The sequence below is a fragment of the Hemiscyllium ocellatum genome, chromosome 30 (genome assembly GCF_020745735.1).
Source record: "Hemiscyllium ocellatum isolate sHemOce1 chromosome 30, sHemOce1.pat.X.cur, whole genome shotgun sequence".
NCBI lineage: Eukaryota > Metazoa > Chordata > Chondrichthyes > Orectolobiformes > Hemiscylliidae > Hemiscyllium > Hemiscyllium ocellatum.
Genome location: NC_083430.1, coordinates 53,019,118 through 53,091,206, shown reverse-complemented (window position 1 = coordinate 53,091,206; position 72,089 = coordinate 53,019,118). Strand labels below are relative to the sequence as shown.

Below are 72,089 nucleotides of genomic sequence, written 5' to 3'. Positions count from 1 at the left end.
GCAGCTGTACAGGACCTTGGTAAGGCCATATTTGGAGTACTGTGTGCAGTTCTGGTTGCCTCACCTTAGGAAAGATCTGGAAGCTTTGGAGAGGGTGCAGAGGAGATTTATCAGGATGTTGCCTGGAATGGAGAATAGTTCATATGAGGATAGATTGAGAGTGCTAGGCCTTTCCTCATTGGAACGGCGAAGGATGAGGGATGACTTGATAGAGGTTTATAAGATGATCAGGGGAATAGATAGAGTAGACAGTCAGAGACTTTTTCCCCGGGTACAGCAGAGTGTTACAATGGGACATAAATTTAAGGTGAAGGGTGGAAGGTTATAGGGGGGATGTCAGGGCTAGGTTCTTTACCCAGAGAGTGTTGGGGGTATGGAATGCGCTGCCTGTGGGAGTGGCAGAGTCAGAATCATTGGTGACCTTTAAGCGGCAATTGGATAGGTACATGGATAGGTGCTTAAGCTAGGACAAATGTTCGGCACAACATCGTGGGCCGAAGGGCCTGTTCTGTGCTGTATTGTTCTATGTTCTATGCTCTATGATGAGGTCAGGATTGACGTCTTAGTCCAGCCAATGATATCTTGGATGTGATTGGCCACAGTTTGGACTATTATGTGCTCAGAGTATCCTGGCTCTTGAATGTGTATCTGAGCAAAGTCATTCTGTACTTGAAGATTGCAGACTTCTGTGTTCTAATGAATGGCAGATGGGAATTTTTAAAAAGCTGGCGTTACAACAAAGATCCTGCTTTGATTGTAAAATGAAAACATACCTGGAAGCTGCCAGGTCAATGATAACGGTTTAGCTCCTAGGGAAATATTTATCTTACTGATAGCTGTGGTATAGACAGACAAGTAAACAATAAATGGTAAATTTATCTATCCTCTGAGCATCAATCTTGGTGGGCACTCAGCATATATGTTTGGATTGCATTCATCTGAATCTTCACAGCCTTTTTGAATTTGTCAGAATTTGGGGTGAAGGTGTGGTCATTGGTCTCTGGGATTGCACGTAATGTGGCATTGATGGCTACATTGATACTTTTCTATGGAGCCTTTAATTGTGTCCTCCAATTCCCGCTTTAATCTTAATTGATCAATTGTTCCCAGTTGATCTACTTCAACTAGAAAATATGTTCCTATACCATTTTGACTTGTCCATGTGAAGACTGAACATTTGCATCAGATGCTAACAAACTCTTATAGACATTTGGAAAATCTATAGCAAGAATACCTATATATGTATGTGTACATGTGTCGCATACATATCGGTACTCCATTTAATGTTGATGGTGTTTAGTTTACACGTGATTTTGTAGAAGGTTAACATTGCTTCATCTAAACCAACTTTTAGCATCTAAATACAGAGAACAGAGAGGTTGATGCAGTAACTGATCAGAATTATTTCCATTCTCATAATGCAAACAGGGTGTTTTATTCAAGTAAATTTGAATCCTCTGTCATCCTCTAAGACCCTGACTGCTTCACTAGTAGATACAGTTGATTTTTAACACCACACAGTTACTATAGAAACTAATAGGGTTTTTTTGTAGGGTTCATAAAAGGAGGTTAAAATTGTCATCTTTCATTCTGTCAGATAATTACAATGTTAAGTAAGCACCTCTCTTCTATGCACCCAATTCATAAACAGGAGGAAGATTTACAGACACAAAGTTGATGTCAACAACAGATTATATCAATCAGTTCTCCTGCCATTTGCCCACATTTATGGGACTATAGTCATTATCGAGGTTTACTTATTGTGATTTGTGCTTTGGTCACAAAGCCTGACTTAACAATGATGGATTGATTGTTTTTTTGTAACTTAGAAAGCAGATTTTGTTTTGTTATTTTGGGACCTTACTCGTTATTTCCTTCCTCTTCACCATCCTGAGACAATGTCACTATTTTAAATGTGCTTCTGACAATATGTGCTGTTTTTCACTTAGAGTCTGATTGTATTGGAGGTTAGAAAATATTTACTGTTATACTTAACCTAAATCACTTGAAGACAAGGGCAGCAGATACATGGGAACGTCACCCAAGCTCCCCCTCTCCCCTGCCTCAAGCCACTCAGCATCCTGACTTGGAAATATAATGCTGTTCCTTCACTGTGGCTGGGTCAAAATCCTGTAACTCCCTTCTTAACAGCGTTGTGAGTATGCCTACAGTACATGGTCTGAAGGGGTTCAAGAAGGTGGCACAGTGGCACAGTGGTTAGCACTGCTGCCTCACAGCGCCAGAGACCCGGGTTCAATTCCTGCCTCAGGTGACTGACTGTGTGGAGTTTGCACGTTCTCCCCGTGTCAGCGTGAGTTTCCTCCGGGTGCTCCGGTTTCCTCCCACAGTCCAAAAGATGTGTGGGTCAGGTGAATTGGCCATTCTAAATTGCCCCTAGTATTAGGTAATGGGTAAATGTAGGGGTATGGGTGGGTTGCACTTCAGCGGGTCGGTGTGAACTTGTTGGGCCGAAGGGCCTGTTTCCACACTGTAAGTTATCTAATCTAAGGCAACACACCACCATGTTCTCCAGGGCAACTAGGGACAAGTAATCAATGTTGGCCAAACCACCAACGCCCAAATCCATGAAGAAATGAACAAAAGGCTGCAATATGGGACTTAGGTTTTACATATCTAAAATTATCTTAATGATGATGAAAGACAATTGTGGAACTAACAGGTGTGATTAAACTAATCTAATATCAGAGAAATAGCTTTTCTCAGTTTAAACTCAAAGAAGTTCACATATTCTGAGACTAAAGTAATTAATTAAAATCATCTTTTTCAAAGGAATCAAAGAAAATTCTGTGTTAATTTTCTCATAAATAAACAAAACTTTCCACTTATTGCTGAGACAAAAAACTGCAAATGCTGGAATCCAAGACAGACAAACAGCAGGCGGGGAGAACACAGCAAGCCAGGCAGTATCAGGAGGTGGAGAAGTTGTCATTTTGGGTGTAACCCTTCTCCAGGACTCAGGTCCTGAAGAAAAATTATAGCCAAAATGTTGATTCCTCCAGCTCCTGATGCTGCCTGACTTGCTGTGTTCTTTCAGCCTCCTGCTTAGCTATCTTGAAACGCTAAAGTTGTTGAGGCATAGGGACACCCACAATGTGGTTAGATAGGGGATTCCAAGATTTGGATCCATAACGCCTTTAACATCATAACTCCAAACAAACTCATCTCCAAACTCCAAGTCCTAGGACTCTGCTCCACCCTCTGCAACTGGATCCTCGATTTCTTGACCCACAGACCATAATTAGTAAGGATTGCCAGCAGCATCTCCTCCACAGTAATCCTCAACACCAGTACCCTACAAAGCTATGTACTCAGCCCCTTATTATACTCCATGTACACTCAGGATTGTGTGGTCAAATTCAGCTCTAACTCCATTTACAGATTTGCTGATGACGCCACTGTAGTGAGTTGGATTTTAAACAACAACAAGACAGAGTACAGGAAAGAGAGAGTAGCATGGTGTAAAGGCAACACCCTCTCCCTCAATGTCAGCAAAATGAAGGAGCTGAACACTGATTTCAGGAAGTGGAGTCGAGGACACACCCCTGTCTGTATCAATGGGGCCAAGGTGGAGATGGTCAAGAGCATCAAGTTTCTCAGAGCAATTATCACCAACAATCTGTCCTGGCTCATTCACTTCGACACTGTAGCCAAGAAAGCACACCTTAGGAGGCTATGGAAATTCGGCATGTCCATAATGAGTCTTACCAATTTGTACAGATACACCATAGAAAGCATCACAGCTCAGTATGGTAACTGCTTTGCCCAAGACCGCAAGAAATTACAGTGAGATGTGAATGTATCCCAATCCATCACACAAAGCAGTCTTCTTTCCAATGACTCTGCTTACACTTCCTGCTGCATTGAGAAAGTAACCAACATAATCAAAGACATCTCTGACCCCTGTTATAATCTCTTCCAAACTCTCCATCATGCAAAAGTTACAAAACTTTGAAAATACGTACCAACCAATTTAAGAACAGCTTCTTCCCAGCTGTTATTATACTTCTGAACCTCTCTTATGTTAGAGTGGATCTTTCTCTTCACCTTCTCAGTAGCTGTAACACTCTATTCTGCAATCTGTTCTATTTCTGTAAGGTATGATTTACACACACAACAATACCTTTCACTGTAGCTCGATACATGACAACGATAAACCAAATCAGTGCTGAAGACGTGGTGATATCTTTCCAAATCATGATGATGAGTGGCTTCGACAGGAACGTACAGGTGGTGCTGCTGCCCTGGTCTTTCCAGGTGGTAGAGGTTCCAGATTCAGAAGGTATTGCTGAAGAAGCCTGACTGAGTTACTGTCGTGCATCTTGTCGATTGCATATACCGCTGACATTGTGTGTCAATGATGAATGTTGAAGGTAGTGGATAACATATCAATGAAACAGGCTGCTTTGTCCTGGAAGATGCCAAGCTTCTTGAGTGTTGTTGGAGATGAGCTGAAAATGTGTTGCTGGAAAAGTGCAGCAGGTCAGGCAGCATCCAAGGAACAGGCTGAATTTCCTGTTCCTTGGATGCTGCCTGACCTGCTGCGCTTTTCCAGCAACACATTTTCAGCTCTGATCTCCAGCATCTGCAGACCTCACTTTCTCCTGTTGTTGGAGATGACCAACCTAAACAATTGATTCGTACTCCATTATAGCTGACATCGAAGCATATTCTCAACTCCCAATTCCCAACTTTGCTAGGGCTGTTTGATGTCATACTCAGTTAAATATGGCTTTGATGTCAAGGGTAGTCACTCTCAGGTCACCTCTGGAATCCAGTTGTTTTGTCAATGTGTGGATGAAGGCTGTAATGAGGTCAGGAACTGAGTGACCCTGGCAAAACCCAAACTGCCTGCTGCCCTCTAGTTTTTGGCACTGCTCTGCCTCATTTAATTTTCTTTTATCATGAAGCGTTATCACCTCCAGATAAAATTTCCTCTGTGTTTCTGTAAAGCATATCAATAGAGTGCACGCTGAAGTTTGAATCATTCCATTAGTTTTCTCAGGTCAAATGAAACTCAATGAATGAAAGTGGCCTTGAGTCACAATCTATTCTGAAATCATTCTGAAGAAGTCTGAACAGATCCTCCCTATCATTGACATTGAGGGCATGGTTCGGAATGCAGGGAGCCAAGCACGTTGCTTAGGAAAGTAGTGGGCAATCTGTCTTTTACAATCATGTAATATTCTGCATTACTGCAAAATATCACTCAAAATCCAGCAACTGGTTTTCTATCACCTTTGACAATTAATGGGAGGGTTGGAAAATTCAATCTCCTTATGTCTTTGAATATTAAGATTATATGAATTGCTAAATGAAGAAAGACTGAAGTCCATGAGACCTTAAGATACTGGAGTAGAATTAGGTCTTTCAGTTCATCAATTCTGTTCTGCCACTTGATCATGGCTGATATGTTTCTTATCTTCATTCTTAGTGAGTTTTGAGAAGATTTGTAGCTCAGGTTGAGGTTCTGGATGTAGGTTTGCTCGCTGAACTGGAAGGTTCATTTTCAGATGTTTCATCACCATACTAGGTAACATCTTCAGAGAGCCTCTGGATGAAGCTTCACCCGGATGATATTACCTAGTATGGTGACGAAACATCTGAAAATGAACCTTCCAGCTCAACGAGCAAACCTACATCCACAACTTCATTCTCCCAGTAATCCTTGATCCCCTTACTAATCAAGAAACTATCTATCTCTGTTTCCGTGCTGTATGACTCCACACGTCCACAACCATAGCATCTGCAGCAATGAGGATAACAATCTGACCCGTCCTCACTGCTCCTTCACAGGGCCCATCTCTTCTCCTCGGGGGCAGGAGAACTGGGCTGAGGGGAAGGAGTTATCTGTTCAGCCCCACTCCCTTAAGATCATGGCTGAGCTGCCTGTGGCTTTAAGATCAGATCCCTCAATCTTCTCGGGCTGCATTTGGATTCCAGCGGCAATGAGGTTCAAATTGTAAAATCATAGAATCCCTGTGACAGCACACCATTTGGCCCATTGAGTCCACACTGACCCTCTGAAAAAGCCATCCAGACTCACTCCCCCCCACCCATCCCGTAACCATTCATTTCCTACAGCCAATCCCCCCCAACCTGCACATCTTTGGACTGTACTACCCTGTCAAATGCAGGTGTTTGTGTTACTTTACAGGGTGTGGGCATCACTGGCTCACACCTAATTCATTTCCTAATTGTCCCCTGGAGAAGGTGACTACAGTCTATGATCAGTGCTAATCATTGATACTGTAAACATTTGATCAAATTATAGACAGTCCTATTACTACTAAGTAAACTAAGAACTTTTAAATGAAATAAGATTCTACATTTTAAAAATATAACTTTGGTATTTATTTCTTAAGAAAATTAACAAGTCTGTACAATATATATTCATGCTGTTCAAAGGTGAAGGCACTCTATTACAGAAAACAACAAAACAATGGTGGTTCATGACATTATATTGATATTTGAAAATGTTTGTATCTAACTGTGTGAGAGTCAGATGTTCTGCAATTTTTTTGCGATTATGATCTCTAGCCCAAATTCCACGTTGACAATCTAAGAGCTGGCCAAGCCCAAGGTACGGTGGCACAGTGGGCGGCACGGTGGCACAGTGGTTAGCACTGCTGCCTCACAGCGCCTGAGACCCGGGTTCAATTCCCGACTCAGGCGACTGACTGTGTGGAGTTTGCACGTTCTCCCCGTGTCTGCGTGGGTTTCCTCCGGGTGCTCCGGTTTCCTCCCACAGTCCAAAGATGTGCGGGTCAGGTGAATTGGCCATGCTAAATTGCCTGTAGTGTTAGGTAAGGGGTAAATGTAGGGGTATGGGTGGGTTGTGCTTCGGCGGGTCGGTGTGGACTTGTTGGGCCGAAGGGCCTGTTTCCACACTGTAAGTCTAATCTAATCTAAGTACAATGCCTTTTCCACGATCAGATGTTGCTTTGATGCTGTTCTTGTGCTACAACGAAGCTGAAGGAGAGATGAGTGGGTGGAGTTAGCCACTCATGCTATTGGATAGCAGCAACAACTGAGCGGACCAGCATGTGGGCTGAGAGCCTTAGGAGTGCAGCCCAGTGCTGTACAGAGAGGCACAAGCAATGGGTTTTCTGTGCAGAGGGAGCTGTCTGCATGGAATTAGACAAGAAGGGTTTACTGTGCAGATTTCAAACTGCCACAAGCCTCATTAGTATGTGAATGCATAATGCTGCAAATGAGGCAAATATGTGTAATTTGCATAATCTCTTTTCTCGCTGGAAAGAGATAAATGAAGTTGTGTTGCAGGACCCACATATGTAACAATTTAGGAGAACCATTTTAAATTATCTTCATAACCAGCAGAATTGGGATTTAATAAAAGGCCATTTTGAGACTTATTTATGAGGATAGTGCCAATGGTTTAATGGTGAAGACGGTCTCCAGAATCACTGAGCTAAAGATATCCTGTTTGAATCTTTGTCTGCATCGAGCCAGCTGATCATAACCAAGGCAGTGACAGCCGTGTGGCTCAGCATCCCTGGGCTGAGCAAAGCATAATCAGCCAGGTTTCCTGCTCCTCATCATCACCCAGTGACTCATGCTGACAAAATCACTTTTTTTTTGGCAACTTCAGTTATTGAAAGAAGTGAGAAAGGGGGCTATTGAGAAACATGCATTTTACTTGATATAATATGTGCAGGCTTCTGATTTGCTACAATTCCCTCAGTATGTTGAATGTGAATGTGCACGCAGTGCTCCAGTTAGAACAGTTCCCTGGGATAAGCGAGCGCTGCTTTGTGTTATTTCCCCCTGTGGTTTGTTCCCAGCACAAGACCTAACTCAATCCAGCAACCCAACACACTTTAAAATGTTTAATTACAAGGCAGGCACATGCAAGGCAAGAATGATACACCAGCCATTTGTTACCCATAAAGATGAAACCATCCTTTTATTTCCTGTCGTGGTAAGTGGTTTAATCCTTGGGGCTTCCAGCCAATATGTACACTGTAAGGTAGTTCGGACAAAGGTATCAGGGAATGGTTACTGTGCAGAATGAGGCCACACAACCCATCCAGCCTGCACTAGCTCTCTGAATGAACAGAATGACTGTCCTATTCAGTCACCTTTTGCCTGTAACGCTGCACATTATTCCTTTTATTCAAATAATGACCTAATTTCCTTTTGAACGCTTCCATCAAAGCTGCCTCTACCATTTTATTTTTCTCAGGCAGTGCATTCCAGTTCCTGACCCGTGTGGGAGGGTTTCTCTTGATTCAGAAACATAAGAACATGGAAATTAGGAGCAGGAATAGGCAATTCAGCCCATCAAGCCTGCTCCACCATTTGACATCATCATGGCTGATCTTATTCTGGTCTCAGCTCCGTCCCCTGCCTGCTCTCCATAGTCTTTTTTTTCCACCTTTAGTCAGAAACATAGCTATTTCCTTCTTGAATCTGCCTCCACTGCTTTCTACAGATTCACAACAATTCTAAGAGAATTACTTTCTCCCCATCTCAGTTCTGAACTACCTCTTCTCACTCTCTCTATAACCAGTTGTTCAAGATTAATCCATAATAAGAAAGGTAAATGGAATCCTGGCATTTATTGCAAAAGAACTGGAGTTTAAAAGTAAAGAAGTGTTGTTACAATTGTACAAAAGTATTGGTGAGACCAAACCCAGAGTATTGCGTCCAGTTCTGGTCTCCTTACTTGAGGAAGGATGTGGTGGCACTGGAGGCAGTTCAGGGGTAAGGGGGAGGGGTGGTCACCAGATTGATTCCAACGATGAAAGGGCTGTCAGACCAGAAGGGGTTGAAGAGTTTGAGCTTGTGTTCACTGGAGTTCAGGAAAATGTGGGTGGATCTGACTGAGGTATATAAAGTGATAAGGGGAATTTATAAGGTGAACTTTGAACAGATATTGAGGCATTTCTAATGTTGGCAAAGTTTCTGCTTATACCACGGGCCCTGTTTCTGGCACAGCTGCCCTTCTGTTACCAGACGTGTAGCCGTCCCAGTCCCATCCTGAGCACCGTACTTGCCCCCCTCCCCAACTCCTCACCCACGTATACTGAACCCCTTAGAGCCTCAGGCAATGGTAATTGAGACATGTTCTCCACCTCCACCGACCTATCATCCCATGCTCCATAAACAATCCCTTCTCAATTCCTCTTTAATCTTTCCACTAATTATTCCAAATCTATTAGTTATTGACCTCTCTCTCAAGGAAAAGATTGCTTCCTGTCCACTGCATTCCTCCCTGTCCACTTTAACCATGGCTGCTTATTATCTCAGCTGCTCAGATTTTATGGAGCTTGATTAAATCTCCCCTCAGAGTCCATTCTTCCAAACAAACAGCCCCTTTCTGATTGGCAACAGATTTCTGTCTGTGCAACCAGTTTGGAAAGTGTGATTGGGGATATACACTGTGGAAAAATGAATTTGAATCAGTTCCCCATCTTGAAACTGTGTGTGTGTGTGTGTGTGTGTGTGGGGGGGGGGGGGGGGGGGGGGGGGGGGGGGGGGGCGGGGGAGTGGGTGTGTGTGTATGTGGGTGTGTGTGCATGGATATGTGTGTGTGTGTGAGTATATGTGTGTGTGTGGGTGTGTGTATGTGGGCATGTGTGTGTGTGTGAGTATGTGTGTGTGTGTGGGTGTGAGTGTGTGTGTGGGTGTGTGTATGTGTGTGGGTGTGTGTGTGTGTATATGTGTGGATGGGTGTGTGGGTGTGTGTGTGTGTGTGAGTATGTGTGTGGTGGGTGTGTGTGGGTGTGTGTGTATGGGTGTGTGAGTTATGTGTGTGAGTGTATGTGTGAGTGTGTGGGTGGATGTGGGTGTGTGTGGGTGTGTGGGTGGATGTGTGGGTGTGGGTGTGTGTGTGTGTGTGTGTGAGTGGGTGTGGGTGTGGGTGTGTGGGAGAGAGAGAGAGAGAGACACCATGTCTCTCTTTCTTTATCTCTCTATCTCTCAAATGCATGTGTGCACACACACACACTCGCTCACTCAATCACTCGCTCAGTGTTTTTTTAATTCATTCACAGTGTGGGGTGTCTCTGGCTGGGCCAACATTTTTTGCCTGTTCCTAATTACCCTCTAGAAGGTAGCAGTGAGCTGCCTTCTTGAACTGTTGGTGAGAGGATACCCACAATGCTGTTAGAGTGGGAGTTCTTGGATTTTGACCAAGTTACACTGAAGGAACAGCGATACATTTCCAAGTCAGGATGGTGAATAACACCCTGTTACCTACATTTGCACATTGCAGATTATCAATTCCAGCTCTCTAGTGCCATGTCAGTCCTCTCTCTTCACTTCTCCACTTGCTGCCTTTCTTGCTACTGATCCACATTATTTCAATAGTCAACTTTTACTTTTAAATCCACAACCTTATTTGCAGAGTCTTTCACTCATCAATGTCATTATTAACATAATTATTATCATTCTCTCCCACTCATTGTCTTGACTATGGGATTTAGACCATCAGGGATTCTGACTGGATAGGCTGATCTTGTTCACTTGTATTCAACATTACAGTGGGTAAAAAATGAGGTCTGCAGATGCTGGAGATCACAGCTGAAAATGTGTTGCTGGTTAAAGCACAGCAGGTTAGGCAGCATCCAAGGAACAGGAAATTCGACGTTTCGGGCATAAGCTTATGAAGGGCTTATGCCCGAAACGTCGAATTTCCTGTTCCTTGGATGCTACCTAACCTGCTGTGCTTTAACCAGCAACACATTTTCAGCCTTCAACATTACAGTGACAATACTGGATCATGTCTGAAATAAGTTGTATCACTCTGAGCTCTGGCTGATGTAGTATATGTACAGATGTCCCATACCCTGTGACCATTAGACTCAGTCTCATTTCTTGACTTGAGCAAAATGAATGCCTTCCTTTTGTTTCCCAATGTCCTTTCAGTGCATTGATGATATTGGATCTCAGTTATTCTGTTTATCTGAGGACCTTTAGCTTCCTGTCCCTCAACCAGGTATTCTGCTCCGTCTTCAAGGTTGACAGAAGTTTCAGACCAATATCTAGTGTTATACCCCCCTCTGCTGCTTTTGTACATTTCACGAGTTACTTGACCTTCTCACTGTATTGAGATGCTATGTTTCACCTGAGGTAGTGTCCTAAACCTGATACATCTGTTTTTCACCTCCTTCTGATTTCCAATTCCACTGGGTGGTACCCATTCTTCAATGATGTTGCTCTGGAACAGGATTCAGCTAATTAGAGTCATTGAGATGTCCATCATGGAAACAGACCCTCCCATCCAGCTTGTTCATGGCAACCAGATATCCTAAACTAGTCTAGTCTCATTTTCCAGCACCCGGCCCATATCCCTCTAAACCCTTCCTATTCATATACCCATCCAGATGCCTTTTAAATGCTGTAATTGTACTACCCTCCATTGAACTGAGCTGGATTCTTATGTGTCAGTCACTTCATCGTTTTGACTCCTTTTTCTGCTTCTCTGTTTAACTGAGGATGAACTGGAGATCTATCAGCTGTGGCCTCAAAGCCAATACTGCTTCGCTCACTGTGGTCTACCCAACAGCAGAGTGGTGCTACAAAACCTGGCTCAGCGATTACCTCTCACCCAGAGGAGAATGCCTTCCCTGAGAAGTAATGAGGATTCTGGGACATTGAGACCAATTGAGCTTCCTGTGTGAGAAAACACTGAATCTCCTGATGTTCACCAGAAAGATCATCCCCCTCAAAGAACACCACTAAGCTGACAGCTAAAGAAATACTGCTATTGACGCAAGGTCTAAAAAACAAATCCACCTATCTTTCTGAAATCCTGACTGGAACACACTCCAACACATTTCACACCCTACAAACCCATCTCCCTGTGATAGTCCTGCTTGATAGCCAATGACTCCTGAATATATGCAAATATTAAATAATAAGATTAAGTACAAATTTGATCCCTTCACTTTGACACTCGATAGTAACCCATTAATTTTGAACCTGACTGGTTTACTCTGACTCTCAATTTTGGATGCCAAGCATTATGCGTATTCCTGTAGTAGACATAGTGACATCTGAGAAGTAAAAATCTCAAATAGGTTTCAGCTGTGTTTAACTTGTAATTCAAAGCACAAAGTTGACTGAAGTGATAGTCAATTTATTTTCTTTTGTTTTGACCTTCCTTACGCACTGAGATAGCTCCTCAGTTGAAGATTGAGTATCAAATTGCCAAAGATGTTGGAACCCCACCATCCAGACCTTCCGTATCACAATGTAAAGTCAGTGCCACCAGGTTATGAAACCACTGAGGGCATGACAACTATGACCAAATCTGTTTAGCCCCTAACATTTGCATAAATAAAGCATCAAACAGATATTGCCCTTTCTCAAAAGACAAGAACCATTAGGGCCATTAGCACCTTAGCTGAGTTCAGAAAATGGAATTGTCCAGTTAGTCACAGCTCCTAATCTCCCTATAATCTCACCATGCACTGTCATTATCACATCTTTATTGCTACCTTTGCTTCTGAAGCCATGACTCACCTTCTCTCAGCCTAGAATAAATACCTCCCAATTTCTCCCTTTATTTTAGCTTTGACAAAGTGTCAGTTAGACTCGAAACGTCAGCTCTTTTCTCTCCTTACAAATCCTGCTGAGATTTTCCAGAATTTTCTCTTTTGAAATTGTCCAGTATTTGGCATCTTAATCAAAGTTATTTATTGATTTTGTTTGAGAATCCCTACAGTGTGGAAACAGGCCCTTCGGCCCAACAAGTCCACACCGACCCTCCAAAGAATAACCCACACAGACTGGGTGGGTTATTCTTCAAAGGAGTGGCACAGTGGCTCCATTGTGAGCACTGCTGCCTCACAGTGCCAGGAACCCAGTGCCAGACAGTTGCCCAATTCCAGGTGCTCCTGTTTCCTCTCACAATCCAAAGATGTGCAGGTCAGGTGAATTGGCCGTGCTAAATTGTCAACAGTGTTCAGGGATGTGTAGGTTGGGTGCATTAGTCAGGGGTTCAATGTAGGGGAATAGGTCTGGGTGGGTTACTCTTCAGAGGGTCGTGTGGACTTGTTGGGCCAGAGGGCCCTTTCCCCTACCCAATATTTACTCCTGACTAATAACCCACACTATGGGCAATTTAGCATAGCCAATTCACCTAACCTGCACATCTGTGGGAGGAAACTGGAACACCTGGAGGAAACCCATGCAGATATGGGATGAATGTGCAAACTCCACACAGTCACCTGAAGCTGGAATCAAACCCAGGTCCCTGGTGCTGTGAAGCAGCAGTGCTAACCACTGAGCCACCATTTCTGCTGCAGATATTTCAAAGACTACTATAAATTTAATGAGACTCACTTGATGATGTAAGTACTCAAGGCATCATTTTTGGAATCTAGAAATCCACTCTGCAGGCATTCAATCAAGTCACACACTGCATGATGTAATTTAAGGGATCCACCCTAGTCTGCATACTCCCCAGCCACTGAAGATGAGGTCATGCCAGGAAATTGGACCCAACCTGTTTTACTAAGTCAAGGTCATTCACATTTCATTGAACTTTGAAGGATTTCTTTGTGTCACTTTCAGCATTATTTATTCCAGCTTTGGAAATCTTGTATAATTTACCTTCCCTATGAATTTTTGCATTTTTGCCAAAGCCTTCAAATTCCTTGCCAAAGTGTTTCTGGAGTCTGGCCAATAGCTGCTACAGCTCATTGAGCAGGGAGCTGGGGAATCTACTTGACATTCTGGAATCAGACACAACCCGTTTTCACCACCCTCAGCAAGGCTTCTCTCACCATCTCTCTATATCCTTATATCCCAGGACTGAACACAGTACTTCAACTGTGACTTTACTAATGAATTCCATAAGTTCATTATAACATTCTGGGTTTTGAATATACCTCAGGATGCCATCTTCTTTAATAACTGTCCTCATGGAGTCATATAGTAGCCAAGAGGTTCTTTGGTTCATTGAGTCTGCACTGTCCTATCTACATTAATTCTAGTTTCCAGCACTTGGCCCATAGCCTACATGTTATGACAGTTCAAGTGGCTCATCCAACTGCTCTTTAAAGGTTGTGAAGTTTCCCACTTCTACTGCCCTCCCAGGCAGAGCACTCCTGATCCCCACCATCCTCAGACTGAAAAAATCTTTCCTCAAATCCACTCTAAATCTCCTGCTTTTCACATTAAAATTCTGCTCTCTCATAATTAACCCTTCAACTAAGCGGAACAGCTGCTTTAAATCTACCATTTCCATCTGTTTTACAATATTATACATGTCAAACAAGTCCCCCTCCCTCCGCCTTCTCTGCTCTAAAGGAAACAACTCAAGCTTATTCGGCCTCTCTTCATTGCTAAAATACTCCATCCCAGGCCACATCCTGGTGAATCCTCTTTGCACCCTCTCCAGTGTAATCCCATCCTTCCTTTCGTGTAGTGACCAGAACTGCAAGGGCAGCAAGACCAGGAGTACCCTAGATCGATATGGGTTTCAGCAGCAAAGTGCTCTGGCAGTGATAAGGGGGCGTGTTATAATGGTGGTCGGAATGGGAGCTTTTAGTAACACTATGAAAATTATGTCCAAAGCACATTCTGGGTGTTAGGTACATGACCACGTTCGCGGGCAAGTGTTCTAGTCTCAGAAATTTGTTTCGAAACAGGTACAGAGTCAGTGACGTTTCTGGGCATTTGGATGATCTAGGGTCTTTATAAATTCAAATTACAAAACCTGACAAACAATTGTAATGAAACTATTGCAGCCAAACAGTCTCCTAATCTACACATTTGTTTGAAATTTATGTAAAACAAAGCAGAAAAAAATCATTTATAAAAATGCTGGAAATCTGAAATATAAGCAGAAAAGTGCTGGAGAAACTCAGCAGGTCTGACAGCATCAGTGGAGAGAGAAACTGAATTAATGTTTCGAGTCCAATGACCCTTCTTCAGACTCACAAGACTGCTCTTAGAGACAGAGAGACTGACCTAACCAATTTTTCAAAACGACATGGCCTACTGAAATCTGGTTGAGTATTGGGCTGTTTGTATATCACTCCACCTACCTTCTTCCACATTGTCTGTCCTGACAATATTTTCTCAATGTGGGATGTTCAGGATGAAGAGAATGCTAGTAAGGGAGACATATCAGTATCTCCTGTATGTGTATGCACACTAATTATTCACACAGGATGCATTGATCTCATTCACTGTCACGCTTTTACTGTTTGCTTTTTCTGATCATTTATGATTTCATAACAAAGAGCTTCAGCAATTAAACAGAAGGAATCCATGGCATTTTTGTAAAAATTGCAATGTCTCCTGAATTTTTGATAAAAACAGAAAAACAAAATTTCCTGGTTGGGGGGAGGGTGTTTTGCTCCTGATAGAAGCAACATCCCCTCATTAGACTTTAATTAAAATGCTGATAATTATATCTCTTCTGGAAATTAAAGTCTCCTTCTTTTCTGTGGGTTGTCGTTTTATGTTTAATCAGTTATTGGACAGGTACAATGGACCAAAGATATTAACTCTTTGTGTACTCCCTTTCGCTACATCTTTCAATTTATAAACAACATAGAAAGCAATTTGTATTTTCAATTAAACACCTTAGTGTGGAATATTTCTGAAAACAATGTTTTTGAAAAGACTTGTCAGATTTAAAATTGAGATGGATTGAATATCATGCAATAACTTGGTGCAGTAATACAGCAATGTCCCAGGCTCACTGATCTTGTATCGGTTTGGGTGATATTTTAGAATATTGTAATCAAATTGGGGAAACTTGAAAATATCAATTTCTAGTTCTCTTAGAAATTAGGAACTTCTAGGAATTTCAGAAGGGAGAAGCTCAGAAATGTATCTTGCTTTTCTTGAATGCCTCATTGCCAATTCATTGCCAAGTTCCCCTCCCCCAAACCATCTTCCATATCTTCCAATCCCCCTCCCCCACTCTCTGGGGATTACAAAGAGCCAGTGCATAATAGCTTCGTATTCAATAGAACACAGCAAAAGATTTCACTGATCCATGGTTTTGGGGAGGGGGTGGCTGGGGGTCACTCAACCCAAACTGGTGAGAGTATTTCGTACAGAATGGCTGACTTCCTCTCCGTCACAGTGCACTGAAGAAAATCGTTCAAAAAGCTTCCAGTCTGATCTGAGTTCATGGTCATTTGTATGAACCTGCTGATCTCTCGTGTGAATTTGCACAATTGTCAGGGGCTTCTTTTCACCTCTTGGATGTGAACAGACTAGAATCTGCTCTGAACATGAAGGATGGAAATCTCTCCAAATGCACCTTCGGAGGAATCTGCAGCAAAATCATTTCTCGTCAGTCCCTCATGAAGAGGCCACAATCAGAGGGAATACTGACTGGAAACATCCCAGATATGGAGTGAACTGGGTCATGGGAGGTTGGGACCGAGGTGCGTTCATGGAACCTTTAAAGCAACGTCTGTAACCTCGGCATCTGAGATCGTTGTTGGGAGGAAGGGTGGGGGGAAAGGGGTGAAAGGGCACCATCACGGCCCTATCCCGGTCCAAATAAATTTCTAAAGGAGTTAATGAGGTGAACTCCCAGCTCCTTTTCCCTACTGGAAGCCCTTCCTTTTTCACTTCTTTGCTGTTAGCTGTTTGTCACATTTTCCTGCACATTTTACATTTCAAATGAATCAATTATTAACTCTTTGAGCACTGGACTCTTACAAAAATAGCTTTGAAAGCCTGCCCCGCTGTCAATCACATAAACAAAGGTCAGGATTCGGTTTATGTTATCGTTCAGGATTACAAACAGGAATTTGGGAAAGGTGTGAACGGACAACATCTTGATATATTCCAAATTAGTAGAAAACTTAGGGTTTTATTCATTTGTTGCTATGAGACCACAGGCCAGCTCAGTCCAGTTCTATTGATCCTTTTAGCATCGTCAGCCATGTATGTGGTTAGACTTTGTCACTGAACTGAGATATTTTACCCTTTCTCTAGTCTTCTTCTTGCCCAAAGATGGTAATTTCACAAAGAAGTGTGCATTGTATCAGAATATAAAGGTGAACTGTATAGGCAACCGCAATGGTCACAGCACATCACCGACAACTGTGCCTCACTATTCAACTGAAGCAGCCCATCTCCACTTGTAGCAAGACCCTGAACAATATCCAGGCTTGGGTTAATAAGCTGCAAGTAATATTCATGGAACCATAGAATCCCTACAGTGTGGAAGCAGGCCCTTTGGCCCAACAAGTTCACACTGATCCTCTGAAGAGTATTTCATCCCAATCCATTCCCTTACTCAATTAATCTACATTTACCCCTAACTAACACTATGAGCAATTTCCAATGGCCAGTCCACTCTAACCTGCACATCTTTGGATGGTGGGTGGAAACTGGAGCTCAAGGAGGAAACCCACTCGGACACGGAAAAATGTGCAATTTCCATGTGGACAGTCGCCCGAGGGGGGAATCAAACCCGGGTCCCTGGCGCTGTGAGGCTGCAGTGCTAATCACTGAGCCACTGTGTCGCCCCAGAAATCCCTCAAATGTCAGGCAATAGTCATTTCCAACAAGACTGAATCTGACCATCATCCCTTGAGATCAAAATGGCATTATCGTCAATGAATCCCTAGCTATCAACATCCTTGGGGTTATCAACTAGAAAGTGAACTGTGCTTGTCGTAAAACTACACGAGCAAGCCAGAAACGAGGAATCTAGTAGTGATTTATTCACCTGCTAACACCCCAACAGCTGTCTGCTGTCCACAGGGTAGGAGTGTGATTGAATACTTTCCATTTGCCTGAGTGAGCACAGCTCCAAGAGGACACGTTTGACATCATTTAGGACAAAGAAGTCCAGTTGATTAGCATCATATCCACAAACATTCATGCCCTCTACCACCAACATTCATTTGCAGCAGTGCGTAACCCCAAAACGATGCACTGAAGAAATTCAGCAAGGCTCCTTAGACAGCACCTTCCAAACCCACTACCACTACCACTACCACTACCCCTACCCCTACCCCTACAACTACCACTACCAACGGACAGCAGTTACATGGAACACTACCACCTGCAAGTTGGTATCATGGGCATCTCTATCAAATGGACTGCAGCAGTTTAAGGCAGCTCATGACCAACTTCTTATGGGCAATTAGAAATGATCAATAAATGTTGGCATAGCTAATGATGTCTATATCCCATGAATGAATTAAAAAATGAATTCATGATTGATCCCTACCTGCCCTCTTTGGCAAACTACACTTCTCAGTAGCTGAATAAAGGAATAGCTTTGGAATTGGAGACTACTCAATCAATCTTTTTTCCGTCAAAGGTTTGGGAGGAAGTTCACATCAAGATATCTGAGCGTTGCTGAGTCTTTGACTGTTCGTGGTGGCCAGCCCAAGATCAATGAGCGGGATTTGGCAGCAGTTTTTGAGGGAAGTGAAAGATGATACTACTCCTTGGCAGCAGTCACCACAACCTCCAGCCAATGACTAAACAACAACAACTTCCAAACATCAGAAAAGAATCCCTCTGAACATTCCACTTCATGGAGAATAAAATCTTAAGAAAATGGCAGGAAAAATGAAGGGAAGTCCGACAGGATGTACAATTTGCAAAGTTGCTGAAGTTTAGCAGAGTAAGACAGATTGGTTTGGGTGTGTGAACACTAATTTAACCTTTCAAACAAAATTGCTGGAAAAGCGCAGCAGGTCTGGCAGCATCCGTGGAGAGAAACCAGAGTTAATGTTTCAGGTTGTTCCGAAATGTTAAGTCTGAATCTCTCTCCACATGTGCTGCCAGACTTGCTGAGCTTTTCCAGCAATTTTTTTTGTCTTTGATTTACAGCATCCGTATTTCATTTGGTTTTTGCCAATTTATACTGCACGAGAAGTGGATGTTGATTGGTTGGTAAGTGGATATTTGATTTACAGAAGTATTACCATAACTTAATTACAACGTTGGTTAGAGAAAAAAATCTGCAGATGCTGGAATCCAAGGTAGACAGGCAGGAGGCTGGAAGAACACAGCAAGGCAGGCAGCATCAGGAGGTGGAGAAGTCAATGTTTCGGGTGCAACCCTTCTTCAGGACTGAGGTTGGGTGTAAGGGGAGCATCAGGTAAAGGGGGTGGTGGGGACAGGGTGGTGAAGTGGAGAGGTGAAGACAGCAACTTTTTAGGCAAGTTTATTCTCTACTAATCAGAGTATCCACTCCTCTTGCAGTATAACTTGGGGCTCCCTGTACATTTTGATATTCCCATGAGTCAGTCCTGATGAGTGCAAGATGAAACGCTTTAACGATGTCTCTTATTTCTTAGCAAAACCTGGACCAGCAAGCAATTAAAGTGACCGAAAATGGGAGGTGATTCAAGCAAGGATGTTGTTTTAAAAGGTTTAAGTGCAACCTCGTAATGTCATGTTTATTGATGTCTCTGGGTCTTTTATTGATGCTTTCCACATGTTTACATTCTGCTGCCTTTTGTTTGAAGTTTTTGCCATGTAGCTCAACATGTCCATAAAACCACCACTATCCATTCACTTCCAGACCATCCACAGCACTCTCACGGAGCAAAGGGAAGATCAGGTCTTGGCTCCAGGCCACGATCCGTGTGTGCTGCTAACACTTCACACAGAGTCTTCTGCTTAGAATGTCCCCAATGTTCATAGAATGTATGTGTGTAGAAAGGGCTGGCGGAGGGATGACATTAAAGATGGGTGTTGAACTTTCAGTGCAGCACAACTGAAAGGTTGAAAAGACAAAGAGGAGAAGATGTATTTATCGTGAGAAATGCAATCGTGCTTAAGTGGCAAGAAGCTGATATTTTGGAAAAAAAACGTTTGCACTCATTTTAGGTATTGTCCAATCCAAGGGTCTGACACAATGACAAATCATAGGGACCCGAGTAAACCTTCCCACTGGCAGCATGACGGCAATGAGATTCTGGTCATTATTTGAAACGAATGAAAATTAAAGAGTTACAAAGAGGCAGGAAGCCAGTCGGTACAAAAATTTAAAATGGAAACCAGAAAGATATTAGAGAATTCTAAAATAGGTTTGGGTGACATTTCCATATTTCCAGGGACAATAATAAAAATAAATTTCTGTATCCTCTCCATTATCTTCCAACTGCAAAACAATGTTTCTTATTGGCAATGCTTGTTCAGCGGTTACAATGTTAACTGAAGGATTTATAAACTAAATAACACCTTGTTTCTTGCATGCCTTCTGGAAATGCAATATCACTGACACATTCCAACAAGATTTATTAATATTAAATAACCACATTTTTCACAATCGAGCATGATAATTTTATGAAATTTCTGGAAGAAAAACGCTGAAAGCAAAAGAAGTTTTATGCTTCTGTTAAAATTGCAGACAGAAAAATTTGCTTTTGAAAGCAGTTAGCAAACTTGCATTAATCAAGAGCGTCATGCACAGCCCACAAAGAATACAAAATCACCAACTAACTAACTATCCACAAGTTTCCATCTGTTGGTAAGCTGTGGAATTTTGTTCCTTGCCCTTGGACAATACGTTCCACAAATCTTTCCTTAGTCTTATTTCCTGCATGAAAATAATCAATAGCATTTCGATAGGGTTATTTTCATTGGCTTTCATATTTAGCTTTGCTATAAAGAGAAGGATTCATACCCACCTGTCCCTTGCTGCTTTACAAACTGTAAATTAACCAACTTGGGTTATGACTAAGCTTTAGCAAGGGAATGACATTTATCCACACAAGTGCTTGGAACACTCGGTCATTTAACCACATTGCTTTTCTTATCTGTACTTATGTTAAATTATTTAGCACAAGTTTTATACTTGGCGCAGCTGGATTTTGGCTTTTTAAATGTGTCAATAATAAGAATGAGAAAAATTGACATTTCAGGAAAAAACACATTTCCTGCAATCTTATTAATAACTTAAAAACAATAAAAGAAAAATGTGCTTTTCTCCCATTCTTTTCCAAGCTATTTCCCATAAACCTTCCTCTGAATCTTGTCTTTTTCAACCTGAACACAATGCAATAACTCCACATTTCAATATACGCCTTTGACATAGGGACCGCAGAAGGCCATCTGCCCTCTTGGACCTGCATTGCCTGGCTGATTGTTTGACTCAATTCCACTTCTTTCTTCAAGATTACAACACACTGCACCCTCACTCAGCAAGTATCGCTTTCTCACAGACTAGATCCTAAATGGTTTTTACTTGTTTTAAACCCAAGATTTGAAATTTCATATCAAATCCTTGTCCCAATGCAAACTTGTAAGACACACTTATCCATGGGAAAGTAGACAGTAATATTATTAAAAGTTACAAAACACTAAAATGTTGGAGATTTTCAAGATTAGAGCTGAAACCAATCAGACTCACCAAAATTCAGTGATGTTCAAGTTACTCCAGATCAGATGCTAGGTTAATGTCATGAAATGTAAGGTTGTGTCACTACAAAAAATCCGTCACATCATTTGGTAGTAGAGAAGTTTTAAACGCCAAATGCAATTGGCCACTGAAGGGACAGCAAAGGAGTCTGTGAAACAGCAACTCAACCTCCCCAATCATCCATCTCAGAGCATGGTGCTGAAGGAGTGGGGGAGGGGGGAGGTTTCTTATTCAAACCACAAGTTAATGCTGCAATAGGACCTGAAGCCATTATAGCAGGAACGCTACTCCTTTATCTACATGTAAATTACTGACCAGAAGGGTCGTAGTGCTGGGTTACAAAGATGGAGAGCAAGTCATGCTGCTGTTTAGGGGCTGTCTGTAAATCTGTATTCCCAAAATTGGCTTTGAGGTGTGAAAATCTATAGTGAAACACCCCCTGGGGAAAGCTGAGGAAAGCATTAATGTGGAATTGTCAACAATTAATCCAGTGATCTGAATATTAAAATTTTTTTCCTCCTCTCTACATTTTCCTGACTATAGCAATATTTTTATTCATTTTCCCATTTTTAGTTCTGAGAACGGGAATGCAAATCATTAACCGTCCCTACCTCCCAATCCTCACTGATTTGATTTGTGTAGCTCCAGAATTTTCGGTGTCTTTGTCAGATGTGACACATTTTCTGGTTTAATTATGATGAAAACATTCAGATGGTATCTTTAAAGTTGCTATTACTGGATAATATTTTTTGAAACATAGAAAATATTGTCTGTATGATGTGGGTAATCTCACCTCCTCCCAGCCCCCACCCACCACTGAAGATATTTTATATTCTGTACATTTTAAAAGCTCAGCCCCAGCGTTGGGAGGATGTATGTTTTGGACAGTCCTCAGACAGTGGAGTGGATTCTCCCCTCCTCGTTGTTACCTCCTAACATGGTCAATGATTTACATTCATGGTCCCTTTATTCAGTGGCTCAGTGGCTTATTTCAAATAAATCAGACAGTTACAGAGTAAAATTTGGTTAGGTTAGATATCAATACAAACATGTAAGTTTTTTTTCAGTTTTTCAGTAATCTCGTTGGGAATTCAGAATAGTGGGAAAGGTGGTGAGGGCATTTGAATGTTCCTCCTGCAGAATGTGGGAGGTAAGGGTCACCATTAGTGTCCCTGCTGGCTGCATCTGTGGGAAGTCCATCCAACTCCAGCTCCTCGAAAACCGTGTTAGGAAACTGGAACTGGAGCTGGATGAACTTCAGATCGTTCTGGCAGCAGAGGGGGTTATTGAGCGGAGTTACATGGGGATAGTCACACCTCAGGTAAAAGAAGAAAGTTAGATGGATTACATCAGGGGACGGAAAGGGAACTGGCAGGCAATGAAGGGATCCCTGTGGCTGTTCCCCTCAGTAACAAATATACTGTTTTGGATACTTTGGGGGGGTGGGGGAGTGAATTGCCAGGGGTAAACAATGGGGCACAAGTCTCTGGCACAGAGTCTGTCCCTTTTGCTCAGAAGGGAAGGGGGTATAGGAGCAGAGCATTAGTCATTGGGGATTCCATAGTTAGGGGGACAGGTAGGAGGTTCTGTGGGAATGAGAGAGACTCACAGTTGGTGTGTTGCCTCCCACATGCCAGGGTTCATGACGTCTCTGAATGTGTTTTCGGGATCCTTGAGGGGGAGGATCATGGTCCACATAGACACCAACGACATAGGCAGGAAGAGAAGTGGGTACTTAGGCAAAAATTTAGGGAGCTAGGGTGGAAGCTTAGAGTTAGAACAAACAGAGTTGTTATCTCTGACTTGTTGCCTATGCCACGTGCTGGTGAAGCAAGGAATAGGGAGAGAGAGAAAAGTTGAATACATAACTCCAGGGATGGTGCAGAAGGGAGGGTTTCGGATTCTTGAATAATTGGGGCTCATTCTGGGGAAGGTGCGACCTTTATAAACAGGACAGTCTTTGCCTGAACCAGAGAGGTACCAATATCCTGGGAAGGAAATTTGCTAATGCTCTTTTGGTGGGGGGGTGGGGGGGGGTTTAAAGTGCTTCAGCAAACTTGTAGTCTGAGTATACAGGAGGTTGAGAGCAGTGAGGTCAGAACTCAGATTTCAAAGTTGCAAGAAAGCACTGATAAGTAGGAAGTTGGTTTGAAGTGTATCTACTTCAATGCCAGGAGCATCTGGAATAAGGCGGGTGAACTTGCAGCATGGGTTGGTACCTGGGATTTCGATGTTGTGGCCATTTCAGAGGCACAGCTAGAGCAGGGACAGGAATGGTTGCTGCAGGTTCTGGACTTTAGATGTTTCAGCAAGATCAGAGTAGGTGGTAAAAAGGTGAAGGACGGAGGGGGGGTGTGGTGAAGGGTGGCATTGTTAGTCAAGGACAGTGTTATCAAGGACATACTACCTCGCCCACTGAGCTAGTGTGGGCTCAGATTAGAAACAGGAAAGGAGAAGTCACCCAGTTGGGAGTTTTCTATAGGCTTCTATAGAAGGCCTATAGTTCCAGAGATATTAGATTAGATTAGATTACTTAGATTACTTACAGTGTGGAAACAGGCCCTTCGGCCCAACAAGTCCACACCGACCCGCCGAAGCGCAACCCACCCATACCCTTACATTTACCCCTTACCTAACACTACGGGCAATTTAACATGGCCAATTCACCTGACCCGCACATCTTTGGACTGTGGGAGGAAACCGGAGCACCCGGAGGAAACCCACGCAGACACGGGGAGAATGTGCAAACTCCACACAGTCAGTCGCCTGAGGCGGGAAATGAACCCGGGTCTCAGGCGCTGTGAGGCAGCAGTGCTAACCACTGTGCCACCGTGCCGCCCACAAAGAGGAAAGGACTGCAAAGATGATTCTGGATAAGAACGAGAGTGATACGATAGTTGTTATGGGGAACTTTAATTTTCCAAATATTGACTGGGAATATTATAGTTCAATGACTTTAGATGGGTCAGTTTATGTCCAATGTATGCAGAAGAGTTTCCTGACACAGTATGTAGATAGGCCAACAAGGGGCGAGGCCACATTAGATTTGGTACTGGGTAATGAATCAGGCCAGGTGTTAGAATTGGAGATAGGCGAGCACTTTAGCGATAGTGACCACAATTCGGTTATATTTACTTTTGTGATGGAAAGGGAGATGTATAAACTGCAGGCCAAGAGTTATTGCTGGAGGAAAGGCAATTCTGGTGTGATTAGACAAGAGTTAGGGTGCATAGGATGGGGAAGGAAACTGCAGGGGATGGGCACAATTGAAATGTGGAGCTTATTCAAGAAATAGCTACTGTGGATCCTTGATAAGTATGTATTGGTCAGGCAGGGAGGAAGTTGTCAAGCATGGGAGCTGTGGTTTATTAAGGAAGTTGAATCTCTTGTCAAGAGGATGAAGAAGCTTACATTCAGATGAGATTTGATGGCTCAGTTCGAGCACTTGAGAGTTACGAATTAGCCAGAAAAGACCTAAAGAGAGAGCTAAGAAGAGCCAGGAGGGGACATGAGAAGTCATTGGCAGATAATGTCAAGGAAAACCGTAAAGCTTTCTATAAGTATATCAGGAATAAAATAATGACTAGAGTAAGATTAGGGCCAATCAAGCATAGTAGTGGGAAGTTGTGCGTGGAGTTAGAGGAGATGGGGAAGCACTAAATGAAAATTTTTCATCAGTATTCACAGTAGAAAAAGACAATGTTGTCAAGGAGAATATGGAGATACAGGCTACTAGACTGCATGGGATTGAGGTTCACAGGAGGAGGTGTTAGCAATTCTGAAAAGTGTAAAAATAGATAAGTCGCCTGGGCTAGATGGGATTTATCTCGGATTCTCTGGAAGTTAGGGAGGAGATTGCCAAGCCTTTGGCTTTGATCTTTGTCATCATTGTCTACAGGAATAGTGCCAGAAGACTGGAGGATAGCAAACATTGTTCTTTTGTTCAAGAAGGGAAGGAGAGATACTGGTAATGATAGATCAATGAGCCTTACTTCAATTGTGGGTAAAATGTTGGAAAGGGTTGTAAGAGATAGGATTTATAATCATCTCAAAAGCAATAAGTTAATTATGGATAGTCAACATGGTTTTGTAAAGGGTAGGTCGTGCCTCACAAACCTTATTGAGTTATTTGAGATGATGACCAAACAGGTGGGTGAGGGTAAAGTGGCTAATATGGTGCTTATGGATTTCAGTAAAACGTTTGATAAGGTTCCCCACGGTAGGCTATTGCACAAAATACAGAGGCATGGGATTGAGGGTGTTATAACGGTTTGGATCAGAAATTGGCTAGCTCAAAGAAGACAGAGGGAGATGGTTGGGAAATGTTCATCCTGGAGTTCAGTTACTGATGGTGTACCGCAAGGATCTGTTTTGGGGCCAATGCTGTTTATCATTTTTATAAATGACCTGGATGAGGACTTAAAAGGATGGGTTAGTAAATTTGTGGATGACACTAAGGTAGGTAGAATTGTGGATAGTGACAAAGGATTTTGTAGGTTACAGAGGGACTTAGATAAGCTGCAGAGCTGGCCTGAGAGGTGACAAATGGAGTTTAAAGTGGAAAAGTATGAGGTGATTCACTTTGGAAGGAGTAACAAGAATGCAGAGTACAGGGTTCTTGGTAGTGTAGATGAGCAGAGAGATCGCCTTGTCCAGGTACATAGATCCATGAAGGTTGGTAGGGTTGTTAAGAAGGCATACTGTCTGTTAGTTTCTGTTAGTAGGGGGATTGAGTTTCAGAACCATGAGATCATGCTGCAGCTGTACAAAACTCTGGTGCGGATGCACTTGGAGTATTGTGTACAGTTCTGGTCACCGCATTATAGGAAGGATGTGGAAGCTTTGGAAAGGGTGCAGAGGAGATTTACTAGGATGTTGCCTGGTATGGAGGGAAGGTCTTTCGAAGAAAGGCTGGGGGACTTGAGGCTGTTTTCATTAGAGAGAAGGTTGAGAGATGACTTAATTGAGATATAAGATAATCAGAGTGTTATATATGGTGGACAGTAAGAGCCTTTTTCCTCAGCTGGCAATGGCGAGCATGAGGAAACATAGCTTTAAATGGAGGGATGATATAGGACAGTTGTCAGAGGTAGTTTCTTTACTCAGAGAGTAGGAGGGTCTTGGAACGCACTACCTGTAACAGTAGTAGACATGCCAACTTCACAAGCATTTAAATGGTCATTGAATAGACATATGAACAAGAATGGAATAGTGTAGGTTTATTGGGCTTCAGATTGGTTTCACAGGTTGGTGCAACGTCAAGGGCTGAAGGGCCTGTATTGTGCTGTAATGTTCTATGTTCTATAAGTGTAAGCCTCCTTGTAATCCCAGAAAGGAGTGTAGTTTTTCTTCTATACTGCAAAGGTATCACCAAATTAAGCTACAATTTTCAATGCTACATGTTCACAATTGAATTTTATTAACGCCACATAATATATAGATTACACTTTTCAAAGAGTTTTTTTAATATATTGTAAGCAAACAGAGACAATGAAATAGAGTAATTTGTTGTTTGTGATGCTCAAACACAGGACTTGTGTAAGCTAAAGGGTTGTGAGGGGTAAATCTTCATGTTGCATTGGTTCCACCCATTCTACTGATGTCACATGCAGTCTGCGGTGAAGGAAGCATTGCTGTTGCTTTCAGAGGGATCTGATGTATCTGTTCCAGCTCGCTCAGGTTCTGAAGAACCAAATGCAGTTATAATTTTTACTGCCATAACAAGATAATGCAAGGCACCATCTTGTTATCCAAGAACAGTATCTGTTCTGTAACAACTCTGCACTGGTCTATCCTCTACTGTCAATCACCCAATAGGCCAAGCCAAAGGAGGATTTGTGGCAGCAAACTGCCACAAATAACTTTCAGCACGAACCACCTATCCACTGATGTGACAAATACCACATGGTACCAGATATAGTGAACTGGGAAAATATCACCGATATTCACTGTCAGTATTTGTCCTTTTCATTTGGAGTCCTGCCTATTCCTTCTCAAGTTGAAAGGAATGAATGTCAAGTAAAACTATCTGACTGCAAATGTGTTGCTGGTCAAAGCACAGCAGGCCAGGCAGCATCTCAGGAATAGAGAATTCGACGTTTCGAGCATGAGCCCTTCATCAATACCCTGGATAAGCAGAAACTGGCAAATCAACCTTTTCTCTTGCTCAATGTTTCCCTGTTACTTTCAAGTCTAATTAGTTCACCAAGTTTAATTGTTGATCATTTCTTTATGCAATAAAACAAAATCCATATTCAAAGTTTAAATAAAAAACAATGATTTGAGATATTTTAACTGCACATTCAACAATTTTGAAGAAGATATTTGCCATCTTGCTGCACTTCTCTAGCTTCCACTCGAAACACATTAAAGAAACCATCCCCAATGGACAAACCCTCCGCATACACAGGGTCTACTCAGATGAGGAAGAACATGACGGACACTTGAAGATTTTGAAGGATGCCCTCATAAAAATGGGATATGATGCTCAACACATCAATCACCAGTTCTGATATGCCACAGTGAAAAATCACAATGACCTCCTCAGAAGACAGACACAGGATAAGATTGATATAGTACCCTTCATCGTCCAGTATTTCCCTGAATCAGAAAAACTACGTCATGTTCTTTGCAGCCTTCAACATGTCATTGCTGACAACAAACATCTCGCCAAAATCATCCCTACACCTCCACTTCTCGCCTTCAAACAACCACCAAACCTTAGATAAACCATTATCCGCAGCAAACTGACCAGCCTTCAGGATAACATCAGCCACAACATCACACAATCCTGCTATGGCAATCTCTGCAAGACATGTCAGGCCATCGACATGGATACTACCATCACATGTGGGGACACCACCCACCACGGTCACTGCAGGTACTCACGTGACTTGGCCAATATTGTCCATCTCATATGCTGCAGACAAGGATGCCCTAAGCATTTAATATTGGCAACACCAAGTGGATGCTATGATTATGGATGAATGGACACCACACAACAATTGCCAGACAGGAATGTTCCTTCCCAATTGAGGGACATTTCAGCGGTCAAGGATATTCAGCCTTTGATATTTGGTTAAACATTCTCCAAGGCAGCCTTCAAGAAACACAACAATGCAGAATGGCTGATCAGAAACTGATAGCCAAGTTCCACACCAATGAAGATGGCCTCGACCGTGAGTTTGGGTTCATGTCACACTCCATGTAACCACACCACACTGTTCTGTCTCTGTAACATCTCCTTTATTGTCCTGTTTTAATACCATCACCTTGACAAATTGCTTTGATCTCTCTATCTTAATTAGTCTTTACAGTTTTGGATTACTTATTACTTTGGTTAGACCATCAGCATGTGACCCTGACACCTATCATATTATTCCAGTCATTTGGTTTGTCTCCAGCACCACCTTATTTTTAATTCTTTGTCACTATCTCTCTGCCTCATTTAATCAGATTATAGGTCATCCCTTGAGTTGTTTTTCAGGTGTTGATACTTTGATCACCTGCAGAGACCTATTATTGGGTCTGTTGGCACTTCACTCACACCATGTGTATGATCTTTTGATCTCTCTGCCCATTGATCTCTCTGACTACAAATTCTGTGCCTCTGTGCTTCTATGTCACTTCACCTGACAAAGGAGCATGCTCAGAAAGCTTCTGATTCCAAGTGAACCTGTTGGACGATAACCTGGTGTCATCTGACTTCTGACATCATAAGGTACAGCATTGTATTATATTGTGCTGATAACTATTATTATACATTCTGTGAATTTTAAGAATTATATCCAATGAAATTCATTAAGTAACACTTGTTATCCGTGCAACTTAAGATCTTCAATTCTCAGTGAACAATTAACAGTGACTTGCAGTCTCTCTGATGGACCTTGCCACAGACACAAGTCTGGACAGCTCATGGATCTCTCATGTATCACCAGAGTCATCACTGAAAGTTTTGTCACAATGTGTATTTTTAACTTTTGATTTCTTCTACATTTGTAATCAAACTTAATTTTGAACATAAGTGTCAATCTTTAAAAATCTTCTTTGATTTTTCTTAAATCACAAATGTGTGTTTTTCATTTATTTGTAAAGATGTATCTAAACATTTGGCTAAATTGTAAACTATTTATCAATTTGCTGTTTGGAAACTGTCTGCTCAAGATCATTTAGTACAGTATCCCAACTTCCTCTGGAGGTCCACTGCGACTCAGATACCAGTCTTCAGCCAATTTGATTCAATGCATGTGATAGCAAGAAACAACTAGAGGTACTGGATGCTGCAAAGGCTAAGGGCTCTGACAACATTCCAGCAATAATGCTGAAGACTTGTGCTCCAGAACTTGCTGCTCCCCTAGCCAAACTCTTCCAGTACAGTTACAACACTAGCATCTACCCAACAATGTGGAAAATTGCCCAGGTATGTCCTCTACACAGAAAGTAGGATTAATTGAATTGTCTAATTACCAATCAGTCTATTCTCAATCATCAGGAAAGTGATGGAAAGTGTAATCAACAGTGTTATCAAGCAGCACCTGCTCAGCAATAACCTGCTCAATGACGTCCAGTTTGGGTTCCACTAAGGTCATTCAGCTCCTGCCCTCATTACAGCCTCAGTTCAAACATGGACAAAAGAGGTGAATTCCAGAGGGGAGGGGAGAGTCACAGCCCATGATATCAAGGTCCCTTCCAAAATATTGAATTAATGGGAATCAGGTGGAAAACTCTCTGCTGGAAAGCTTTTTTTTCATTCATTCATTCGTGGGACATGGGCGTTGCTGGCTAAGCCAGCATTTATTGCTCATCCCTAGTTATCCTTGTGAAAATGGGGGTGAGCTGCCTCCTTGAACCACTACAGTCCACGTGCTACAGGTGGACCCACAATGCTGCTAGGGAGGGAATTCTGAACCTGACTATAAAATAATTTAAAAATTTGTAACTTCAATTGCAAACTTTACCACAAAATCAATAAAATCAAATTTTATGTCTTCTTGCACCACACACTGTGGCTACGTTTTGGTGTAATCTTGCTGCATGTTAATTGGTTGTTAACTATATATTTCAAAAGTGCATTATTGACTGGAAAGCTCTCTAGGATGTTCTGTGATCATGAAAGACAAAGATCTTGCTGATCACTTTGTTAAATAATGGAGTAGCAGGGCATTTTATGGAAATGCGTGCAGTTTCTAGCCCATTTGTCTTTGTCAGGCTAAGGTTCACATTTCTTTGCACTGAGCTGTTATGATGAAGGATCAGAACCCCAAAATACTGTGTGTGTGTGTGTGTGTGTGTGTGTGTGTGTGTGTGTGTGTGTTTAACGTAGAGTTCTGTGACAGAGTCAAGAAAACTAGTATGGAAACATTTTGTGTTAGACAGGGGGAATGTAACTAGTAGGAAGAGAGGACTGCAAATATTTGAGATCAGAGTCAAGAATGTGGTGCTGGAAAAGCACAGCAGTTCAGGCAGCATCTGAGGAGAAGGAGAATTGACATTTTGGACATAAGTGCTTCATCAGGAACAAAATGAGGGAATGTAACCTCAAGGGTCAAAGAAGCTACAAACAAATTGGACTATGATCTCTTGTGACTGCAAAGGTAACTCCCAGTCAACAAGAAGTCATTCCTGTGGACTATGGCCCAAACTGCAGGCACATTTGTGTTTTTCCCTTTGAAGAAAAAGGTTAAAAAGTCAGTACTTAGTTCATATATGTAGCAGCCTGCATTCAAAGTTCAGCATGCTGTAAAAGTCATAGTCAAAGGACTATTCCTTCGTCATCCCTGTGTTGCAGGTAGAGGCCTTTCTCTCCCTCTGCATGCTAGAGGTCAACTAACTAGCAAGACAACAAAAGGGAAACTTATTCTCTAACTGCCGCAAACCAATCAAACCAACAAAAGCAAGAATCTAAAAATCAACTATTCTATAATCAACATCAATGCTACTAGAGTAACCTCCCCTGCAATTACTGTTGTTCAACTATCCGATCTTTACAAATGATTCAAAGACTGACCTGTACATTCCTTTTAACTTTCATCTCTTTGATCTCCCCTCCTACATCTAATCTGTGTCTGTGTCTAATTCTTCTCATGTTTAGTGATTTAAAAGATTTATGCTTTGTTAACTGAAGGGAGCCTGGTTAAATTGGCACCCTTTAAAACAAAATTCAATTGGGTCTGGGAGAAAGGGATCCTTTTTAAATGAATCTTTCTGCAACCAACTGAAGAGGTGGATGAATAAAGAAGGGGAGGAAGTTCATCTCTCCTCACTCTGGAACTTAAGTTTGGGATATCTATCTGGAACCATAATGAACTGAGAATTTTACCCTGTATCTGGTCATAACATATGCAAGAGTTAAAACTAGAAATTAATTTGCTGAAGATTAAATAGGACTAGTTATCAAAAACATTGTTCTTCAAATTGCAAGTAAATGATTTGAAGCATGGCAGACCAATTCTGAAATTACATCCTCGTCTCTAATGCTGAAATTAATTCTGCATGGATTAACAAAGATCCTCCCAGAAATTATGTTCCTAAATAGTAGGGAAAGATTTAATAGCTATCCTTTGTATTATTAGACCAATCACCTGCAATTAATTCTGGCCAATATAATCAGAAGTATCTTTAAAAAGGTCATAACAATGTTGTTGATCTACATAGACCAAATTGGAAAATCACAACATGAACAGTGGGTACAGGATGAGAGAGGCTGGGGAGAATGCACTGAGATCTTTGAAGATGCAGGACAAGTTGATAATAAAGGCACAGAGCATGATAGTGAGGGAGCTATCCTAAACCTTTATTAAACCTGGTTAGGTCTTGGCTGGAGTATCCTGTTCGATTCTGGATACCCACTTCTCCCAATTAGAAAGTGATTGCTGACTCAGAAATCCAAGATACTAGAAGGAAGAAGGTAGTGATTTCAGCAAGGGAGCAATTTTCCAGGAAGGAGATTCAGGGGATTGAAAGTCTTCTAGGTAAAGTAATTGACCACCATCAACATTTACAATGAACAACATCCTCTGTGAAGGACATCAAAGAGATAAGAGATCCTCCAGCAGAGGGCAACTTCCCTCAATCAAGAGATTAGCATCCTTTAAACTCTGAGGGGAGCGTGTTTTAAGAAAAGTGTGAAATGTCTGGAATGGCTGTGTTCGTGAAATTAGAGATTTGAGTGTGTGTTCCCCCAGAGAAACAGAGAAAGGAAGGGAATTGAATTGTAGCATTTCAAGAAGATAGCTCACCAATACCTTCTTAAATGAACATAGATTTCAAACATTAGATGTGCAAAGGTAACAGAGACAATGTATTCTCAGAATGTGATTGCGATAATCTTTCAGATCAACAATTAGACAGGATGGATTAATGATGTCATGACAGTGAAAGCCTGTCAATTAGAAAAAGACCCATTTAATCCTACCCTTTGTTGCCTGTTGGCCAATCAGTTCTTCACCCATGTCAGTACACTACCCTCCGTCCCAAGCGCTTTAATTTTCACACACCAAATTCTAATGTGGAACCTTATTGAAAACCTTCTGAGACCAAGTAACCCACATCCACTGGCTCCCCCATATTAATAGAAGCTATTGTTAAAGATAATAAAGCAGGGCACTTTGAAAATCCAAGGTGATTAGGCAGATGCAGCATGGTTCTGTAAAAGAGAAATCATGTTTAACAATCTTATTAGAATTCTTTGGAGAAGGGAAGTATGCTGTGGATTAAGGTGGACCACTGCTTTTAGTTTTTGATAGATATTTGATAAGATTATGTAGAAACTGGAGGCTCATAGTCTCGAAGATAGCATATTGGCATGGATAGAACACTGGATGGTTAAGGGAAACAGAAGAGGCATCAATAATTCATTTTTTCTGGTTGGCAAGATGTACCACAGGATCAGAAAATTGGGGTCTCAATTTTTACAATTCCTGTGACAATCCAGGAGGAGCACTCCAAATGCTAGTGCTTCCAAAAAAAAACCTGTTGGACTATAACCTGGAGCTGTGTGATTTTTAACTTTGTACATCCCAGTCTAACACCAGCTCCTTCAAATCATTACAATTTCCCTGAATGTCTTGGTGAAGGTAATGAAGGTATGAAAGCTAAACTTGGTAATGACACAAACATTTGGCAGAAAAATGAATTGTGAAGAGGACATTTGGAGTCTACAAAGGGATACAGATAAGTTAATTGAGTGGGAAAAGATCGAGCAAGTGGAGTATTATGTGGAAAAACGTGAAATTGTCCATTTTGGCAGAAATAATAAAAAGTATTTTATCTAAATAATGAAGGATTGCAGAACTCGAACATACAGAGGTACCTGAATGCCCTAGTTCATGAATTACAAAAGGCTTGTCTATAAGTACAGCAGTAACAAGGAAAGCTAATAAAATGTTATCGTTTATCATGAATAGAAGAGAAACTGAGAAAGGAAAGGAATTTTGAATTGCAGCATTTCAAGAAGATAGCTCACCAAAACCTTCTCAAACAAGTTTGAGGATGGGCAATAAATACTAGCTTTGACATCTCCGGAATAAATGTAAAAGAATATTTTTTGTAGTTTAGAGGGGGCAGGGGAATGAGATAAAACCTTGAGGGAACTTTGAGTCATTGAGCCTTGGGATTTTGGATGACATACATAGCTATGTTTGACCCAAGAAGAGGTGTTTAACTGTAACACAAAAAATTGGTTTTGTTGACCGCCTGGAATGTAATTAACCATTGCACTATTGACAGATTAAAAACAAAAAGTTCTGAATATGAAAAAGACCTCTTACCTATGTTCTGCTTTTCTCAATTATATTGAGTTGCGTTATTCACATTGTTTTTGTTCCTATTCCCTCAGCTGCAACATGCAATAACTAATTAACAGGATGAAATCATGGACTTTGTGCATTAGAAATCTCATCTGATAATTAGAAAATGATGCTTATATTCCATCTCCATAAACACCTTCAGTCTCCCTCTAGTCCCTAAAATCTCTCCTTACCCATAAGCTTCATATCTGGCATAAACTACAAATAGATTCTGCCTGTCCTGTGCAATTACTCCCTCATTATTTGAGTAACTTGCTCTAGCTAGAAGGAGACTCTTTGATGACGGGATTTTTAATATCAAGAGCATGGTACCTTACATAAAGCAATAATTAAGTGGGATCTTGATGGGGAATCTCCTCCTCCTCCTTCCACTTCAATCACATCTGCCATCGCTCCCTTTGATGGGTCCATTGAGTTGGACAGAGTGTAAATCATATTGTCATAACTCAGGGAGGCCCAGGCCCCTTGTACACTTTTTGAGAATGTAGTTCCAATTCTCTCACTGCTACCATTCTCCTAATGCAATAACATGTTTAAAATCAGATGTTTTCAACTCTAATATAAAAGAGGTGTAGAACTGGTGGGCAGCACTGACAATAGATAATTAAGCCACATTTTTGAATTGTCTATATTCATACAATGGTTCTGCTGTGAGTGAATCATGGAACCTTTTCATATGAGTAAAAGAATTTCATATTCAGCAATTGCAATCAGATGTTGTATTTGTTCAAGGTAATTTTCTGAATGAGGTGATAGGATCAAGGCAAAATGTCAATAACTTTAGAGACAGCAAACAGTCAGTGAAGGATAAATTTAAGAAATTCAGCTCTGGTGAATGGGTTAGAAAATGGAACTAAAGAGCAGGTTGTGAGGGTGAGTGACCTGTGGTTTACATTTACATGGAGAGGAAGAAAAACTGAAATAGACAGAACCTTGAATAAAATCACATGATCTTCAGGAGAGAAAGGTATCTGTTTCAGCCTCTAAAGCTGGACAAAATAAAAACACAGATTGCAAGGTCAAACAACAATAGAAAATGGAAAAAAAATTAAGATGCTTCACAACCGAAGAGTAATGCTCAAAAAAAGGAGAGAAATGAAAGAAAACCCATGAAAGAATGTTAATTAAAGCTGTGCTTTGTGAACAGCTTCATCTGGCATCAGGGAAGGTCTTACACAAACATGCAGGAGAAATAATAAACTCAAAACAAAGAAAAACAGACAAGAATTAAAAAGGTAACCTAAAAACATTGTAGAAAGAAAGGAAAGCAAAATCAAGTTATCAAGGAAAATGAGACATGGAAAAACACCCTGAGCTTGAAAATAGTGACAACAAAATAAAAATGAACAAGACAAACTGTTAATATATATAAGAAACTTGCTTTTTTGCAGCTAGTTTAAATAATCTACAAAGAATAGTAAGTATACTCCACTATTTGAGTGTAAATAACCCTTGGTTCTTCCCAACTCTGTATATATTGCTGTCTTCACCAGAAACCGGAAACTCTCCAGCTTGGCAAAAATTATACTTTATTATTGTTTTTAATTAATTTTACATATAAGTAAGCTGGCTACATATTCTGAAAATAGATTAATAGAAATTTTACATCACAGAGATTCCTATGATCAGCATTGCAAATATATCCACTGTGTTTAAAATACTGCGCAGCATCAATCTATCCATTTAAAATGTCACAGGGACCATGACTGTGGATAGGAGAACATTTACATTCATTATAGAAGATCTATCTTATGAAACTTGTGATGTCAGATGTGTGATCTTATATATATATATATGCATATACAACAATGATTTATTTTACAGTTTGGATTTTAAACTGGGGGTATGTGGGTTTTGAGTTGTGTGTGTTGGTAGTATTGGCAGATAAAATTATTGAGGAGCTTGCTTTCAGTTTAGAAGAAGCAGGATTTTTGTTTTGCTTGGGGAAAATCCCATAGCTTTAAAAGTTCAATTTACAGAGGCCCTGGTTGAAGTTAGGTGTACAATATAATTTCTACTCAACAAATGAATTAGTTCAGAAAGCTGAAAAGCATATTATCTTAGTGTAAGGGTTTCACTTAAAAACTCCAGACTGGAAGTATTTGGGTGCAATGAAGGAGGGTTTATTTGAACTTTAGGGTGGGACAGTGGCTCAGTGGTTAGCACTGCTGCCTCACAGCACCATGGACTCGGGTCATTTCCAGCCTCGGGCGACTGTCTGTGTGGAGTTTGCACATTCTCCCTGTGTCTGCGTGGGTTTCCTCCGGGTGCTCCGATTTCCTCCCACAGTCCAAAGACGTCCAGGTTAGGTGGATTGGTCATGCTAAATTGCTGATAGTGGTAGGTGCATTAATCTGAGGGAAATGGGTAAGTGTGGACTTGTTGGGTCAAATGGCCTATTTCCACATTGTAGGGAATCTAATCATTAAAAATGTCTAAGCTTAGTCATGATGCTTCATCAAGGAAGAGGATACAAAATGTTCATGACAGAAAGAGTTGAGTCAAACTGATAGATGTGATAGAAAAGGGATTCTCTCTGATGTTTGAGATTGTAAAGCGATGATGTAAGGATAGATGAGATGTATTTTTAATGTGTGTTTCTGTTATATGTAAATAGCTTGGTTTCAGCTTTTTTCCATAAAATACTTCTATTTTATTATTAATACCAGATCTTCAGCATTATGAACTTGTGTTTCAGTGAAAGACATTCTTGTTAGTCATTGGGGACTCAATAGTTAGAGGCTCCGATAGAAGGTTTGTTGGGAACGAACGAGACTCGTGGTTGATGTGTTGCCTCCCAGGTGCCAGGATCTGTGATGTCATGGATCATATCTTTGGGGTCCTGAAGGGAGAGGGTGACCAGCCTCATGTCGTGGTCCATATAGGTACCAATGACATCGGTAAAAAGAGGGATAGGGATGTAAGGCAGGATTTCAGGGAGCTAGGGTGGAAGCTGAGAACTAGAACAAACAGAGTTGTTATCTCTGGTTTGTTACCTGTTCCATGTGATAGTGAGGTGAGGAACAGGGCGAGATATCAGCTAAACACATGGCTGCAAGGATGGTGCAGGAGGGAGGGTTTCAGGTACTTGGATAATTGGGGCTTATTCTGGGGAAGGTGGGATCTGTACAAACAGGACGGTCTTCACTTAAACCAGAGGGGTACTAATATCTTGGGTGGGAAATTTGCTGGTGCTATTCAGGTAGGTTTAAACTAGCTCAGCAAAGGATGGGAACCAAAGTTGCAGTGCACAGGAGCGTGAGAGTAGGGAGGACAGGGACAGGATTTCTGGGTCACAGGAATGGATGTTGCAGCTTCCAGGGTTTAGATCTTTCATTAAGAACAGGCAAGGCGGTAAAAGAGGGGGAGGTGTGGCCTTGATGGTCAAGAGTAGTATAAAGGTACCTGAGAGAACTTTTGACGAGGACTCATCTACTGAAGTAGTGTGGGCTGAGGTTAGAAACAGGAGAGGAGAGGTCACACTGCTTGGAGTTGTTTTATAGGCCTCCGCAGATTTCCAGGGTGGTGGAAGAGAGGATTAGCAAAATTATTTTGGGTAGGAGTGAAAGGAACAGGGTGGTCATTATGGGAGACTTCAACTTCCCCAATATTGACTGGAAATGATATAACTCTATACATTGGATGGATCAGTTTTTGTCCTATGTGTACAGGAGGGTTTCCTGACACATTATGTCAAAGGGCCAACAAGAGGGGAGGCTACACTGGATCTGGTGCTCGGTAATGAACCAGGCCAGGTGTTTGATTTAGTTGTAGGTGAGCACTTTGGAGAGAGTGACCATAATTCAGTTACATTTAGTTTAGCGATGGAAAGGGATGAGTTTTGAAGACTGAGAGGGGATCTGATTGAGACATATAAGATTATTAAAGGATTCGACACTCTGGAGGCAGGAAACATGTTTCCGCTGATGGGTGAGTGCCGAACCAGAGGACACAGCTTAAAAATACGGGGTAGACCATTTTGGACAGAGATTAGGATAAGCTTCTTCACCCAGAGAGTGGTGGCTGTGTGGAATGCTCTGTCCCAGAAGGCAGTGGAGGCCTAGCCTCTGGATTCATTTAAGAAAGAGTTGGATAGAGCTCTCAAAGATAGTGGAATCAAGGGTTATGGAGATAAGGCAGGAACAGGATACTGATTAAGGATGATCAACCATGATCATATTGAATGGTGGTGCAGGCTGAAAGGGCAGAATGGCCTACTCCTGCACCTATTGTCTATTGTACATGCTACAGGTCAAGAGTTATCGATGGGGCAAGGCAATTATAATGCGATTTGGCAAGAATTAGGATGCATAGAATGGGATAGCAAAATGCAGGAGATGCAGACAATGGAAATGTGGAGCTGATTTAAGGAACAGATATTGCGTGTCCTTGATAGATATGTCCCTGTCAGGCAGAAGGAAGTGATAAGGTCAGGGAACCATGGTTTACTACAGAAATTGCATCTCTTGTTAAGCAGAAGAAGGAGGCTTATGTGTTGATGAGGCAAGATAGTTCAGATGAGGTGATGGAGTGTTACAGATCAGCTAGGAAGGATTTAAAGAGGGAGTTATGAAGAGCAAAGAGAGGACACGGCAGTCTTTAGCAAATAGAATAAAGGAGAACCCTAAAGCTTTCTATAGGTATGTGAGGAATAAAAGGATGATTAGGGTAGGAATAAGGCCAGTCAAAGACAGGTGGGAAGTTTAGTGTGGACCCTGTGGTTGGTTTCTGATTGGTTTTCACTCAGGAAAAGGAGAGTATTGTAGAGGAGAAGAATGAGGTATGAGACATTAGACTAGAAATGATTGAGGTTCATTATGAACAGGTGTTATCAATTCTAGAAGGAGTAAAACTAGACAAATCCCCTGGGCCGGATGGGATTTATCCGGGGATTCTCTGGGAAGCTAGGGAGGAGATAGCAGAGCCTTTGGCTTTGATATTTGAGTCATCATTGTCTACAGGTTTGGTACCAGAGGACTGGAGGATCGCAAATGTTGTGCCCTTGCTCAAGAAGGGAAGCAGAGATGACCCAGGTAATTATAGACCGGTGAGCCTTACTTCTGTTATAGGAAAGGTATTGGAAAGGATTATAAGAGAGAGAGTTTATAATCATCCAGCAAGCAACAATTTGATTTCAGATAGTCAACATGGATTCGTCAAGGGCAGGTTGTGTTTCACAAACCTCATTGAGTTTTTTTCAGAAGGTGACCAAGCATGTAGATGAGGGTAGGGCAGTTGATGTAGTATACATGGACTTCAGTAAAGCCTTTGATAAGGTTCCACATAGTAGGCTGTTGGAGAAAATACAGAGGCATGGAATTAAGGGTGATTTAGCAGTTTGAATTAGAAGCTGTTTTTCTGAAAGAAGGCAGTGAGTGGTGGATGATGGAAAATATTCAGCCTAGAGTTCGGTTACTAGTGGGTGTGCCACAAGGATCTGTTTTGGGACCGCTGCTTTTTGTCATTTTATGGTGAATGGATTAGTAAATTTGTATATGACACTAAAGTCAGTGGAGTAGTGGACAGCTTGGAAGAATGTAGCAGGTTCCAGGGGGACTTGGTTAAACTGCAAAATTGGGCTGAGAGGTGGCAAATGGAGTTCAATGCAGCTAAATGTGAGATGATGCACTTTGGGAAGAATAACAAGAAGGCAGAGTACTGGGTCAATGGAAAGATTCTTGGTAGTGTGGATGTGCAGAGGGATCTTGTAGAGGATTGAGTAATGTTGTGCTGCAACTATACAAAACGCTGGTGCAGCCACACTTGGAATATTGTGTACAGTTCTGGTCCCTATATTTCGGAAAGGATATGGAAGCATTGGAAAAGGTGCAGAGGAGATTTCCCAGGATGTTGCCTGGTCTGGACGGAAGGTCTTATGAGGAAAGGCTGAGAGACTTGGGTCTGTTCTCATTGGAAAGAAGAAGGCTAAGGGGGGATTTGATAGAGACATACAAGATGATCAGAGGATTAGATAGGGTAGACAGTGAAAGTCTTTTTCCTAGGATGATGACATCAGCTTGTACTAGGGGACATAACTACAAATTGAGGGGTGATAAATTTAAGACAGATGTCAGAGGCAGGTTCTTTACGCAGAGAGTGGTAAGGGTGTGGAATGCCCTACCTGCTAATGTAGTTAACTCAGCCACATTAGGGAGATTTAAACAATCCTTAGATAAGCACATGGATGATGATGGGATAGTGTAGGAGGACGAGCTGTGAATAGTTCACAGGTCAGCGCAACATCAAGGGCCGAAGGGCCTGTTCTGTATTGTTCTATGTTCTAAGACTACCTCACTGAAGAAAAATGACCTCCTAAGCCACATTTCAGTCTGGGATCGGACTTGTTCAGTAGTAACATCAGCTGGGATCATACCAATTGTACAGTTTAAGGTTGAAAATTATAATACGTCCACTTTCTAGATTGACACATATACAAGTTAAGATCTTTCTACAAGTAGGTTCGGTTTTAGATGATTGGAATGGGATCTGGCAAATCAGTTGATTAAATATGTCAGAAAGGATGTTTTATTGTTGGGGATCACCAAATTACCTTTAATAATGATTCTGACAATGTTTTAAATGTGCTCCTGTGATGGGACATTAACCAAAAGAACTTACATAATAAAACTATTATTTCAATTTTTATGCAAAGATGGACTTATCGTAACAATGTAACTCAGGATCAATAAACTTTGTATTCCCAAGTGGAAACAATGAACAAACTCATATTTGTGACTCTTGAATTGAGATGCTTTTTTGTTGGTTTGACGATTGCCTAATGCTTTTTTTCCAGAAAAACAAACTATAGAACAATCACTGACCTCAATTTCCCTCCCACCCCTGAATGTATAATTGTTTTGATTTGTATTTTCATTGGTCAATATTTGCAACAACTGGGAAATTTTCCACATGACAGAATTCTCTTGATGAGATGGGCTTTGTAGCTGATTCCAGTATCGGTGAGGGCACACCATATGCATACTTAGCAGTAAAAGCAGCTTGTTATGGAAAGAACTAATCAATCGCTCACTGATGGATCAGATCATGTCTTTAAAGTCCTGGTATATCCAATTATAAATGGTGGTGGAGAATTAAACAACAAACTATATAGTATTTGGTTAACATCAGAAACATACATTATGGCAATGTAACACCTATGTCAGAGAACATGTCTAGTTGGAAAAGATCCTGAAGGAGATAGAGATTCTAATGTTATAAGGAGGTCCAATGTCTGAATGTATTTAGCTACAACTAATGTGTTCTTGCAAAATATATTGTGGACTCATGACACCACAACACACAAACTGGAGGAGAAGGGTTCAAATGTCCCTGTCCTCAATGATGGGGAGCCTAGCGCATTAGTGTAAAAGACAAGGCTGAAGCATTTGCAATAATTTTTATCCAGAAATGTCAAGTAGATTTCCCGCCTCAGCCTTCTCCTGAGGGTCCCACATCAGAAAGGGTGAAACTTTAATTCACTACACATTATATGGAGAAACACCAAACAATTATTTAAGAAAGGCCAATGGGCCAAGGAATGCGAAGTATGCATATGGTGTACACTCACAGATATTGGAATCAGCTACAAAGCCCATATTAAGTATGATAGGTTTTTTGGAATTCTGTCTTATGGAAAATGTTGGTAAGGCAAATTAGGGCAGGACTTATGCACGTAATGGTAAGGTCCTGGGGAGTGTTGCTGAATAAAGAGACCTTGGGATTCAGGTTCACAGTTCCTTGAAAGTAGAGTCGCAAGTAGATAGGGTAGTGAATAAAGCGTCTGGTATGCTTGCTTTTGTTGGGAGGTCATGTTGCAGCTGTACAAGACATTGGTTAAGCCACTTTTGGAATACTGCATGCAGTTCTGGTCTCCCTGCTGTAGGAAGGATGTTGTGAAACCTGAAAGGGTTCAGAAAAGATTTACAAGGATGTTGCCAGGTTTGGAGGGTTTGAGCTAGAGGGACAGGCTTAACAGGCCTGAGCAAAAACAGAAGCTGCTGGAAAAGCTCTGCAGGACTGTAAGCATTTGGGAAGAGACATCTGAATTTACATTTCGGGTCAGGTGGTCATTCCTCAAAACTGGGTCTATTTTACCTGGACTGTCAGAGACTGAAGGGTCACCTTATAGAAATTTATAAAATCATGAGGTCTTTTACCCAGGATAAGGGAGTCCAATACTAGAAAGCATAGGTTTAAGGTGAGAGGCGAAAGATTTAAAACAGACCTAAGGGATAACGTTTTCACACAGAGAGTGGTGTGTGTACAGAATGAGCTGCCAGAGGAAGTGTGGAGGCTGGTACAGTTACCGCATCTAAAAGGCATCTGGATGGGTTTATGAATAGGAAGGATTCAGAGGGATATGGGCCAGTGCTGGCAAATGGGATTAGATTAATGGAGAATATCTGGTTGGTATGGATGAGTTGAACCAAAGTGCCTGTTTCTGTGCTGTACATCCCTATGACTCAATGACTAATTCCGTCACAGCTGATCTGAGTGTAAGCTTCATTCTGCATTCCCATCTCAATCTGAGGACCATTCACCTCCCACTTCCCAAAAATATCTCTCCACTTCTTTGTTAAATATATTCAGAAATTCTGCTTCCACCGCTTTGTCAGGATCCAAAGCCAAAGAACTCCCAAGAAGAAAAATATTGCCTCGCTTTGACTTAAATGGCTGGCCCTTTATTTTTTAAAAGTCAGTCCTAGTTCTAGATTCTCCCTCAAGAGGAAATAACTTCTCCACATCTCCCTTGTCAAGATCCCTCTGGATTTTAAACATTTCAATTGATTCACCTCTTGCTCTCCTTAACTCAAATGGAAACAAGCCCAATGTCTTTTCATAAAGCAACCCATCCTCTCCAGCTTTTGCCTCGTAAACTTCTTTGACCCACTTCCAATGCGTTTACATCCTTCCTGAATAAAGAGACTAATACTGAACACTGTACTCCAGATATCTTCTTATCAGTGTTCTGTATAACAGAAGCGTACAGGTACACTCTTAGCATTATTATCGAGAAAGTTTCAGGACATTGAGTACCACTTGCTCAGATCAGATCATGGATCACATCTCAGATACTGTGCCCAAAAATGCAGCAAGACATGGACAACATCCAGGCTTGTGCTCATGTGTCACGTAACAATCGTGCCACATAAGTGTCAGGCAATAAGAGAGCACTTAACCACTTCCCCTTGACAAGCAATGACATTATAACAGCAAAATCTATGAAAAAAATGAAGGGCTAAATGCATATGAGGCATGGTCAGGCTTTGATCAGTTCAGAAAGCTGGACGATTATTCCACAGATTTACATTAAAGATAAAAGATTTTCAATTTGGAGATTGCCAACTTAATGTTTCCCTTTAAATTATTGGGCAGTACAAATGTGTCAAATGTGGATAGAGCTGAATATTAAATGGAATTAAATTTTCAGGAAGAAACACACTTTTGGAGCAGATTCAGCAAACTTAAAACAGACCCCGTGAAAACATCAATCCCAGTGGGCTCGCAGGAACATAAAGGATGGTGGTGCGCTGTGAGGCTGCCCAGATATAGGCTGAAAGCAATAAGACAAAATAAGAATCAGAATTAAAAAGGTGGGGGATTGAGATAGAAATGTGTGATTTCCTCCCAGCATGAGAAAGGTCTATAGTTAGTTCAACTTTTTTCTGGGCAATTTAGTGGGCATTCATTTAAACCTGAGGTTTCAGAGAAAATTTAGTGAGCCGTATGGCACAGTAGAGGACCAGAGTGAGCCTTGTGGCACCATACAGGACCATCAGAGTGAGCCTTAAGGCACTGTGTTGGGCCATCAGAGTGAAGTTATAATCCAAGGGTCATTGTATTAGAAAAGAGAAAGATATTAAGAATAGAGATGTCCATATAAGTTTGCAGTAATGGAATAACAGTAATTATACAACATGGCAGCTAACCTGATAGGGTACAACCTTTGATGCACTGATTGGACAAGTAATAGAAAGCTTTGAAACACCTTGCACATCTGTTGGACAATTCTGAGAATTAGATTATGACAGATGAGAAGCTGACTGAATCTGGACTGTGATACAGAGACAACAAAGTTGACACCACACACATGCCAGAGGGATCGGTGAATGGAGTAATGCCATCATTACAAGGACAGCTGGAAAAGTCACTTGGAAATACAAATATTGTCTAAATATGTAAGATATGGGACAACAGGTAGGATCTTTGGATGGTAAATTGAGGTAAGGATGAGAAAGGGAGATAACAGTGTGAGTTCTGAAAGACAGGCTGGAAGTGAACATGACCTGAGTAAAAAACTATGAATTTGCTAAAGGAATTCTGATCATAGGAGGAGGTGAACTGAAAGTAATAATCCAGAATGAGATAGGAGGCCTTGGAGAAACTTGACAAGAGCAAGGCCTATGGAACAGGTTGAGAATGTCATGACAAGTAGAAGCTCTAATGATCGAGATATGTTATTCGTCACATGAAAAATGGAATAAAGTTGATAAAGAATGTCAAAGAACAAGATTTGGAGAGTTTAACAGAATTTGGTGTATACACTGGAGGTCCAGATGGGAGACTGTAAGCCTTACCATACAGATAAATACTCACAGGAAAATGCTCCCCAATGGAATATAAGACCTGATCAAGGTGTTAGAGTGGATTTCCCTTTCAGCTTGGCTCTTTGAGTAACATTTTCCTAGGAACATATGGCAAGGAGTATAAAATGTATATTTTTGCAGGATGAAATATTTCAAAAGAAAGCATTTTTGTAATCTTCGAAGAGTGATATACAAAAGATTTTATGATGCTAACAAATGCCCATGTACTAAGGGTGTTTCTCAAATAGGTCCAACTTAATGAAAGTAGGTTACTTTCATATCCCAGCAAATCCAGAATTCCTCAATGGGAATCACAAAGAGAAACTGGCAGGCATGTTTATGATGCATGATGATGATTTTCTGTGGGAAGTTTTATATAGATATTGAATGATGTATCAGAGATAAAATATAATGGGTATCTAAGGTTAGAAGGCAGCATTTAGAGGTTTTTAAATATATTGGGTTAGAAACACAAACATATAAATCAGGTGCAGAAATTGGCCATTCAGTCCCTCTGACTTGATCCAATAAGATAACTTTTGAACAGTTTTAATTCCACATTCCCATTTACCCCCAATAACCTGACAAGAATCTATATACCTCCATCTTAAAAATATTCACTATCCTCCCTCCACTGCTCGGCTGCCACTTTTAAGGGACACTGTTCCAAAAGTACACAATTCTGAGAAAAGAAAAATCAAAATTATCAGCAGCTTTGTCCGAAAAGAGTGACCCTTAATTTTTAACAGTGCTGCCTAGTTCTGGACTGACCCACAAGAGGAAACCTCCTTCCCACATCCACCTTGTCAAGAACATCCAGCTTTCTATACATTTTAATCAAGGCACCCCTTGCTTTTCTAAACTTCAGTGGAAAGATGTCTAGTCTGTCCAAACCTCCACATAAATCAACCCACTCATTCCAAGTATCAATCCAGTGAACTTCCTCGAAACCACGTCCAGTGCGTTTATACCTTTCTTTCAAAGAAGGAGCCTGAACTACACATCAGAGGATTGGAAAACTGCCAATGTGACACACCTATTCAAAAAGGGAGAGAGCAAGAAGGCAGGTAACTCTCGGCCAATTAGCCTAACATCTATTGTTGGAAAAATATTGAAATCGATTATTAAGGAAATAATACCAGAACATTTGGAAAATCATAATCTAAGCAAACAGAGTCAGCATCACTTCATTAGAGGGAAATTGTGTCCAAAAATTTTTTTTTGAGGAAGTCTCAACCAGAGTCAATAGAGGGGAACTAGTAGATAGATTGTATTTGACTTCCAGAAGTCATTTGACAAGGTGCCTCACAAAATAATGATGGAAAAGGATTGACCAAATTTTAAAGTTGAAGTTCTAAATTGGAGAAAGGCCAATTTTGATGGTATTAGGCAAAAACTTTCAGAAGCTGATTGGTGGCAGATGTTCACAGGTAAAGGGATGGCAGGAAAATGGGAAGCCTTCAGAATTGAAGAAAGCATATTCCTGTTAGGGTGAAAGGAAAGACTGGTAGGTATAGGGAATGCTGGATCACTAAAGAAATTAAGGGTTTGGTTAAGAAAAAGAGAAAGCATATGTAAGGTATAGACAGGATAGATCGAGTGAATCCTGAGAAGAGTATAAAGGAAGTACGAGTATACTTAAGAGGGAAATCAGGAGGGTAAAAGGGGACATGAGATAGCTTTGGCAAATAGAATTAAGGAGAATCCAAAGGGTTTTTCCAAATACATTAAGAACAAAAGGGTAACTAGGGAGAGAATAGGGCCCCTCAAAGATCAGCAAGGCAGCCTTTGTGTGGAGCCACAGAAAATGGGGAGATACTAAATGAGTATTTTGCATCAGTATTTACTGTGGAAAAGGATATGGAAGATATAGACTGTAGGGAAATAGATTGTGATATCTTGCAGAATGTCCAGATTACAGAGGAGGAAGTGCTGGATATCTTGAAATGGGTAAATCCCCAGGACATGATCAGGTGTACCCTAGATCTCTGTGGGAAGCTAGAGAAGTGATTGCTGGGCCTCTTGCTGAGACATTTGTATCACCGATAGTCACAGGTGAGGTGCTGGAAGACTGGAGGTTGACTAATGTAATGTCACTGTTTAAGAAAGATGGTAAGGACAAGCCAGGGAACTATAGACCAGTGAGCCAGATGTCGGTGGTGGGCATGTTGTTGGAGGGAATCCTGAGGGACAGGATGTACATGTATTTGGAAAGGCAAGGACTGATTCGGGATAGTCAACATGGCTTTGTGCATGGGAAATCATGTCTTACAATCTTGATTGACTTTTTTGAAGAAGTAATAAGGAGGATTGATGAGGGCAGCGGTAGATGTGATCTACATAGACTTCAGTAAGGCGTTCGACAAGGTTCCCCATGGGAGACTGATTAGCAAGGTTAGACCTCATGGAATACAGGGATAACTAACCATTTGGATACAGAACTGGCTCAAAGGTTGAAGACAGAGGGTGGTGGTGGAGGGTTGTTTTTCAGACTGGAGGCCTGTGACCAGTGGAGTGCCACAAGGATCACTGCTGGTTCCTCTACTTTTTGTCATTTACATAAATGTTTTGGATGTGAGCATAAGAGGTACAGTTAGTAAGTTTGCAGATGACACCAAAATTGGAGGTGTATTGGGCAGCAAAGAGGGTTACCTCAGATTACAACAGGATCTTGACCAGATGAGCCAATGCTGAAAATGTGTTGCTGGAAAAGCGCAGCAGGCCAGGCAGCATCCAAGGAGCAGGAGAATCGACGTTTCAGGCACGAGCCCTTCCTCATGAATGAGGAAAGTGTGTCCAGCAGGCTAAGATAAAAGTTAGGGAGGAGGGACTTGGGGGAGGGGCATTGGAAATGCGATAGGTGGAAGGAGGTCAAGGTGAGGGTGATAGGCCGGACTGGGGATGGGGGCGGAGAGGTCAGGAAGAAGATTGTAGGTTAGGAAGGCGGTGCTGAGTTTGAGGGATTTGACTGAGACAAGGTGGGGGAAGGGGAAATGAGGAAACTGGAGAAATCTGAGTTCATCCCTTGTGGTTGGAGGGTTCCTAGGCGGAAGATGAGGCACTCTTCCTCCAGCCGTCGTGTTGCTATGGTCTGGCGATGGAGGAGTCCAAGGACCTGCATGTCCTTGGTGGAGTGGGAGGGGGAGTTGAAGTGTTGAGCCACGGGGTGGTTGGGTTGGTTGGTCCGGGTGTCCCAGAGGTGTTCTCAGAAACGTTCCGCAAGGAGGCGGCCTGTCTCCCCAATATAGAGGAGGCCACATCGGGTAAAGCGGATGCAGTAAATGATGTGTGTGAAGATGCAGGTAAATTTGTGGTGGATATGGAAGGATCCCTTGGGGCCTTAGAGGGAAGTAAGGGGGAAGGTGTGGACGCAAGCTTTACGTTTCTTGTGGTTGCAGGGGAAGGTGCCGGGAGTAGAGGTTGGGTTGGTGGGGGGTGTGGACCTGACGAGGGAGTCACGGAGGGAGTGGTCTTTTCGGAACGCTGATAGGGGAGGGGAGGGAAATATATCCCTGGTAGTGGGGTCTGTTTGGAGGTGACGGAAATGATGAAGGATGATACGATGTATCTGGAGGTTGGTGGGGTGGTAGGTGAGGACCAGTGGGATTCTGTCCTAGTGGTGATTGGAGAGGCGGAGCTCAAGGGCGGAGGAGCGGGAAGTGGAGGAGATGCGGTGGAGGGATCACCGACCTCCATATACATCGTATCATCCATCGAGGTGCTGCATTTTGGGAAAGCAAATCTTAGCAGGACTTCTCCACTTAATGGATTCTGGATTAGTGGTGCTGGAAGAACACAGCAATTCAGGCAGCATCCAAAGTGCAGAGAAATTGATGTTTCGGGCAAAAGCCCTTCATCAGGAATAAAGGCCGTGAGCCTGAAGCGTGGAGAGATAAGCTAGAGGAGGGTGGGGCTGGGGAGAAAGTAGACACTTAATGCTAAGGTCCTTGGGAGTGTTGCTGAATAAAGAGACCTTGGAGTGCAGGTTCATAGCTCCTTGAAAGTGGAGTTGCAGATAGATAGGATAGTGAAGAAGGTGTTTAGTATGCTTTCCTTTATAGGTCAGAGTATTGAGTACAGGAGTTGGGAGGTCATTGGTTAGGCCACTTTTGGAATATTGTATGCAAATCGGAAAGATTTTGTGATACTTGAAAGATTTACAGATGTTGCCAGAGTTGGAGGATTTGAGCTATAGGGACAGGCTGAATAGGCTGGGGCTGTTTTCCCTGGAGCGTCGGAGGCTGAGGGGTGACCTTATAGAGGTTTACAAAATTATGATGGGCATGGATAGGGTAAATAGGCAAAGTCCTGTCCCTGAGATCGGGAGTCCAGAACTAGAGGGCATAGGTTTAGGGTGAGAGGGGAAAGATATAAAAAAGACCTAAGGGGCAACTTTTTCACACAGAGGGTGGTACGTGTATGGAATGAGCTGCCAGAGGATGTGGTGGAGGCTGGTAAAATTGCAATATTTAAGAGGCATTTGGGTATATGAATAGGAAGGGTTTGGAGGGATATGGGCCGAGTGCTGGCAGGTGGGACTAGATTGGGTTGGGATATTTGGTTGGCATGGATGGGTTGGACTGAAGGGTCTGTTTCCGTGCTGTACATCTCTATGACTCTAAAAGGTTAAGTTGGAACTATATGAAACACTGGTTAAGCCACAGTTAAGCGAGAGTACTAGATGCAGTCCTGGTCACCACATTGTGAGAAAGTTATGATCATATTAGAGAGTGTACACAGGAAATTTACAAGGCTGTTGCCCGGACTGGACCATTTTAGTTACAATGAAAATTTGAGGAGGCTAGATTATTCTTTCTGGACCAGAGAGGCTGAGGAAGACCTAATGTGGGAATACAATCACAAGCATCCACCTCCTCCACCAGAAATGTTCAGTAGCATCAGTGTGTACCATTTCCAAGATGCACTGCAGAAAATCATGAAGGCTTCTTTGAAAGCACCTTCCAAACCCAGATATATGGAAATAACACCACCTGCAAGTTTCCCTCCAAGTCACTCACCCTTTTGATGTGGAAATGTATCACATTTCATTCACCGTTGCTGAGTCAAAATTCTGGAATTCTTTCCCGAACAACATTGTGGGTTAACCTATAGCACATGGACTGCAGTAGTTCAAGAAGGCAGCTCATCACCACCACCTTTTCAAGGGCAATTGTAATTATTATTATACAGACAATAACCATCCCATGAAGGAATAAAAATAAAGTGAGTAAAATTGAGGGGTAATGATAGAGTGGGAAGGTTCTACTCCCCTTGTCTGGAGGGTCCAAAGCAGGGAACATCAATTTAGATGAGAGAGTTTGAGGGATTGGAAATGTTTTTACTTAGTGGATGGTGGAAACTCAGAACTCATCATCTGACAGGATGGCAAAAACAGAAACGCTTGTAACATTTAAAAACTGGAAAGATACTTGAAGTGTCAAAATCTACAAGGCAACAGAGCACAAGCATGGGGTTGTTGTGGAAAGATTACCAGGTACTCTGTGAGAATTACCAGGAGACACAGAAATCTTTCATGAAGCTAAACTTTTATTTGCAAACAAAAGCTGCGACAATCAAAGGGACAGCACAATTGTTAGCACTGCCTCACAGCGCCAGGGACCATGGTTTAATTCCTGCCTTGGGCGACTATGTTGAGTTTGCACATTCTCCCTGCGTCTGTGTGGGTTTCCTCCGGGTGCTCTGGCTTCCTCCCACAATCCAAAGACGTGCACGCCAGGTGAATTGGCCATGCTAAATTGCCCGTAGTATTAGGTGCATTAGTCAGGGATAAATATCTGGTAGGGGATTGGGTCTCAGTGGGTTACTCTTCGGAGGGTCAGTATGGACTTGCTGGGCCAAAGGGCGTTCGTTTATTTCAAAAATATACATTATTCATAAAATTATTTGGATCTCTATACAATTGGTCATGCCATTCTTGCTGGGCCGAAGATTCTCTACTGTACAGAATCTAATCAGAAAATGGCTTCCCGATTGGCCACTACCTTTCTAGTTCCCGCGCTTACCTGGTTATTACCATAACCAATCATACCAGCCTGCTTTGTCTTTCTACACTAATCATCTTCTGTTATGCTGCTGTGCTACTTTACACCTACCCTATCACATCACACCACCATCTTTCGCGTTAGCTCACCTATGACATGTATTGTCTAGCCTATCATAGTGTGCTACCATTATCTTCAACATGAGCTCATCTATTGCATTACTGCATTGAGTTAACTATATAACTGCCAAACTAACTTCCATAGTCAGGTTGGATAGCTCCTTTTGGGCTGCTGTGGAAAGGACAACAGAATGATCTTCTGTTCTATCTGTGATTCTGTAAAAATCAATGTATTAAACCACCTTAGATCTTTTCGTCTGTCTTTCCTCCAATACATCTACTTACGTTTGTTAAAGATGAACTTCAAATGGGCAATGTTTGACGAACTCTAGTATTTATATATATCCTACAATTTTAATTTAGTTTCCAGATATTATTAATTGCCCAAAACTGATGGCAAACTAACTTATGAAATATTGGCGGAATCCTTTTTGTTGTCCCTTTTGTAACAGTAGTGTTACTGTGGTTATTCTAACTTCACGGAATAAAATCCACTTTTCGGAAGAGTGTGGTCATGAGCTCTGCTCTCTCTGAATTGTCCAGTCTTCACTTTACTCTCCTATCTCCTATCCTCAACCCCACCGTCCCTACCTCCCTATTTTTCACCTCTGAAAGGCTCCGGGGAACAACCTATCTCTGATCAAAGTTTCAAACAGTCTTCATAGGGAGTTGACACCATGGTTGCACAATCAGCAACAATGAGCTGCATTTCACTAGCTTCTTTTGTGTAGAAACACATCTTGTGGCACTTGAGATTTCAGACACTGAACTAAAGGGATTAAAAAACAAAAAACAAATATTTTGGAAAAACAGTTGAATTTATTAAAGGAGCAGGAGGAGGTAGGAGATGTGGGGGTTGCAAGACAGGGGCCTGAGGCGGGTGAAGTTGCCCTTCTGGGGGCGGCTGTGTTTCTTGAAGGACTTGGGCTCCTTTCGGCAGCTCTTGTCCTCTGCTCCTGCTCCAGCCTCTGCCCTCACCTTCTTCCTGGGTCTGTATTTGTAGTCAGGGTAATCCGCCATATGCTTTAGCCTCAGGCGCTCTGCCTCTCGGATGAACGGGCTCTTCTCGGTCTCCTTCAGCATTTTCCACTTCTTGCCCAGGCGCTTGGAGATCTCGGCGTTGTGCATGTCCGGCACTTGCTCCATGATCTTTTTCCTCTCGATCTGGGACCACACCATGAAGGCGTTCATGGGCCTCTTGATGTGGCCGCTCGGGGTTTTGCACCAGTCAGGGTTACAGCTCGCCTCCTCCTCTCCTTTGGCAGAGCCGCTGGCCCAGAGAGATTCCGCAGAAGGAGCTGGGGAGAAGCCGGGGTTCGGGCTGGAAGCTGCGCTCATGTCACTGATGCCGCTGTCTGCCGCTTCCCGAGACGCGATCCCGCCGCCGCCGCCGCCGCCGCTCTGAGTGTCCGCAGCCTTGCTTTGCTGCACCATGTTTAAGAAAGGCCAGAGAAGAGAACCCTGCAACTTGCGATGCTGAAGAATGCGGCTCCCTGTCGCTCCTGCAGCCGCTCACAGCCTCATGCCCCCCTCAGCAATCTCTGCAGCAGCTTCTAGCTCCCGCACGGGGCTGGGGAGGGCACCGCCAGGGGAAGGAGGAGCCTGCCTCTGATACACCGCGCTCCCAGCCAATCAGAACCCGCCCTCCCATCAATCACTGCCTCGGGGGGAGGGGCCCAGTGCCCATGACATCACCGCCAGATCCAGCCAACCCGCGCGGCGCCTCCGTCAATGAAATGGGCCATTGGTGGCACTTGGCTTTGACCCTTGTAGGTGGAGCAGGGGGAGGTGGTGCTCCAGCAAGGTCACCTGGGGCATGGGGTGCTGGTGGGCATCTTTGTTCCTTTTTAGGCTTAGGGTAGGGGTCCCATGCTCAGAGTTACCCCTCAGATGGGGAGGTGGGGAAACAGTAAAACTTGTGACTGGCTGGTCCAACTTAAAAGGGAAAAAAAAACAGAAATTACTGGAAAAACTCACCTGGTCTGGCAACATCCACAAAGAGAAAGCAGTTTAACATGTTGTGGTTCTGTTCGCCGAGCTGGAAGTTTTTGTTGCAAACGTTTCGTCTGTCTGAGCGGCAAGGACAGACCACTATAAATACCGGAGGAAACATCAAAGAAGCGCTTCGCAGGAGGCTCCAAAGCACTGATGATGTCGCCTAGCCAGGGGACGAAACGTTTGCAACAAAAACTTCCAGCTCGGCGAACAGAACCACAACAACGAGCACCCGAGCTACAAATCTTCGCACAAACTTTGAGCAGTTTAACATTTCAAGTGCCATGACATTTCTTGCACTTAAATGCTGCCCCATGTAAACTCAAAATGTTAGCTTGCTTTTTCTCCATGGGTGATGCCTGACCCACTGTGATCTCCAGCATTTTTTGTTTTCAGTCAACAGTTTCATAGAATCCCTACAGAGTGGAAACAGGCCCTTCTGCCAAACAAGCCTGCACTGACACTCTGAAGAGTAACCCACCCAGACACATTCCTCTACACAATTGTCCTATATTTACTCCTGACTAATGCACCTAATCTACACATCCTTGAACACTACGGGCAATTTAGTGTGTTCAATTCCCCTAACTTGCACATCTTTGGATTGTGGGAGGAAACCAGAGCACCCGGAGGAAACCCACGCAGGCACGGGGAGAACATGCCAACTCCACACAGTCACCCGAGATTGGAATTGAACCTGCATCCCTGGCGCTGTGAGGCAGCAGTGCTAACCACTGAACCACCATCCTGCCCTTACTTCTCCAGAACTTGTCTGACTTGTTTCATATCATACAGTGATACATTATGACCACTGTGTTTATTTCCAAATATTACATTTTTTTTTGCTTTTTGTCCTTCTGGGCAGTCAGGCCAACAAATTTCCAGTGATGACGTTGGAACCTCACATGGCAGCTACTGAATTCAGGCAGAAGGTCCTGGGGGAGGGGGTCTTTTCTTTAGCTGACATGAGGAATGTAATATCCTGTAGCCAACTGCTGACTGCAAATGAAAGTATATTCTTAGGAGCAAGTGGGGAAGAGCAAAAGGCGTGGAGAAATCAGAAAGGCGCTGTCCTTGTGCTACAGCTGAACGATAAAGGCATTTTTGGCATCCAGAACAGGAATCAGTAGAAATGTTCCTTCAATCAGACAGGGGCCCAACTAAACATACAATTTCATTAAATGAAGAAGGCATTTAATTACAGAGCACTAGGTAGGGACCCCCAAAGGAAGATAGTTGTCAATTAAGTACTTTGAAGTTCTAGTCACTATTTTAATGTGAGAAATGTGACAGACAAGTAATTCACCTCCTGACTCCCCAAAGCCTGTCCAGCATTTGCAAGGCACAAGTCAGGAGGTGGAATCCTCCCCACTTACCTGGATGGGTGTAGTTCCAACAGCACTCAAGAAGCAACACACCTTCCAGAACAAGGCAGCACTTGATTGGCACCACATCCACAAACGTCCACTCTCTCTACCACCAACACTCAGCAGCAGTGTCTACCATGTACAAGGCACACTACAGAAACTCATCAAGGTCTCCCATACAGCACCTTCCAACACAACTAATTCCACCTGGACGTCAAGGGCACCCCCTGCAAGTTTTCCTCCAAGCCACTCACCATCCTGACTTAGAAATACATCACCGTTCCCTCAGTGTCACTAGGTTAAAATCCTAGAATTCCCTCCCTAAGGGCATTATGGGTCATCATACAGCACATGGACTATAGCAGTTCAAGACGGCAGATTACTGCCACCTTCTTCAGGGGAATTAGGGATGGGAAATAAATATTGGCCAGCCAGTGAGTGAATACAAAAGTTGTATGCAGTAAACGCCCTCAAACATTGATGGGATCATGACCATGATTGTAATGTTGATGGACAGAAAGAAGAATTGACCAGGTCAGGAGGCATAACTCCTCTGCTTTTCTCTGAAGTAGTGCCATGGGATGTTTCACAATGACCTGTGAGTTTACAAATGACTTTAATGTAACTTCACATCTCAAGACAACACCTCCAATGGTCCCGTATTCTTTCAGTAAATGTAATAAAGGGTCAGCCTTGTTTTTTGTGCTCAAGCCCAGGAAATGGACTTCAACCGACATCCACGGGACTCAGATGTGAATATGCTACTGACTGAACTATGACTAACAGAAGAGACTTGGTGAAAAGACAATTAGCAATGAGAACAAACAAAACATGCTATTTGTTTCTAAACATTGGATGCTGACACTTAGTGACAGGGTCTGAGAAAGGTGTGTTGATTTGAGTGGAGTACATGTTAATTCTGTCATTGGCTGGAGAATTGCATCCAGTTCTGGGTATAATACTTTAAAGAAAAAATGGGAAATCTTTCAAGAACATGCAAAAAAAATTAATGAAAATGGTTGCAAGGAAGATTATTTTTTGTTATAAAGATAAGTTGGAGAAGTAAGGGCTCTTTTCCACGGAATGGAGAAACCTGAGAGGAGATCAGTTTGAAATCATGAGTAATCCGTCCAGACTAAACAGAGAAAATATTTCAGGGGTCCAGAGCCAGGGACCACAGAATATGAACCTGGCAACTTAGGAATGGGATGAAGATAAATGTCTTCATCCGGAGAGTGGTGAATCTGTAGGATTCTCTGTTGTAGAAAATGGTTGAGGTCAAAACATTGAACATTTTCAAGAAGGCGTTAGATAGAGTTCATGGGTTAAAGGGATCAATGGTTGTAAGGAGAAAGCAGGAATGGAGATGGAGTTGGATGATTAGCCATAATCCAATTGTATCTTGTAGCAGGCTCCCATTTTCTATGTTTCATGAAAGGATTGAGAATGAGAGGGCACAGATTTAAAATAATTGACATATGAAGCAAAAGGTGCAAAAGATTTTATCTTGCTGAGAAAATACACATTTTATCAAAGCTTTTCATCTATCATTCATCAGGACTTTTGCAAGAATACAAGTTCAAGAGACATGAAGCAAAACTTTCTCATAAAGCAACTGAGTCAGGGAAGCATTGTCTGAGGGTGTGGTGGAGGCAGTTTCAATCGAGGCATAAAATGGAAAATAAACTATTTTTTGTAAAGGAACAAAACTCAGGTTTATGAAGGAAAGACAAGAAAAGGTATTAAGTGAAATACTAATGTGGAGAGCCAGCACAGACTCAAAGGGCCAAATGGTCTCTTTCTGCACCGCAAGAATTCTATCATTGAGAACTGTGTCCAATTGAAAAATAGCAGGAAAACTGGTCATCCCTTCACCAAATCTGAAAAGTTTGGTATTGTACTTAAAGTTGCTTCCCACTTTCCTATTGATGTGGTATTTCTCCATACAATTATCTTTTTATTGTACTTTGTATAATTACAGATTGGCCCAGAGGGAAGACAAAACATCATTTCAGTTTTACACATAAACCACATAATCATACAGCTCTTTGGATGTATGCCACTGTTTAATGTCTTCATAACAGTTCGATTATACTAGTGGCAATCAGTGCTTACAATATAATAAAGATTAAAATTAAATTACAATTATTTCAGTAAGTGCATCACATGTGCTACAAACTGTCTTTTGAATTTCAATTTGTCATGATGTTTGTGCTCACCTCCCTCTGTTTGTTTCCTTCTGACATTTATTTGCAGACATCTCTGGGTAAAAAGGAATGGTGCTTGTTTTAAGATGATGAGTTTTTGATTATTAAACCAATGCAGAACAAGCTGTGGATGACAGTTCTATTATTGCAAGGGAATGAAAAATCAAGATTTTCCAAACAGCTTATGTTTCTGCTTAGCTCCTTGTGATTTCCAGTTTTCCTGAGCCTTTGTGACAGTCATTGTCAGCATTGGTAACTTTCTAATGTCAATTTCTAATGTCATGAAATGGAGTAGCATTGTGTAATCAGACCAGAAAAATCAAGATATGAGCAAATTATTGCAGATGTATGAATCTGTACTGAAAGGAAAATGTACTGGTGCTCACAATGAGTAAAAAATGAGGTCTGCAGATGCTGGAGATCACAGCTGAATCAGGCAGCATCCATGGAGGGAAAGCAAGCTAATATTTCAAGTCTAGATGGCTTTTCTTCAGAGTTGAAATGAAGTGAGAAGGGGGCAGGTTTTATGCAATAGTTTGTGGCGGGGGGTTGAAGTGTTGGGGGATAAAGGGGTTCAAGATACTTCTTAAATGCACACATGCAGGAAAATAACAAGCTTTCCTGTTTTGATAGAACAATGAAAGGTCTTTTAGCTCCCTACTCTCCAAATCCCTCAAAATAAGGGCCAAATTTCCAGGACCCTTCTTGATTACCTGCTGCTCCTGTGTGCTAGCTTTCAGTATTTTGTGTACAAGTTTCCCCAAGTCCCTTTGTGTCGCATTTTTTCTCCATGTAAATAATAATCAAAATTGTCAACTTTACATTTTCCCACATTAAGCTCTATTTGCCAACTTCTTGCACAACCTATCAATATTTATTTGTAAACTGTTTCTATCCATCTTGCAACCTGCCTGCCAACCAATGTTAGTGTCGCCTACAAATTTACTTCCTTCCTCGCAGTTATTAATAGATTTTGTAAGCAGTGTGGTTACAGTCCTGATCCCTGTGGAATACAATTGGTCATGGAACACAAAACTAATTAAGAACCCCTTATCTCCACTCACTGGTTCCTGCTCATGAGCCAATTCTCCTCTACAGTGGCTCAGTGGTTAGCACTGCTGCCTCTTGTGTCTGGGACCTGGGTTTGATTCCAGTGTCTGGTGGCTGTCTGTGTGGAGTTTACGTGTTCTTCTTGTGTCCGTGTTGGTTCATACTCATTGCTCTGGTTTCCTCCCACTGTCCAAACATATGGATTGGCTGTGCTAAATTGCCCGGTAGTGTCTAGGGATATGCAGGCCAGGTGGATTAGCCATGGGAAATGTGGGGTTAGGATACTTTCTGCACTGGAGGGATCCTATGATTCCACCTATGTGGACTCTTATCAACTCACAACTTATATTTTATATCTTGGCTGATGTATGCAAGTATTCCATAAGCTCTCTCAGCCATTGTATCTAGCATTAGACTCTGTTTGACACTGCTTCAAACCCCTGACACTCTGATAGTTTCCTACAGTCTGCAGCTTTATACTTTCCAATCAGCCACTGTGCAAATATTTGAATTGACGACAAATTTCTGACCATAACCATTACGTTTATATATCCACTGCATTTCAAATCAAAATCATCTGCATACATCACAAAAAACACGTGTGCCCTACTACTAAGTCAGGTGGAACCTCACTGTAACCAGCCTTCCAGTTACAAAAACATCTATCAATTATTACTGTTTACTCCCTGCCTCCAGGTCAATTTTAAATCCAACTCACTACTTTGCCTTTGATCCCATGGGCATTAGATCATGGCTGGTCTGACGTTTGGGGCTTCATCATAAATTTTACTGAAATCCATGTAGACCACATCAAATACACTCTTCATCTTGACCCCTTTTCACTTCTTCAAGAATTCAGTTATGTTAGTCAGACAGGATCTTCATGTCATAAATCCATGCTGGTCTTTGATTAATCTGTCCGTCTTAATGAGGTTTTATCCTTCTCCTCAGACTTTTTTCCACTACTTATCCCATTGCTGTGGTTAGGCTGCAATTACTAGCTTTATTTCTTCTTATTTTTTAAACTTTAATAAAATGCAAGCTGTTTTCCAGTCCTTAAGCACCAGTTCTGTCTTGAAAATGGATTGGAAAATGGTGCTCGGTGTCCCCACGATTCTTTTGCTTCTTTGAGCAGTTTTGCACGTATCATCTGGGTGGGAGTCAAGATACATCCATTTTCAAGGTTGTCAAATATTTAATATTCCCACCCCCTCCCAGTTACAATATTTGAATAATCCTCTCCTTTGTGAAAGCAGATGCAAAGCATTCATTAAGAACCATATCCAAACACGGGCTCAGAAATAGAAGTAGGCCATTTGGCCCATTGAGCCTGCTCTGCCATTCAACATGACCATGGCTGATCCTCTCCCTGAACACCTGCTGCAGCTCTCTACCCATTCGCCTTAATGTGGAGAAACTGGTGTTGGACTGGGGTGGACAAAGTAAAAAAAAATCACACAATACCAGGTTATAGTTCAACAGGTTTATTTGGAAGCACTAGTTTTCGGAGCGCTGCCCCTTCATCAGATAGCTGTGGAATAGGATCTAGGACACAGAATTTATAGCAAAAGAAGTCACAGCAACTGAAGTCATATAATGAACAAACTTAGATTGTTGTTAAGTCTTTCATCTTTTAGAATGGATTGCAGGTTTCAGTTCATTAATATGTAATTCCCACAACTTCTTTTAAGTCACATTCTTGAGATAACTTAAGGTGACATCTCAGCTCAGACAATGCATTGAAGATGTGAGGTTAGAGTCTGTCTGGATCCCAATCTTGAATCAGATTGGTTCTATTTCCAAAGTGGACTTTACAAAATATTACATATAATGGCTGCCTGCCTTGACTGCTGATAAATTGTGCATTTCTTGAGCAAAATAGAATGTATCTGCCCCCATAAACACCCCACACTCATACTGAAGCATACATTCTCTCACAGGCTTATACACACACTCTAACAAGCATGCACACACACAAACACACACTCTTATGTGCACTCACACTCACATACATGCATTCTCTCTCTCTCTCTCTCTCTCTCTTTCTCTGTCTCTCATTGACACATACACACATATAAGTCAATGCAGTGAATTTGCATTTTCAGAATTATATTTGCAGATGCATTCTATTTTTCTGAAAAAGCGCACAGTCTGCAGGCAATCAATCCATGTGATATTTTACAAATTTCAACTTTGGAAATAGAACCAGTCTGACTCAAGACTGGGATACAGACTCTAAGCTTACACCTTTAATGCATTGTCTGAGCTGAGATGTCACCTTTTTTTATAAAACCTTAAGTTATCTCAAGAATGTGACTTCAAAGAAGTTGTGGGATTTACATATTAATGAACGAAACCTGTAACCCATTCTAGAAGATGAAAGACTTAACAACAATTTAAGTTTGTTCAATATATCATTTCAGTTGCATGACACTGTAATCTTTTGCGATAAATTCTGTGTCTCATGATCCTGTTGCTCAGCTACCGGATGAAGGAGCAGTGCTCCAAAAGCTTGTACTTCCAAATAAACCTGTTGGACTGTAACGTGGTGTTGTGTGATTGTTAACTTTGTCCAGCCCAGTCCAACACCATCAACTCCACATCATCGTTTACATCCTGTCAGCTGTGTTGCCTAACACTATTTGTGGAATTGCATCGTGTTTTGTTGGACTTGCTATGTACAACCATATCAAGCTGCTCCTGAAAGCATTTAAAAAATTTTGCTTCCTCTGTACCTTTCACACTAATTCCATTCTCGTTAATATTCAGGGAGTTGAAATTCCACATTACTATTTTGGGAATCTTTAGTGCACTCTTAGGACAGTGATTGCTCTTTTTTTTTGCTCTCCAGGTCAGCCTGTATAATCCTATCTGATGATCCTGCTTTAATTTCATCTCTCATTAAAACTATCCCTTGATAAAGTCTCCAGACTTTGACTCCAAAAAAATCAAAGCTCTCTATAAGATAGAACAAAGCAGCATCATAAAAAGTGATTGGTAGACTTTAATAAATTCTTGATAAAGAAGAGGGAAAAAAAGTTCTGTTCAGAGTGGATTGGAATGAGAATAATCAGATCAGCCATGAATTTATTAGAAAACTTGGAGCTGAATGGTATATCCTGATGTGACGTGAAATTACTAATCAGGTTAGATAAAGATGGCTCAGATTAGGAAAGAAATGGACGTGGTGAGATCCAGGGCCAGTACAATATTCACTTTTGTTCCTCATGTATATAAATGATTTAGAGAAGGGTACAGGGAGATCAAAAATAACTGGTTAGTTATAAATAAAATGGTTTTGAAAATCAACAAGGAAGACTGTAAAAGATATCAGAGAGTCAGAGATGGGTTCGTGAAATGGACAGACAGATAGAAAATAAAACTTCATTCACACATAAGTGAGAGATATAAGTAAAGTATGGCATGAAATGGGAAGGAGAAATAAAGAGTTGAGGTAGCAAGAGAAAAAAGAAAGAATTTAAAGTCATTTGGGCAAGAAACAGAGGTGAAGAAGGGCCTTATGTGTAAAAGGATAAGAACACAATCTTACAAGTTTAAAATTCTATCCTGTGGGGAGTCACTTTCAGTTGTGAAAGTAAAAGGTAGGTTGTTGGGTAGACTGATATCCATTGACCCCTGTCCACGTACGAATGTCAAATAAGAGCAAGATTAGACTCAATTTTGATGCCCTAAACTAGAGATTCACTTCTAAGGTTACTGGATGATTCCTGATGAAGGGCTTTTGCCCAAAACATTGATTCTCCTGCTCCTCAGATGCTGCCTGACCTGCTGTGCTTTTCCAGCACCACACTCTTGACTCTGATCTCCAACATCTGCAGTCCTCACTTTCTCTTAAGATTACTGGAATCCTCTTTGAACACAGAAGGTGAATGCCAGCAAATTATTGAACTGCCAAGGATATGACAACTGAACCCAATTGTGTATGGCCCCAGGATTCATGCGAGAGCATTTAATATGAACTCCTCCTACCCTGGAGATCAGGGGTACTTGGACTATGAGCATTCAAAGCTGAGGTCAGATAATGGAAGTGGTCGGTAATTGATGTCCTACCTTGGTAAGTATGAAATCTAAAGTTGTTTACTAACATTTCAGAGACTATATTTTTCCATCCCATTTGAAAAGCAACAGGGTAAATTTAATTAAGTTGTTTTGATGATCCAACTACTCAAGACATCATTTTTGGAATGTGTAGGAATCATTCTGCAGACATTCAATAGAGTCTCACACTGAAATATGCAATTTATTGGAGGGTTCCATCCTATTCTGACCCCACCACCCCATCCATCGTATAAAATGAACAAATGATGAGGGAAGTAGACCCATCCTGTTTTGCGTCAGAGGTTACACAACAACAGATTGATCTGAAATCACAAGCTTTCAGAGCACTGCTCCTTCATCAGGTGAAATGAAGCCCTGAAAGCTTGTGATTTCAAATAAACCCGTTGCCCTATAACTTGGTGTCATGTGACTTCTGACCTTGTCCACCCCAGTCCAACAGTAGCGCCTCCACATCATCCTGTTTTGAAGCAATTAAATAGTTGGTAGTACAGAACTTGAGTATTGCTGATAAAAGACACATTTCATCAAAGATTTTCATCTTGCATTCACCAGGACAATTTGCAAACAATGCAAAACAAGTGGAAAATAATAGTTATACCGTACAGGACAAGAGTTCTGATTGGTTGGCAAGTTGACTCAGATTGGTGGAATTATTTCCATGGACAGTGACCCAATTAGATAATAACTGACAGTTAACTGCCAAGTATTGTTTAAATTTTAAACCAGGCAGTTTGACTCAAATTGGTGAAGGTTCATCCCCGAGAAATTAACCAGAGAATGGTTGCCATCTGTAATGTTTAGAACCACTCACAATGTATCTGACTGTTCTGTCCATCTGCTAGGAACTAGGCTCTGTCCTAATGTATGCAAGCTCCTGTATGTACAACTGTCAGACTGCAAACACAACTGATAATCCCAATTGATTATCTGCATAATTCTTTGTACACTCAAATCAATTCGCAAATGTTTTCCAATCACAGAATCATATTTAATGTTTAATGTTTTGAGAGTTTTGCAAGTGCATCATGATTGGGTCCAGTCATTACCTTGCCTGTTATGATCAGCTGAAGAGATATGATCCACCAGATTCTATAATGTACAGTCCACATCACTAGTGTCACACAAGTGCTGAAAATCCTATACCACATTATTCTTCTGTATGACAGGCAGAATATTGCCATGGCTCGATGGCAGCATCTCATGAATGATGAACCCACTTGCGTTGCTCCTGCAGAGTAACACCTTGAAACATCCAGTTTGATCTTCCTACTTAATCAGAGAAAGAATGGGCTCTTTTCAGGACCAAATATGATGGCCTTGTGCCTGTTCATAACTTTGTATGATATTAGTCAAGAAATAATGTGATCAGGGTAGCTATTACCTAGCAGTTGTTGTGGTTCTGTTCGCCGAGCTGGGAATTTGTGTTGCAGACATTTCATCCCCTGTCTAGGTGACATCCTCAGTGCTTGGGAGCCTCCTGTGAAGCGCTTCTGTGATATTTCCTCCGTCATTTGTAGTGGTTTGTCTCTGCCTTTTCTGATTGTCAGTTCCAGCTGTCCGCTGCAGTGGCCGGTATATTGGGTCCAGGTCGATGTGCTTATTGATTGAATCTGTGGGTGAGTGCCATGCCTCTAGGAATTCCCTGGCTGTTCTCTGTTTGCAAGCAACATGAATTCGACTGGGACAACACTACTTTTATAGGACAAGCCAAACAAAGAACAGCCAAGGAATTCCCAGAGGCATGGCACTCATCCACATATTCTATCAACAAACACATCGACCTGGACTCAATATACTGACCACTGCAGTGGACAGCTGGAACTGACAACTGGAAGCGGCAGATACAAATCACTATAAATGCCGGACGAAACATCGCAGAAGCGTTTCACAGGAGGCTCCCAAGCACTGAGGATGTCACCTAGACAGGGGACGAAACATCTGCAACACAAATTCCCAGCTTGGCGAACAGAACCACAACAACAACGAGCACCTGAGCTACAAATCTTCTCCCAAACTTATTATCTAGCAGATATGACAGCTTCTATAGTGAACATGGAGGAGTTAAAAAGTGTGGTGCTGAAAAAGCACAGCAGGACAGGCAGCATCCAAGGAGCAGGAGAGTCAATGTTTCAGGTTTGGTACCTATTTATGAGGTTGCTGGTGAGACCAATCTTAAAATGCATGGAAATGTAGGAATTCTAATATGAACACTGACCAGTAATCGTAAACAGATGGTAGACAGTCATAAGGGAGCCCCAGATCTATTTTCTCAGTGGATATATTTTTTCATTGCACTGGTATTCTTGCAAATTGTCCTGATGAGTTCAAGACAAAATGTGTTTTTGGATCAACTGCTAAATCAGTCACTAATGTTTCACTGAACATTCAAGGGTTTTGTTGTGACTCTTTGCATTTATTCATTTATTGAGTATCTTGAATATTTTGCCTTCTGCTTTTTTTGCCAAAGCCATCAGTTTCCTTGCCAACATGTTTCTGGAGTCTGGCCAATTACAGCTGCTGTTCACAGAGCTGGGAGAAGGGGGATCTATTACTTGGCAGCTTCCATAGTGCTGCATGAATGGGATGAAAAGCACTGATTTATAATGATCTCCATCTCCTGCTCCATTGCTACTCCATCATCAGTCAGGCAGTGCGCTCTTCACAATTTTCCAACTTAACCTCAGCTGAACCTGACCAAATTCCCAAGTCCAGTTATTTTGCATATCCATTTTAGATACAGGTGAGAGCTATCATTCAAAACTGGCATTTATTCCAAACCAGAAAGTTCTAAAGCAGTAACAACATATTTTCAGATTGGTCCTTCGACCTTTTGTTCTCAATCTCAACCTACAACCCTGCTGCATTGACTACATGTGGGGAAGGTCAAGTTACTGATTAGGGCTGGAAAATTCCACAAGACGCAGAGGTCAGCTCTATCACGAAATACACATTCGCTTTCCATGTACAGTCTTTTCAGCAACTGCAATGCTCAAAAACTGAACACTAATCTCCATCTCTTCTCCCATGTGCCCCAAGAGAATTGGCACTACATTTTCATGTGGTATACTCATTGCCATCAATACCCAAGGATTCACAGGATGGACCCATGCCATGGTTTTGTCTGAGTTTGTCCGAAGAGACCAGCTTGAACTGCCATTACAACAGCAACAAAACAACCATTAAGGTATATACGAGACTAATTCAGAGCCCATGAAGAAATGAGGGGTAGCATCTCTTAGATAATTTTACAGCATTCATCCAAATGTACCTTGAATGTTAACCTCTGCAGTTCTCTTCAGCCTCTCCAGAAGAATAATTGCTCACAACTTCTGTTTCAGAGTAATCCCAGAAATGCAGTCATTTTAATCAACTCTACATTTTGCAGTCAATTAGTTTTCACGCTAAATTTTGCCCAAACATTTTTCATGCTCATTTCTAATGATAAAAAGTTCAGCAACGTTGGCACTCCGAGATAATTTAGTGCAACACTGGGCTTTATACATCAGAGGTTATCAGTATGATAAAACACATTGAAGCATCAAACCACATCTTAGAGTCGTCCATGAAATAAGCAACAAGATCATGAACTATTTATTGTACACTCACAACTTCATTCAGTGCAGTAATTATGTATTTCTCTTACAGTTTACTATCAAAAACTCTCTGACATTGTTTTTTATTTGCTAAATATATTCTCAAGCCGAGAAGACATCCTGCATGTGAACCAGTTCCTGTCCAAAACCTTATTATTGCAACTGCAACACTAAAACATTGTATCTATATTGTGTGAACACAATGTACATTCTTATCAAATTCCTGTGTTCATTAACGTAATGGAGACATTTCAAGTAAATGGATTAGAAAGTCAAGTAAGTTCAAAACAAGAATCTTAAACAAAACAAATTGCATAGGTCCGTCGCTGGAGCTGGCTGTGATTAGTTGTGTAAATAGACTAAAGGATGTTGTGGTAAATAAACAGTAGTGAATATTTAAGGAAAACTTTAAGAAGTTCGGCACTTGTGTTTCATAGTCAATATGTTAGTGGATCTTTAAGACACATGCTCATAACAAGCCTACTGTATCATAGCTCTGAACAGAGGACATAAGGATCTCCTACTCCACCTTAACCCAGGGAGTGGATTCATGCTGCTTTGTTGCAATCTGATAGCTTAATGTTAGCCCAGTTGCCTGCAGGCCATGAATCCAATGTTTGTACACCATAGTCAGCTGTAATAAAGATGTTGGATGCTTCAATACCACAAGCCAACAAAGGAGATTTAAAATGATAATGGGGACAGGGAAATAAACTCTGAGGGCAAATTGGCAAGAATAAGAAAAGTAACAATAAGAGCTTCTTTAAATATATGAAGAGAAAGGTCAAAGCGCCCATTGGCACCTTAGAAAATTAATCTGGGGAGATGGATATGGGAGCAAGGAAATGGCACAGGAGTTAAACAGATATTTTGTATCAGTCTTTACGATGGAAGATACTTCAAACATCCCATTAATACAAAAAAAAGGGGAGAAATTAAGCACCATCATCATCACTAGGCAAACTAATGGGGCTAAAGGCAGATAAGTCCCCTGGCTTGCATCCAAAGATTGGAAAAGAGGTAGCTACAGAGATAGAAAATGCATTGGTAGTAATTTTCCAAAAATCCTTAGATACTGGAGAAATACTGAAGGATTGGAAAACTGCCAATGTGACTCCTCTATTCAAAAGCAGGTAACTAAAAGCTGAATAGCTTAACATCTGTTGTTGCAGACGAATTAGATTCAATTGTTAAACAAGGAACAGCAGAACATTTGGAAAATCATAATCTAATCAAATAGAGCCAACATGGTTTTATGAAAAGGAAACTGTGTCAGATTAATTTATTAGAGATGTTTGAGGAAGTCTTAACCAGAGTGCATAGAAGGGAACCAGTAGATGTTTGTATTTGAACTTCCAAAATGCATGCAACAAGATGCCTCACAAAAGGTTTTGTTATAAGCCTGCTGTGTTGAAGGTAGTACATTGGCATAGATAGATTGGCCCATGGGCAAGAAACAGCGAGTGGAGATGAGGTTGGTGATGAGTGACAGGTGGGGTTCCACAGGGATCAGTGCTGGGACCATAACTGTTTGCAATATATCTTAATGACTTGGAGGAAGGGTGTGTATGTCCTATAGGCAAATTGCAGACAATACAAAGGTAGTTTGATAAGCAGCTTGCAAGAGGAATGTAAGTAATTTTCAGAGAGATATTGATAGGTTATATCAGTGGGTAAAAGTTAGCAAAGTGAGATAATGTGGGAAAATATGAAGTTGTCGATTTTAGAAGATGGAACAAAAGAAAGGTGTTTGGTATGTTACCCTTTATTGGTCAGAGCATTGAGTACAGGAGGTGGGAGGTCATGTTGCAGTTGTACAGGATGATGGTTAGGCCACTTTTGGAATATTGCACATATCCTATCGGAAGGATATTGTGAAACTTGAAAAGGTTCAGAGAAGATTTATGAGAATGTTGCCAGGATTGGAGGGTTTGAGCCACAGGGAGAGGCTGAACAGGTTGGGGCTGTTTTCCCTGGAGCGTCTGAGGCTGAGGGGTGACCTTGTAGAGGTTTATAAAATCATGGGAGGCGTGGATAGGACTGACAAGGTCTTTTCCCTGGGGTGAGGGAGTCCAGAATTTGTGAGCTAGTTTAGGGTGAGAGGGGAAAGATTAAACAGGACCTAAGGTGCAACTTTTTCACGCAGAGGGTGGTGCGTGTATGGAATGTGCTGCCAGAGGAAGTGGTGGAGGCTGGTACAATTACAACATTTAAAAGACATGTGGATGGGTATATGAATAGGAAGGGTTTGGAGAGATATGGGCCAAGTGCTGGCAAATGGGACTAGATTAGATTAGGATATCAGGTCAGCATAGACGAGTTGGACCAAAGGGTCTGTTTCCGTGCTGTACTTCTCTATGACTCTATGAACAGTGTTATTTAAATGGTAAACAACTGTAGAAAACTGCAGCACAAAGGGAGATACTTGTACAAAATAAAACACTGAAAGCTAGCACACAGGTTTAGCAGGTGATCAGGAAGGTTAATGGAATGTTGACCCTTACTTTAAGGGGTTTGGAGTAGAAGAGTGAGGAAGTCTTAGCGCAATTGCTGGTGAGACCATATCTGGAGTAGTGGGAACAGTTTTGGTACCCTTATTTAAGAGAAGATATTAATTAATCAGAGGCAATTCAGAGAAAGTTTACTAGGATGATTCCTAGCATGAAGAGATTTTCTTGAACCAAGGTTAAATGAGTTCTGCTCACTAGAGTTTAGAATAATGAGACGTGATCTCATTGAGATATATAGGATTCATAAGGGGCTTAACAGGATAAGTGCTGAGAGGACATTTCCTTCACTGGACAGTCTAGGACCAGAGGGCATAGTCCCAGAATAAGGGGGGCACCAATTGAAGACTGAGATGAGGAGGAATTTCTCCAAGCCCTACGTGCAGCAGCAATTTCCAGAACTGGAAATGGATGCCATGGTTGGTGTGCCAATGCTGACTGTCCTGGATGGAAGCTTGGAGCAGCTGCATGCACACTTAGCCACACATCTTCGAGACATTAGTCCCAAGCTACTTCACACAAGCTTCATAAAACAAAGCATAACACTGAGTCACGTGGAAATATTAGGACAGACCATCAAAATCTCAGTCAAAGGAGTAGGCTTTAAGGAACGTCTTAAAGGAGGACGTTGAGGCAGTGGAGGTGAGAGGTCAAATGGAGGGCATTCTACTACTTTGAACCCTGGCAGTTGAAGGTATAGCCACAAATGGTGGAGCAATTAAACTGGGAATACACAATAGGCCAGAGTTAGATGAGTGTAGAGGTCTCAGAGGGTTCTGATACCAGAGGAAGTTACAGAGCAAGAGAAAATACAATGTGAAAATTTTACATCAATGTGCTGCTTGGCTAGTTGCCAATTTAAGTCACCAAGCACAGGGGTGATCGAGAAACTAGACTTGGTGCAAGTTAACATGTAGGAGGCCATGGTTTGGATAACTGCAGGTTCACAGGGAGCAAATCTGAGGGTTCAGTGGTGGAATAGTCAAGTCTCCATGGTAACAACATTACAAATGTAAATTTCATCAGGTGATATTTAGAGATAGTGTGGAGTCAGGCTAGGTAACAAAACTGACAATAGATCTTAGCAATGGGATATATTTCATTTTGGTTGAGAAGTAGAAAAGGTGAACATTTTAGTAAGGCTTGAAATGTTGATAATCAAAGGGTAGATTAATGATTAAGTGTAGCTGCACTTGTCTGAGGCTTGAATAACACTATACTTGAAATATAATGCATGAGTTTGGTCTCTATATCTGAGGAATGCTATGGAGGTCAAAAGGAACCTGCAATATTAACTCAGTCTCTTTCCATAGATGTTCCCAGGATTGTGGTGTTTCTCTAGGCATTTCTGTTTTGTTTCAGATTTCCAATATCTGGAGCATTTTGTTTCTTTAAAGAATTGCATTTGATGTGTTACACTGAGGTTCATTAGATTTGTTGTTGTAATGAGTACTTTTCTGTGATGAGAGATTTGGTGAAGTACTCTGTGATTGTTAAGTATAAGAGGCAATTTCATTGAAAAATGCAACATTTTGAAGAAGCTTATTGGTGTTATTTCCTTAGGTGGAGGGTTAAAGACTTGGGGCACAGTCACAGGATAAGGGGGTAATCGTTAAGAACTCGGTTGAGGAGAGCTGTCTTCTCATAGTGTCATAAACCTTCAGAATACTCTGCTCCAGGAAAATATGTAAGTTAGAGATGAGGAGAAATTTCTTCACTCAAAGGGTAGTGAACATAATGGAGTTCTTTGCCACAGAGAACTGTAGAGCCTGGATCTTTAAGTATATTCAAGGCTGAGATAGAGTTTTAATTTGTTATGAGGAATAGGCAGGAAAGTAGAGGTGAGGATTATTAGAGTAGCCATGTTCTTATTGAATGTTGAAACAGACTCAATGGGCTGAGTGGCCTAATTCTGCCTCTGTGTTATGGTCTTATGATTGTTTTTTGAATAGTGGAACAGATTTAAGGGACCATCTCGTCAACTCCTGCCTCTATTCCTTATGTTTTTTAATACAAGTGACCATCCCATCATGACATTTATTACAATAGTCAACTGTTTAAAATTGATCATCTATCAATTTGCTGATTTACCTATTTAAATTAAGGTATCACACCCATCGAAACACATGAAATGTGTTTTTTCTCTTGTAACATGCTCTTAAATGAACAAAAAAATGTCTGTATGTGTTTATCATTAAATTATGCAGTTGTTTTTTATTTTATTTGCCAAGTAAGGACAATTTTATTTATTAAATAACTATTCTCAAAGATAAGTATTGATGTTGCATCGATCTAATAAAATCAGTCCTGTAGAATCATGATTCCTGATGTTGATAAGTAAAAACAATTATAATCAAATGCAATCAATATTTTATTTACACTGCAGGAGAGTTTTAATGTTTTACTTTTTATTATTTTTTAATGTGCATGTTGAATATAATCCATTAATAATTTTTAGTGAAACATCTTGATAGTTAAATTTTCTTGTCCTTTCTGACTGTGCTCAACAGTCATCATTAATGAAGTGAAAGATCAAATAATTTGATGAAAAAGTACTTTCCAGGATCTTACAAAAAAATATTTAATAATGTCAGTAATATTTGTTTATAGATGGTTGGTAGAAATAAATATTGCAAATTTAAACTTGGTTCAATAGGTTCAATTTAAAAAGAGCAAGGATCCTGTCATGCTGAGATCTGGAGACTGACATATTCTGGCAGTTAAAGAATTCAGTCCCCATTCTGCACCATGCAAACATGACCACTACACTCATTAATCTTTCCATCGAGAAGGACGCTGACAGCTATCCCGATATCAAGAGAGTTCCACAGACTAAACAGGCTGTCATGGTCTTAAATTGGCAGCTGGCCAATAAGGGTCCCTTAGTTTCATCATTAGTGCATGAGGTTTATGAAGCAAAATTATTGCAATTTCAACAGAAAGCTTTTTATTATGATCATAAAGTGGGGTGCACTCAAAAACCAAACACTGATTAAAGTCTGGAATATGTAACTACAATAAGGTCTGACACTGAGACTCTATTTTTCTGATGCAGCAACAGAAGCATTTTGTTTAATGTGAGACTTCATGATTTTGCTAAGTCTCACCATTTGCAGTTTGTTTTATATGGATTCAGTTTCAAGGTAACTGTCTCTGTTCTTGCACTAACACTAAACCCAACTCTTACCATTTACAATGAATATATCACCAGGCAAATGTTGTGCACAAAATGTGTTAAAATCTGTTTTACCTGCTCTTGTTGCAATCTAAAAGCAGGTGAGTATTCAGAATCCCTGGAACATTCTAAGGATCCCCCAGTCCATAGCACTGCTCTCTCACAGATTCATAGAGGCATAGAGATGTACAGCACGGAAACAGACCTTTCAGTCCAAAATGTCCATGCCGACCAGATATCCCAATCCAACCTAGTCCCACCTAGAGAACATAGAACATAGAACAGTACAGCACAGAACATGCCCTTCAGCCCACGATGTTGTGCCAACCATTGATCCTCATGTATGCACCCTCACATTTCTGTGACTATATGCATGTCCAGCAATCTCTTAAATGTCCCCAGTGACCTTGCTTCCACAACTGCTGCTGGCAATGCATTGCATGCTCTCATGTGTAATTCTCTGTGTAAAAAACCTGCCTCTGACATCCCCTTTACAGTTTCCTCCAACCAGCTTAAAACTATGACCCCTAATTTTAGCCATTTCTGCCCTGGGAAATAGTCTCTGGCTATCGATTCTATCTATGCCTCTCATTATCTTGTATACCTCTATTAGGTCCCCTCTCCTTCTCCTTTTCTCCAATGGACCAGCACCCAGCACATATCCCTCCAAACCCTATTCATATACCCATCCAAATGCCTTTTAAATGTTGCAATTGTACAGCCTCCACCACTTCCTCTGGCAACTCATTCCATACAATTACCACCCTCTGCGTGAAAAAGTTGTCCCTTAGTCTCTTTTATATCTTTCCCCTCTCACCCTAAACCTATGCCCTCTAGTTCTGGACTCCCCGACACCCAGGAAAATCCTATCCTTGCCACTCATGAATTTATAAACCTCTATAAGGTCACCCCTCAGCCTCCATTCTCCAGGGAAAACAGCCCCAGCCTGTTCAGCCTCTCCCTGTAGCTCAAATCCTCCAACCCTGGCAACATCCTTGTAAATCTTTTCTGAACCCTTTCAAGTTTCACAACATCTTTCCAATAGGAAGGAGACCAGAATTGCACGCAGTATTCCAACAGTGGCCTAACCAATGTCCTGCACAGCCGCAACATGACCTCCCAATTCCTGTACTCAATGCTCTGACCAATAAAGGAAAGCATACCAAACGCCTTCTTCACTATCCCATCTACCTGCGACTTTCAAGGAGCTATGAACCTGCACACCAAGGTCTCTTTGTTCAGCAACA

The 72,089-nt window shown here is 41.6% G+C and overlaps 1 protein-coding gene across 1 annotated transcript; it reads right to left on the bottom strand.

Moving 5' to 3' along the window:
• Positions 1-51,667: 51,667 nt before the first annotated feature.
• On the bottom strand, positions 51,668-52,464 carry LOC132829998 (transcription factor SOX-4-like). The gene has a single exon (XM_060847453.1). The coding sequence runs from the start codon at positions 52,300-52,302 to the stop codon at positions 51,691-51,693; it is 612 nt and encodes a 203-aa protein (XP_060703436.1). The 5' UTR covers positions 52,303-52,464; the 3' UTR covers positions 51,668-51,690.
• Positions 52,465-72,089: the final 19,625 nt, after the last annotated feature.

Excerpts from the sequence above, each read along its gene's own strand:
- LOC132829998 (XM_060847453.1), bottom strand. The coding sequence starts at position 52,302 with ATGGTGCAGCAAAGCAAGGCTGCGGACACTCAGAGCGGCGGCGGCGGC.